Source organism: Ascaphus truei, chromosome 1 (assembly GCF_040206685.1).
Source record: "Ascaphus truei isolate aAscTru1 chromosome 1, aAscTru1.hap1, whole genome shotgun sequence".
NCBI lineage: Eukaryota > Metazoa > Chordata > Amphibia > Anura > Ascaphidae > Ascaphus > Ascaphus truei.
In genome coordinates this window covers 384,758,026-384,824,827 of record NC_134483.1, presented here as the reverse complement: position 1 = coordinate 384,824,827, position 66,802 = coordinate 384,758,026, and the positions used below count along the sequence as shown (strand labels likewise).

Below are 66,802 nucleotides of genomic sequence, written 5' to 3'. Positions count from 1 at the left end.
TGGACCAACCTGAGCCGATGCAACTGGGGGTACAACGTATCCGCACACCTGTATGGCAATTCTGCCACGCCGGGAGATTGTGTTACTACTGCGGATCCGCTGTCACCTGGTCGGGAATGTCCTGCGGCTAGGAAATGGGAACACCCAAGTGAGTACAGAGGGGCTCTCGCTGGGTGTCATGTCTCCTTGCCCCCTCCTTAAGGAAGAATTCCCTAAGAAGCTCACCATACCTGCCCCTCTTAAGGGCGATAACTTTCATACTTCTACCGCAGCATTCATTGACTCGGGAGCAGGAGGAAACTTTCAGGATCTTCAATTCGCCAGGCTGAAGCACATACCGCTCGTGAGGAAGGTGAGCCCCATCGCACTGGTCGGTATAGACGTACGTCCTCTTACCCTGGCATACATCATCTCCTTAGAGACAACTCCTCTCCTTCTGACCTCCCCTTCTCACAAGGAGACCCTAGTCCTCGATGCCATCCATGCTCCTGGAACTCCCATAACCCTTGGCCTTCCGTGGTTACAGCTAAACAATCCTCTGATTGATTGGATTTCCTCTTCACCCATCACTTGGAAACCGAGGTCAGGCGAAGCATCCCAACTTTTGGCTAATACCTCCGTTCCTAAGATTACTCTTCCCTCCGTTTACCATCAATTCCGGGACGTTTTCAACAAGGTCCAGTCGGATCTTTTGCCCCCTCACAGGACCTATGATTGTCCGATCGATCTTGTTCCAGGTTACAGTTTGCCTAAATCCAAGACCTACCCCTTGTCTATACCAGAGTCTCTGGCCATAGACGAATATATCTAAGAAAACCTCAAGAAGGGTTTCATTCGCCCCTCCAGCTCCCCAGCAGGGGATGGATTTTTCTTCGTGAAGAAGAAGGATGGCTCGTTAAAGCCTTCCATTGATTACAGGGTTTTCAATCGCATCACCATTGAAAATCGTTACCCCCCTTCCCCTCATTATCGAACTCTTTGATAAACTACAAGGGGCTAAGATTTTTCCAAGTTGGATCTACGTGGAGCCTATAATGTGGTGCGCATCAGACAGGGGGACGAATGGAAGACGGCATTCAACACACGTTGCGGCCACTACGAGTATCTTGTAATGCCCTTACGGTTATGTAATACCCCAGCAGTCTTCCAGGACTTTATCAACTATGTTTTTCGTAAAGGTACTCAACATTTTTATAATAGTTTACTTGGAGGACATCCTGTTTCCCAAGACCTCCAGGATCATATTCGCCACACCTCCTACGTTCTCTCTCGCCTCCGTGAACACCATCTGTATGTCACGGGAGACTCCTGTGGCGGGTAGGATCTCGGTGGCTGGAACAGCACGAGCGTAGTACGGGTCACAAGCAGAGATCAGAGGCAGGCGGCAGATAGCGAAGTCAGGTAACAAGCAGGGGTCCGAGGCAGGCGGCAGGTAGCGAAGTCAGGTAACAAGCAGAGGTCGGCAACGAGGAGACTGGAACAGGACAGGCGGGGCAGGACAGGTCCGGGAGCAGGGACTGAGACCAGGGAGCAGGAACTGAGACCGGGGAGCAGGAACTGAGACCGGGGAGCAAGGAACAAACAGGGACAAGCCAGATTACCAGCAAGGGCCTTTGCTGTGAACAGACTCAAATACAGATACAGGAACAGATCAGGATCAAAGACAGAGGCATGTGCATAGGAGTCTGACTTGAAGCAAAGGCAATTGAACCAACCAGGAAGCAGAAGTTATAAAGGACAGAGACAGGAGCAACAAGAAGACAGACAGGCAGACAGAGGAACCCAGAGGAAACAGAAGACAGCAGCACACCCAGTGGACAAAGAAGAACTATGGCTAGGCAGGAGGTCTAGGAGACCCTGACATTACTCCCCCCTCTCAAGAGCGTTCTCCGGACGATCCTCCAGGCTCTTCCCGGAGGCCTTGACGAAAAGTGGACTCAAGGTGATCCACCTCTGGTGGTTTGTCAGCGGGCAGAGAGTACTCCACAGGTACAGACTGAAAAAGTCCATCAGAAAGCCGACAGAGGAATTCAATTCTCTCTCGGAATAGTTGAATGTCAGGATGCATCAACCCAAACACCAGAGAATCTGTGAGCACTAAGCTTAACTTTGCAGAGTAGGTCACAGGCTCAGCAGAGGACACATCAGATATTCGTAGGTAAACGGAAGAACGTGCGCTTGTCTTCACAGCGGGAGCAGAGGAGCCAGTAGATCCTCCTGACAACCCTCCAGGTTTAGCAGGGTGTCCCTGATGGAAGGCAGACTCACGATGGCCTTCGGACAACACTCCATGTTTTGCAGGAACATAGGAATCAGCAACAACTCCGGACAACCCTCCAGGCTCTTCAGGGAAACCTTGATGGAAGGCCAACTTAATGTGTACGTCAAGTGCTGATGGGAAATCTGTGAGAGGTGCATTTATCCTCATCACAAGAGCGTTGACATAAGCATCAAGAACATTAGGCATAGCAAGGAACTTCACCAGGGATCCGTCTAACGTCATAGCAGGGGCATCGGGAACAGATACATCAGGCTCTTCACATGCGGCAGAGGAGACATATTCACTTTCCGTGGTCTCTTTTTGTGACCAATATATCTCTTTTAGTTTTGGAATCTGGAACTTCCCAATGGATACGTTCAACTCCATTGCAGAGGCATGGACATCAGGAATGTGGGCATCAAGGACGGGTACAGACTTTTCACATGGGTAAGTGGGAACATAGAATTCACGCTCCATGGTCTCCTTTTGTGACTGCTGTTTCGTGGTATCACCTAAATTCTCATTAAGACCAGCTATTTGAGTTTTCAGCTCTTGAAGCTGTCCTTCTGCATTTCTTCTCCCACTCAATGCAGTAGTCAGTTCGGCTTCTTTGGAGTTGAGTCGCGACTCCATATCTCCCAGCTGACTCAGAGTAAAGCTTAAATATGTTTCATCTTCTTCATTTCTGATCTACAGCTGCCGGTACTCCTCCCAGGCATTGTCCAGCTCCAGCTGAGCTGCAGCCGGACCTTATCACGGGCTGTGTGGTCCAATAATTTGTAGGCATCGGCCATTTTGACCTCATAGCGCTGTGTCACGCCAGCCACTTGACAGACGGACACCTTCTCTCTCTCCTCCTTTTTGGCAAGCTGTGTCTTGAGCTCAGCGATCTGCGCCTGCAGCGCTGTGAGTTGCTGAGATGTGTGTTCAGCTGCTAGCTTTAGCTCTTCCTCCAGCGAGGCTCTGGTTATGCTCAGTGTGGCCTTCAGCTCCTCATGATGTTCTTTGGGGACACACTGGGTACTCAAATAATCTTGCAGCATCTTTATTTTGTAGGCAGTCTGGAAACTTTCTTCCTGCAGAACTCGCTGCTTTTCTTCAGCATTCGCCCATTTCTCCTTGGTGTCCTGCAGATGTGTACGCAGTTCTCGCAGCTGTCTCTGCAGCATATTTTCTGCTTGTGTGCGCTGCTCCAGGGAGACACGTTCTTTTTGCAGCACTCTCTCTGCATCCTGCAGTGCTGTCTGCACGTCTAACTTTTCCTGGGCCAACTGTTTCTTCTCCTCTCCTAATTCATGGAGTTTCTTATCTCCTTCACTTACTTGGACATAGAGATTCTTGCACTCCTGGGTTACCATTTCAAAACTGCTATTTAACCCTTCAAAGATCTCTCTCAATGAACATAGTTCTGTGTTGAAGTGGCAATTCTTCTCCTCAGAGGCTTCCAGTTTTGCGCCAACTTGAGCCATGAAACTCTGGTACTGGGCATTATCAGCATAGGCCTTCCCCAGCTTACTTGACAGGATCACCCTGTCCCTCTCCAACTGCTCTTTTTCTTTCTCCTGGAGAACACACTTAGAAATTGCTGAGGATAAACAGCTTTGTAGTGCAGCCTTGGCTTCTTGCTCCTTATCTAAACGTCCATAAAGACAATCAATCGCTTTCTGTGCAGCTTGAAGCGTCTGAGTTAGGGCATCTTTCTTTTCTTCCACTATTCTTGGGATACGTCTGTGAGTTGCCTAAGGCCTGGGACCCGCTGCGCTCGTTGGCGCGGGCGGCAATGTCGCGAGTTCCCCACCAGCAGGGGAATCCTCGCGAGTTGGTCCCGGTCCCCACTGGCTGCACAGCTGACTACACGCTGTGGCGCGTCAGCCGCTAGGAGACACCACAGAATGGTGTTTCCTAGCTTCGACGCGTCACGTGGTGTGGCTGTGAGCCAATGGGGAGGGGAGGCTGCGGGAGGAGGAGAGGCTTCGGGGAGCGGGGAGGAGTGTGGAGTGAAAGCAGGTGAGTGCCTGTCTGTATATGTGTGTGCCTGAGTGCCTGTCTGTGTGTGTGTGTGTGTGTGTGTATGTGTGTGCCTGTCTGTGTGCGTGCCTGTCTCTGTCTGTGTGTGTGTGTGTGTATGAGTGCGTGAGTGCCTGCCTGTGTGTGTGTGTGTGTGTGTGTATGTATGTATGAGTGCCTGCGTGTGTGTGTTTTTTTTACTTACCTGCAGCCCGTGGCAGCCCGTGGAGGGAGGGGGGGGAAGAGTAGCGGGTCCCTCCGCTCAAGCCACGCCCCCCCTCCCTGTCAATCCTCCCAGTCAATCCTCCCACCTCCCGCTCCGGCCCCTCACGTCAAAGTGATGTGATTGAACTCCACTTCAGATGGCTTCTCGTATCATATCAATAGTTTAATATTAGTGGACACTGCATAATTTGCAGAATCCATATAGCTCTAATGGAGGTTATCAAGGGACAGGCCAACTTTTTTGCATTAACTTTATTTTGCCCCCTCTCGTGTCCTATAATGTATCACCAACAGTTCATTGGTGCATTGTTGCAATAGCCGTCATTTTGATGTCAGCAGAGAACGCTAATAATTATTGGTATCACCATTCCTTGTCAGGATATTAGAACAGGTGGCAAAAGAGTACATATACTCCGTATTACTTTGTGTTGCAGCAACTTTGTTTTCACTGTGTAGAAAAGATCCAAACTGCTAATTTAAAATAATGGAAAGGTGTGGTAGCACCAGGATCATAAGGATTTGCAGTACCAATTGGAGTTGAAGAAGACCTGCCCAGACACTGCCAGAGGAACCTGTAGTGCATCGTGCAGGTTTAAACACAGACCTACCATTTTGGATTTGGTGCGTCAAGCCACGCCCCCCCTCCCTGTCAATCCTCCCAGTCAATCCTCCCAGTCAATCCTCCCAGTCAATCCTCCCACCTCCCGCTCCGCCCCCTCACGTCATGGCCGCGCCCCCCCCGACCCGTTTGGCCACGCCCCCCCCGCTCCGAGAAAAGCATCCTGTAGACCGCAGATCGCGGTACAGCGAGTTGCACGCGCCGCCGGCAAGCAAGCCAGCCGTGCGGACGCGTGCAACGGGACCTTAGCCTTAAGCTGCAGCATATCTCTTTCATCAAATGCAGACTCTGAGGTTAATTTTCATTCTTAATTCCTTCTGCAACTTCCACAGTAATGCCTCCCATATTTTTCTTCTTCTTCCTTGCTTTGAGAAGCTCTGAAGAATCAATGGTACAGTGTTCACATTTACTGCTCAAGACTGTTTGAGTGGGAACCATAATTTCAGACATGGGGAAACCACACTTCCCAAGAAACCAGTAAAGAGGAAATGTGTTTTTAAAGCAGAAGCATTAGAATGAACAACAGAAATATTAGACACAGAGAGACACAAGATAGGAGAGCTGACCTTTTGAGACTTTAGCATCAGTCACGGAGATTTATAAATGCAAGGAAAAAACATAGACAGAGAAACCTGTAGTTATATCTGAAACTTTGGAAATCAGGCGTAGGGATATCATACAGACAGAGAGAACCTGCAGTTGAATCTGAATCTTTAGACATCAGGCGTAGGGATATCATATAGACAAAGAAAACCTGCAGTTAAATCTGAAACTTTAGATATCGGGCATAGAAATATCATAGACAGCACGAAACTACTACAGAGAAAACTTGCTGTTAGATCTGAAACTTTTGACATCAGACATAGGAATATCAGACAGAACCTTGCAGTTAAATCTGAAACTTTAGATATCAGGCGTAGGGATATCATGCAGAGAAACCTGCAGTTAAATCTGAAACTTTAGAAATCCGGCATAGAAATATCATATAGACAGAGAAAACCTGCAGTTAAATCTGAATCTTTAGACATCAGACGTAGGGATATCATATAGACAGAAAAAACCTGCAGTTAAATCTGAATCTTTAGAAATCAGGCATAGAAATATCATAGACAGCAGGAAACTACTACAGAAAAAACTTGCAGTTAGATTCAAAACTTTTGACATCAGACAGAGAAACCCTGCAGTTAAATCTGAAACTTTTGATATCAGGCATAGGGATATCATATGTTGCAGAGAAACAAATTTTAGGGGAACTTGCAGGTAAACCTGAAACCTTAGAACCAATCATAGGAAGAACTACAGATTGCAGGAAAAATCACAGCATGCAGTAACAAAATAATGGAAGCACTCTTGTCTTTTGAAATGGGAACCCTGTGAACAGCAGTGGTCCAACCAGGGATGAAGAGACAAGCCTTGTTCAGGGAATGAAAAGTCAGAGTCTAAAAAGTTGGCAACAGGTACTGCAAGGGTAAACCCAGGCACTGCACAAAAGGAAAAAAAAAAACTCAAAGAAAGGTGCACTTGTCTCTGCAGCAACAGTTCTAGTCTCAGCAGAAATGTTTTTTCGTTATGAACGCAATAATTCTTGCAGAACACTTAGCAGCAACAACAAAAAAAAACCCTTCAAGATCCCAACTTGGATTTCCAAAAAAGAAACGAAAGTACTTATCTTCAACCATGCGGATGTGGTCTGCTGCAGCAGGCAGGAAAGGGTGCAGGCAGAAGAAGAATCTTTCTAGCGAGGTCCAGAAGTGGCCTTTGCTTTCTGTCACGGGAGACTCCTGTGGCGGGTAGGATCTCGGTGGCCGGAACAGCACGAGCGTAGTAGAACCACAAGCAGAGATCAGAGGCAGGCGGCAGATAGCGAAGTCAGGTAACAAGCAGGGGTCCGAGGCAGGCGGCAGGTAGCAAAGTCAGGTAACAAGCAGAGGTCGGCAACGAGGAGACTGGAACAGGACAGGCGGGGCAGGACAGGTCCGGGAGCAGGGACTGAGACCGGGGAGCAGGGACTGAGACCGGGGAGCAGGGACTGAGACCGGGGAGCAAGGAACAAACAGGGACAAGCCAGATTACCAGCAAGGGCCTTTACTGTGAACAGACTCAAATACAGGTACAGGTACAGGAAAAGATCAGGATCAAAGACAGAGGCATGTGCATAGGAGTCTGACTTGAAGCAAAGGCAATTGAACCAACCAGGAAGCAGAAGCTATAAAGGACAGAGACAGGAGCAACAAGAAGACAGACAGGCAGACAGAGGAACCCAGAGGAAACAGAAGACAGCAGCACACCCAGTGGACAAAGAAGAACTATGGCTAGGCAGGAGGTCTAGGAGACCCTGACACTGTACGCCAAGCTGGAGAAGTGCACCTTCCTCCAGACCTCTACCCAATTTCTTGGTTACATCATTTCTGACGAGGGTTTTATGATGGATCCCGGTAAACTTCAGGCAGTGATTGAATGGCCTAGGCCCCAGACTCTCAAGGCCATACAACGCTTTTTGGGGTTCGTGATTACTATCACAAGTTCATACGTAATTTTTCTACCATTGTGGCGCCCCTTACAGCTCTTACGAAGAAAGGGGCTGATCCATCTGCTTGGTCACATGAGGCTCACTCCGCCTTCAAGGTAATCAAGGAAGCATTTGTATCGCACCTATCCTCCATCATCCTAACACCAATCTCCCCTTCGTGTTGGAAGTCAACGCCTCCGACTGCGGCGCAGGGGCAGTGGTGTCTCAGAGACCTACCCCCCAAGACAAGTTACATCCCTGTGCATACTTCTCCAAGAAATTCTCACCGGCTGAGAGGAATTACGACGTGGGCAACATGGAGCTCTTGGCCATGAAGATGGCTCTCCAAGAGTGGAGACATCTCCTAGAGGGGTCGAAAGAACCGTTTACTATCCTCACGGATCTTCTCTACATCGAGAACGCCCGACGCCTTGGTCCACGACAGGCTCGTTGGTCTCTTTTTTTTTTCCAGGTTTGATTTTCACCTTTCTTATATTCCCAGGACAAAGAACGTTAAGCCGGACGCACTTTCCAGACAACATTCCTCTGAGGAGAGACCAGAGGAGTCCTTGGAGACCATTCTCCCAGAGGAGAGGATTCTCGTATTCCTAAGGACTTGGTGGTTCCCGACAGCAAACTCTTCGTACCCCCCAAGTTTGTCCCTGAAGTCCTGACTTGGGGTCACTCTTCGAAATCCGCAGGTCATCCAGGTTTTAAGAAGACTTTCGACCTTATTCGTTGGAATTTTTGGTGGCCCAAAATGTCCCAAGATATTTTGGAATATACCCGCGCTTGTCCTATCTGTGCGCAGAACAAGACACTTCGTCAAAACCCCAAGGTTTCCTCCTACCTCTTCTAGTCCCCGACCGTCTCTGGTTCCATATTTCTATGGATTTCATCATGGAGTTACCCAAGTTCAGAGGAATTAACACAATCTTGGTGGTTGTGGATAGATTCTCTAAGATGGCTCATTTTATCCCACTTAAGAGACTGCCCACCTCTCCCGCCCTCGCTGATATCTTTATGGATCAAATTTTTCAGATTCATGGGATCCCTTCTTCTAGCGTTTCTGACAGAGGGTCCCAGTTTGTGAACAAGTTTTGGAGAACTTTCACTAAGAGATTAGGCATCTTTTCTTCCTTCTCCTCTGCATATCACCCACAGTCCAATGGACAGACGGAGAGGATTAACCAGTCCCTGGAAAAGTACCTAAGATGCTTTATATCTCATTCCCAGGATGATTGGACTCAACTCCTCCCTTGGGCGGAGTATGCTTGCCCATCTCCAACATTCATTCTGGGGTACCGGCCGTAGACGAACGCATTTCTTCTCCAAACAGCATGGTCCAGGATTCAAACGACCCTCCTCAACTCCTCCCACAGATCTAAACTTCAGGCCGATCGCCGCCGTTGTCCTGCGCCCAGGTACAGGCCATGGGATTTGGTATGGCTCTCCTCTAAAAATATCCACTTAAAGGTACCATCCCCAAAATTGGCACCTAAATTCCTGGGTCCTTTTCCTATTTTAGAACAGATTAATCCTGTGGCATTTTGCCTCCAGCTACCACACAGTATGAAGATCCCCAATGTTTACCATCCAAAATAACGAAGAGTATGAGGTTCAATCTCTATTGGATTCCCGCGTGTTCAGAGGTCAACTCCAGTTCCTGGTACAATGGAAAGGTTCTGGACCCGAGGAGAGGTTTTGGGTTCCTTTAAAAGACATTCACGCCCCGGCTCTTCTTAGAGCCTTCAGAAGGAGGTTTCCGAAGAAACCTTTTGAGGACCGTCCACAGGCCGTTCCTGAAGAGGGGGTACTGTTAGGAATCTGATTTCTCAGCGCCGTCTCCGCAAAACACAGACAACCCTCAGGGATACTCAGGGCGCGCAGCGCAACCTCTGCTTACCTGCCTCCACGGGCCGTCAGCTCCTCCGCCCCGCGCGCACACGTGTGTCCTCCTCCAATGCTGGTCGCGTGCACACGCAGCTTACAGAGCGCACGCCCAGCATCCACTATTCTACTTCCACTCCTGCTGTGAAGCTCTGCCCCCGTACACTGCACGGGTGTAATCAGAGTGCTACCAGTGCTCACCTGGGTTGTATCAGCCACACCTATCCAGAGAGGCTCCCTGCAGTCCTCCTGATCCGCCTCCATCCCTGATTGGTCATCCCAGCCTTATCTAGCATCTCTGAGCCCTCACTCATCGCTCGACATAGTCTCTGTATGGATGTGTTTGGTGTACTCTCGGTTACTACAGGTTTTGACATGGCTCGTACGACTACCCCCTTTGGCTCTCGACTTCGGCTCTCCTTGGACTACGTATTCTCTGGCATCCCACGATCACAGCTTGGACTTCAACCTTCCTCATCTCTCTGCTCCCTGACCTCGGCAAGGCAATCACTATTCTACTCCTATACCCGGTACTGGCAAGTATTGTCTACGTTACTTATATCTGGCCTGCAACGCTTAACACCACACTCCGGACTCGCTCGCTTTGCTGCGGGTGCGTGTATCCCTACTTCCCCCTTCGGCACAGGGGACGGGTCTGGTCTGCGGGCAGCACCGGCGTAACACATACGACCCTCTGCAGGGTCACTTACAGGCGTCGTAGAAATTCCAATAACGTCTACCTGTCTTGCTGGTACATTCCCCGCAATTAGAAAGAGATCTTCCCCACTCTAGGTAACCCTAAATGTGCTCTCTAGGGCAAGCAAATACTCTGCTCACCCTTCTCAAACTGCTCGCACAATAGCCAAAGCAGGCCTTTTTTAGACTCTCAGCAATCCGGACCTCCTCTGATCCCCCCATTCTTGTACTATTTTGGTTGCTTGCTCTATCCAACTCACAATATCATCCTCCCCCGCTGGAGTAGGCTTCACCCCCGGGAAAATCTTTATGTGCCAGTATTAATTACCTCCTTTGCAGGACTTCTCTACTAATGTTCCATGGCTAACATAAGGGCCTAGGGGGATGTTGGGGGGATTATCACTCGATGGTGAGGGGTGGGTGGACAACAGAGTGCATCTCGTTTTTAAATTCCAACATTGCCTTTCCCTCTCTGGCTAGGAACTCCTTGACCCTATCTACCATAGTGGCATTAGTGTGGTTATTAGGGCCAGTAGAGGGAGTTATGCTAGGTGATGACATACCACACTGCATTGCCTCCCACCTCACGTATATCTTTGGGTAACCAGGTAGAACCAATGCTTTTAGAAAACACACAGAATACAAATACATCTTTCGTGTTATAGCGAAACACCTTCCCCTTTATTTGTGCCCTTCGACAGGCTTACACTGTGGCAAAAACTCCATCAATGTTCGTTTCATTGACCATTTCAGGGATCCCAGTCCCTAAGAAAGCGTTATCTAGATCTAGACCCTCCCTGGTACACCAGTCACCCAAAATGATCACTCATTGTGGCCACGTTTCTATATAACAGGCAGGTGGCACAGTTATGAAGGTATATTAATATATACTTTCTTTTCCAAGGGTTGGGAAGGAACGTTCCAGAAAAATCTATCTTGTAGACAAGAACAGCATGGATGTAGTTAACTAACACTTTACAACTAACTATGGGGGTTAGAGTCTACAATCTCAGAAGTGCCTATATTGTAACCCCTCTTACTGCCATGCACAGATAATAATAATAATAATAATTGTTTGTTCTTGTATAGCGTTGCTAGTTTTACGTAGCGCTTTACAGAGACATTTTGAAGACACAGCCCCTGCCCCATAGAGCTTACAATCAATGTTTTTGTTTTTGGTGCCTGAGGCACATGTACTGGGACGAGGGGGGCTGAGTTCACGTTCCCTGTAGTGTTAGGACCTGCTAATGTTCATGTCTTGATGTGGCTTGCAGGCTTATAACGCTTTGACCAAAGTGTTTAACTTAATAACCTTTTTTCAAGAGAATATATAAGTATTTCACTGTGTATTTTTGTCATATTGGATGTAGCATTGGGCTTTTCTGTCTTTTGTTGCATACATTTGGCCACACTCAGTAGCACTCCTTTTGACACATATACTATATATATATATGTGGTATGTTTTGGGGTTTCTTGAGCTTGCTGGGATTCTGTGTATGTTTCTATATAACCAGCAGGTGGCACAGTTATGAAGATATATTAATATACACTGTACTTTCTTTTCCAAGGTTGGGTAGGAACATTCCAGAAAAATCTGGCACGTGACAAGGACAGGGTGGATGTAGTTAACTAACACTTTACTACTAACTAGGGGGGTTAGTATATTGTCTCAGAAGTGTCTATATTGTAACCCATCTTATTGCCATGCAGATAAAGCACATGTACTAGGCCGAGGGAGGCCTGAGTTCACCTTCCCTGTTGTGTGTGCGTAGTAACACGTGAAAAATATGTATATATATATAAAAAAGTATATCTATGCAGGATTCACTTTATCAGGAAAATAGTGCTCGGAACCAACAACACAGCTTCTTTTAACAATAATAATACTTTATTAGAGTGAGATCAAGTGCTGTGTTACCCGCTTGCAGGTTCCCATATACATTTAACAAACAATTCTCAGATACAGTACACAGCACTATCGTCAGTGCAAGTGTCCTGTATAGTCAATAGTCTAGTTTCGTGGCCAGCGAGCTAAACTAATGGGCCACTGTTGGTGCCAGCATAGCGTTGGAGCTCATATAGGACAGAATAACATAGAGGTTGCAGGCCTGATGTTTCTGTTTGTCTGCTATGACAAAGGATACCGCTTAGTTATGAGGTTTTGCAAAATCCGTCCTGGGTTTTCAGAGTCCGCTCCAGGATTTTGCTCTAGCTCGCCCTCTGTGGCAGGATTCTCCATTGCTTCTCCTGGCAACTTCCTTTAAAAGGACAGCCCTGTAAGCAGGAAGTTGCAGAGCAAAGTTTTCAGTTTATGCTGTGTACAAGCAACGCCCTTTTCGATTGTCTTTCCCATTACCAGACTGGCACCCATCTGCCAGACTTGAGGGCTGCAGATGCGGCACCGATACTGCTCCCGTTATCCCCAGCAATCAGGGAACCTTGGATCCCGACTCCTCTACGGTATGCAGGGAATTTCTTAATCAATGCTCTATTCAATTTGAATTACAACCGTCTATGTTCACCACGCACTAAGCCAGGATGGCCTACATTGTTTCTCTTCTCACTGACGAGGCACTGGCTTGAGCCTCTCCGCTCTGGGAGAAGGATTCGCCCCTGATGAATGATTCCCCTGCCTTCATCCGTGCCTTCAAGTTGGTGCTTGACGCTCCTGGACGAGTATCTTCAGCATCAGCTTCACTCCTGCAGATTCGCCAGGGAACTTGCACGGTAGGCCAATACGCCATTGAGTTTCGCACCCTCACGGCTGAAACCGGTTGGAATAATGAAGCTCAAGTAGCGGCCTTTTGGCAGGGAGTATCGGAGCACTTAAAGGATGGGGTGACCGGCCGGGACCTCCTTATGGACCTTGAGGAGTTAATTTCTCTTGGCGTACGGATCGATCTCAGAATACAGAAATGCCTGTCTGAGAAGTGCCATGCTGATAGGAACCCGACTACTCAGTTGGCCTGAAAATTAGTTTCTCTGCACCCTCCAGATGATGAGCCTATGCAGCTAGGTACCACCAGACTGTCAGAACTGTAGAGAAGTAGGAGGCGAACCTTGGGCTTGTGCCTGTATTACGGGGCCCAGGACCACCGGATCCGTGATTGCCCGATCGTTGCGGGGCCAGGAAAACGCCCGTGTCCAGTTAATTTAGAAGAGGATTCGCTGGGCATCACTACCATCCTTCCTCCCTTTGTGCCTTCTCAGATTCTTCTGTCGGTTTCCCTCTCATGGGGTTCGGCTTCAGTCTCTACTCAGGCCTTCGTGGATTCCGGAGCAGCGGGTAACTTCCTCGATCTTTTGCTCGTTAAACAGCACGCAATTCCCCTTTGCTCTTTGGCGATTCTGTTAGAGATTGCGGCGATCGACGGAAGACCCGTAGGACCCACCACCATCACCCAGGAGTTCCTTCCCCTGGGAGTGAACATCAAAGTTCTGCTACTCCCTTCATGGTAATCAACACACCTATAGTGTTAGGTCTCCCTTGGTTGCATGTCCACAACCCCACACTTGATTGTGTAACGGCGCAAGTTACCACCTGGGGCCAGCGATGACACTGGACTTGCTTGTCTACACCTCGCCCAGCCCTGACTCACTGCTGGGGCCTGTATCTCTCCCCAATGCTCTACCCCTCGAATACCAGGATTTTGGGGACGTTCTCAACAAGAAGCAAACCAAGGGGTTACCACTGCAACAGGCATTCGATGACCTAATCTACTTGTTTCCAGGAGCCATTCCATCGTCTCAGACTATTTAGGCAGTTTCTTCTACCCTTCCATCGTCCATCTCCATATCTGGAGATCCCATTGCGGAAAACAAGGACCAGGAGCTAAAGTCTCTCGGTAGGAGGATTCATGCCAACATAACTAAAGCCTCCCTTCAGCAGAAGGATCACGCGGATAAGCATCGGCGACCAGCCCCACAGTTCCAGATTGGAGACCACGTATCTCCAGGAACATCCGTCTGAAGATTCCTTTCCAGGAGCTCGGGCCCAGGTTTATAGGTCCATACAAGATTGCGAAACAAGTAGATCTGGTCATGTTTAATGGGAGCTACTAGATATCCTTAAGATTCCTCCGGTCTTTCATGTGTCTCTCCTAAAGGCGGTGGTCTGCAACAACTCCTCTTCTGATCCCACCCTCCCGGCCCGGTTCTAGTGGATGGCCAAGTGGAGTGTGTGACTCGTCAGATCCTGGATTCCCATAGATCACGAGGCAGTCTCCAGTACCTTGTATCTTGGAGGGGATACAGTCCGGAGAATTCTTGGGTGAAAGCTAGTAATGTCCACGCTTCCTCCTTGGGCCGAGGTTTCCATGTGAGGTTCCCCGACAAGCCTGGGTTAAATCGTCCAGAGATTGATTCTGAAGGGGGGCTACTATAAGATTTTGGAAAATCCAGCCCGGTTTTTCAGATTCCGCTCCAGGGTTTTGCTTTAGCTCGCCCTCTGTGGCAGTATTCTCCATTGCTGCTCCTGGCAACTTCCTTTAAAAGGACAGCCCTGTAAGCAGGAAGTTGCCAAGCAAAGTTTTCAGTTTATGCTGTGAACAAGCAATGCCCTTTTCGATTGTCTTTCCCATTACCAGACCAGGCTACGTACCACGACCATCCCTGTCTTCCGCCTGTCTCGACCTCTGCATCCACACGACTACGCAACTCTGCCGCCAGCCCTTACCTTTGGCTTACGTCTTACTACTCTTTCAAGACTCTGTCCCTCGGCTCAGGTCGGTTCTTTCACACTCCTACCTCAGCCCTGCGGGTCGCTTCCTGTTTGAGACGAGCATTGTTACATTAGTTGGAACTACGATCATTCACCCAGTAGCCCAAGCACACTGCTTAGGTGTCACACTCGACTCCTCTCTCACATTTGCCCCTCCCATTCAAAACATTTCTAAAACCTGTCGCTTTTTCCTCCACAATATAACAAAGATACGCCCTTTCCTCTGTTGCTCGACTGCTAAAACTCTGACTCAGGCCCTCATTATCTCCCGTCTTGATTACTGTAACCTCCTGCTGTCCGGCCTTCCTGTCTCTCACCTGTCTCCCCTACAATCTATCCTAAACGCTGCTGCCAGAATCACTCTACTCTTTCCTAGATCTGTCTCAGCATCTCCCCTCATGAAATCCCTCTCCTGGCTTCCGATCAAATCCCGCATCTCACACTCCATTCTTCTCCTCACTTTTAAAGCTTTACACTCTTCTGCCCCTCCTTACATCTCAGCCCTAATTTCTTGCTATGCACCATCCAGACTCTTGCGTTCTTCTCAAGGATGTCTTCTTTCTACCCCCTTTGTATCTAAAGCCCTCTCCCGCCTTAAACCTTTTTCACTGACTGCCTCACACCTCTGGAATGCCCTTCCTCTCAGTACCCGACTAGCACCCTCTCTATCCACCTTTAAAACCCACCTTAAGACACACTTGCTTAAAGAAGCATACGAATAGCACTGTGGATATTCTGAACACATGATACATAAAGCTTGGCCCCCTGCAGACGCACTTACCAGAACTCCCTCCTACTGTCTCTGTACGTTCTCCCTACCTACCAATTAGACTGTAAGCTCCTCAGAGCAGGGACTCCTCTTCCTTAATGTTAATTTTATGTCTGAAGCACTTATTCCCATGATGTGTTATTTATATTATCTGTTATTTATTTGATTACCACATGTATTACTACTGTGAAGCGCTATGTACATTAATGGCGCTATATAAATAAAGACATACAGCTGTGGGAGCGATCACCCATAAGCTTTTCTCTGGTTACTCACGACTCTGTGGTCCTGCTGGTAACGTTCCTCGCACTCAGATCTGGCGATAGCTCCTGCTCTCTTCCATCGGCGCTTTTAACTGTCATCCGCTTGCACCTTGGATAACATGCAACCCTGGCTGTCTTTCTTCTCAGGTCTCGGAAGCTGGAGTGCACTCTGCACTGTGCTGTTGGTAAGACAGTCAAACACTTCACACCCATTTTACACATTCCTATATATATATATGGATGTATGGGGGTGTTATGTGTATTAATAAGATTTGGGGGGATGGCCTAAGACAGCAGGAAAATGGAGGAATCTGGAAGTCCCTGTAGAGACAGCTAAGTTGTATAATCATGATAGTCAGAAAAACATACGTTGGGGAAAACAAAGTAGGTGGGAAAAAAACTCTTAATGCGTGGACAGCACAAGACACCTGATGAAAGGTCCGTAAGGGACCTGAAACATTGTATTCTCCACTGCTCTCTAATAAATGGAAGATACTGCACTAAGAAATCTGCGAGTAAGAGTCCTACTTGGTAATCTCTGTTGTATGTATGTATGTATCTTTAATTATATATCGCCATTCATGTACATAGCGCTTCACAGCAGTAATACACGTGATAATCATAAATAACACATAATGGGAAGAAGTGATTTCAGACATAAAAGTGACGTTTAGGAAAAGGAGTTCCTGCCCCGAAGATCTTACAATCTAATTGTTAAGCAAGAGGAACGTACAGAGACAGTAGGAGGGTGTTCTGGTAAGTGCATCTGCAAGGGACCAAGGTTTATGTACTGTATGAGGTGTATAGTATCAGCCACGAGCTACCCATATGCTTTGAGAAGGAGGTCTGTTTAAAGATGGGTCTCATAGGTGGATAGAGAGGGTGCTAGTTGTATATTGAAGGGAAGAGCATTTCAGAGGTGTGGGGCATTGTACTGAAAAAACAATCATGATAGGCAGGTTTAGTATGGACAAAAAAATCCTAGCAACATAGGCATGTTCACATTAAAAGTTCTCCTGAGATATGCATGCTCCCAAGCTAACACATATAGCATTTAGTGACTTAGGGCCAGCTCAGACAGAAGGTGATGCGCCGTGCGTGCGCACGTCTGTCGCAATTTCGGGTTGTTCGGTGGGAGTTTTCAAACTGAAAACTACACCGGTGGCAAAGTGCAGCAGTTGCAGTCGCTGCAACATTTTGCCGTCACAACCCGAATTGAAATTTGGTGCTACTGTCAGCCAATAGAGGCGAACCAGCTCCGTGACGTGTCCGTTACACGCCTCCGCCACGCCCCCAAACGCCGCGACCCAACACCTGCAGTTTAAGCAGGGATCGCTTGGCTGCAGGAGCGCGGGAACGTAAGCACGGTCCTGCAGCAGCCTGTCTGAGCAAGCCCTTAAGTGGAAGTGAATTTAAGTCAATATATCCATTATTGCTAGGAGTGGGTAGAATTGCTTTACAACAAGTAAGAAATTGATCAAATGAATGGTTGTTTCTAGATACACACAGCACCCCAAACACAAACAAACACACTGAATACTATCACCCCCAGCATTTTTATGTTGGAAACTGTGGACTTGGTCTGCACTTTACCACCAGGGAGCCAAGCAATTCCAAAGCGGTTTCACTAGAGCTGCTTGTTCTTCTTCTTGCCCCCGATGAAGCAAAACAAGTTTCAAATGATATACTAGTAAACACCTCCTTACTTGTTGTGTCTTCTCTCTCTCCTCTTTATTGTACATTGCACAACGCTTGCTTACTCATTGATAATAACGGGCTGTATTAATTTGACTAAAACCAAGCCTGGTTTTACTGTGGAGAATGAAAACTGTTTACTCTGGAGAAAAGAATTTGGAAATCCCCTCATGTTTCTTGTCTTTGTGCCAGTTCTCATCTACTCAAATAAGTGACTAGTTCAGTCTTATTTAACTGGCAACAGAATAAAAAAAAAGACAGGTTTAGTCTAATTCTTACCCTAAATCTAACATGCCAGCCTAACCCTTGCCCTAACCCTCTCTGAGTCCTAATAATTTTGTACAAAATCATTGCTGGCTAAATAAGGAAGAGAGGAGGTAATAAATAGAGCTGGTTGCCTGGTAAATAGACACTTCCTCCTGCTGACTCTCAGAACCAGAAAAGCAGTCAAAACAATCTGCTAGGCAAGTGCTGCACAGGAGGCAGGTGCAATAAAGGCTGTTAAAATCTCACTTACATTATTAATAATATATTATTAGGATTTGTAATCGAGATCAGATTCGCTGCAGGGTGTGACAACTTTTAACAGGCCAGCATTAGAGTTCTTCATAGATTAAATAATAGCGTACCTTCATATGCATCTTCCTGTAAGTATTCTTCAATTGTACACTTCCAGGGGTACTGTATACAGTTGAAGAAGAAACCTATGCGGTTCATTACACTATAATTTCATCTATGAAGAACTCTACATTTTATATCAAAACTCATTTTTCTCCAGGATCAATACACCAAGTAGAGCTAAGCAAAGCTCCTTACAAATGAGCAGATATGATAAAATTGAAGGGGGAATTAGATGAGCAAATCTGTTTTTGACCTCTGTTAAAACAGAACCCATCATAAAGTGTATTTTGCCCTTTAATGATGCCTCTTGTCAGTGAGATTTGGAGGAAATGACACATACTGTAGCTCTTTATCCTCCATTGAGCTAAATTGTGACAGCATCTCCCCCTCCCCCCCCAAGATGAAAGCAGCAAACATGCTACAGCCTATATCCTCTAGTGTCCAGAACAAGAGGAGAGAGCACAGAGTTAAGTCACAAAAACAGTGTGTGAAGTTTGTTGTTTTCTTTTCTTGCAGTTGGATAGCCAGAGATTGTATGGGGAGTGAAAGGAGGTGTGTGGAAGGAGCAGGGGGAGGAGCCAGTCTAACCTTGCAATGAATCCATTGCAGTGAAACACAAAACACTTTAAACACATGCCCACGCAGCTCAGCATACAGTATGCTACTGCAGACTTTGTTTATATTTATATTATCATTGCACATGTTTAGTAGAGTAGGGCTCTCCTCTCTTCTGCGGTAGAGCTGCATACACACATACACACACAACACAACACACAACACACAAACACTGCATTTGCACAAGATGATGAACGGGTTCCCCTCCGACGAGTTACACCGGGATACAGGGGAGCTCACGTCCCCTGCCGCAGCTGTTGCACCGGTAATGGGAGCAGGTCTGGGTCTCTTCACCGGGCAGCTGTGCTGCCTGCGGGAGGAGGGGGAGAGGTGCAGCCGGCCTGCGGGCAATGCCAGTTTTAGCAAGAGGATCCAGAAAAGCATCTCACAGAAGAAAGTCAAGATTGACTTGGACAAAAGCGTGAGTCTAATTTGCTACCAGTCCCCCCGCCCTTTGCAAGCATATATGTCAAAGTGTCTGGATGCAGGTGACGAGTGATGTAAATCAAACACACACACACACAAATGACTATTGTAGTTGAGTAACTCTGGTGTGAGATTGCATTAAAGTCTATAAAGCCACTGACAATAAAAGTGAATGAGAGGAGTGAGTGTCATTGCTAAAAGTGGCTGCTGAGCATGTACTGGTGCCACTTTGGCTGGTGTGTTGTGATCTGTGACTTTGGAAATGGGTAAACCCTTTTGTGTGAGTGCTGGCTTCTGCTTTCATGTGCTTGCTCTGCAGTGGAGACATGAGACCAGTAGGTAACATCAACAAAGTAGCCAACTCATCCGCATTGCCAGAATACTGTCCTGATCATAGGATCAGCAGCAAACACCGTGTCTTGTCTCCTCTCCCAGACTAGTTTTTCTAGCATGGGGAAGAGTTAATCCACATTAATCCAGAAAAAAAAAGACTCTCTCCCCTTTCTCCTGTTCAACATTACACGAAGTGTGCAAACCTAATCATGCAAAAAAGGTTTTTTTAAGACATTTCCGCGATTTCCTAACCCTACCAGCAAAGGCATTGCAGCCCTTTACACTTACACCAGAGGGGCTGAAACCCGCCGTGTTTCCCTAAAGACATAGAAGCCCTCCGGAAAGGGTTAAATGTGTATAGCTTGTGTTTTTCTGTGGAACAAGCAGGAAACGAGTAACTTTTTGCATGAAATCCATGCAACGTTCGTTATAACAAATAGTAATCACGAACAGCCGCCGCCTTGTTATTGCAACCTACAGACAAAGGGGAAATGCATTAACTGTGGAGTTGTAGATTTCTATGTGCAGCTTTTAGTCTACATTAACTGCAGAAAATATCTATTGTCCTTATAGATGTACCGAAACCTTCCCTTAGCTGCTGCCTTGGTGCATGGCCCATTAATGCATTTTGCTTGGTGTATGACCCAGTAATGCATTTTGCTTTGTGTCTGCAATCACTAATGTAAAAGGATTGTGTGCTGCTGCCTGATTTACAGAGACTGTATATACGAGATCGCAATGGTAGAAACAGAGAGCAAAAAAAAAAAGGCTTCACTTCTGCTAAATACACAGCAACAGTGTGGCGCTTCTCTAAACGGACTTTGCTTTGGTTCCTGGTCGTTGCAATAACTCAAGTGGCAGATCACCCTGCTGCCCCCAGTCTGTGTGCAGCAGACAGATACCATCTGTACAAAGGGGGTCACTTTCCCCCGGCATGTCGTGCTAAACAACAACTAGATGCGTGTTCCTGCATATATATATTTTTGTTGCTGTGGTGTATACACATTTCTCACTCTTCCCTTCGTTTTGAGGGAATGGCCTAAAAAAAAACCTGCTTGCTTCCCCCTGAGCATTGATTCACTGGCGCTGCATAGTAAGCAGTAATGTCAGTGCAAATGCGCTATTGCTTGTTGCAATCACTCTAGTGTCAAGTTGCTTTTTGGGGGGGGGGGGGGGGGGCTTACTCCTTTTCTGAACAAAGTGTATTGGGAGGTTGATATCTGGTAACTTTTTTTAAAATTATTATTACTGAATCTCACGGATAATTGACAGCAGCTTGTGCCTGCAAATGCACTTTGTGTCTGCTCATTGTAAGCTCCCCAGGGTCATGTTCCATTGCGTTTGCTGCAGATCAGACCCGGCCTCGTGTGCTGCACTGAGAGACAAGCAAGGGCAGCTTGTTTATCCAGCACACACAGCCAGCGCCGCCTCCAACATCCTGAGCTGCACACGGCTAAACTACTGAGCGGCGGGGCTGCAAGGGGGACATTATGTCGCCAAACATCCCCGGACTTTTGTACTAATAATAACAATACATCTTGCGAGTGGAGCCAACAGCAGACTTCACAGGGTTGCAAGTTTTCATTTCGTGCAACAATAGCCACTGTATACACTATGTATATATTTTTTGCTTTGTTGCTATCTGTTTGAAATGTGCATTTTTCTTGTGCATCGATTCCTTTGTTGTTACATGGTATAAATGCTCGGAGTGCAAAGTAGAGTAGTGTTGTCTGCAGATTATGGCGATTCGGTCTGTTTTTAGTGCTTCTTCCAAAGCATCATGGGATTTGTAGTCTTGCTGAATGTTGAGGAATTTAACTGCAGAAACCAGTCCTGCTGGAAGCTGCTGGTTTGACATGTCCCACTCCTATGAAGTGTCACTCACTGACCGACAGGATCACTTCATTTTTTTTTATTGTAACGGAGTCTCCTAAAATAAAGATTATAATTGTAATTAATATTAATCCCTTCACTGTCCAAAGGGGCTTAAAAGCAGTGCTAGAGTCCTAAAAAAAAGTACAGGAACTATTTTTCTCCCCATCTTTAGCACAGCAATTACCCCCCCCTGTTTTCAGTTTCATAGTACAATCAAGCACACACACTACAATAATTATTTCAGAATTCCACTTGCTCTCCCCTCCTTTCCTGCTTCTCCCCCCACATGCCCCCCACCCCACACGTTTCTCCCCCACCCCACACGTTTCTCCCCCACCCCACACGTTTCTCCCCCACCCCACACGTTTCTCCCCCACCCCACACGCCCTCCTCTTTTCCTCTCCCCCTCCCTCCTCTTTTCCTCTCCCCCTCCCTCCTCTTTTCCTCTCCCCCTCCCTCCTCTTTTCCTCTCCCCCTCCCTCCTCTTTTCCTCTCCCCCTCCCTCCTCTTTTCCTCTCCCCCTCCCTCCTCTTTTCCTCTCCCCCTCCCTCCTCTTTTCCTCTCCCCCTCCCTCCTCTTTTCCTCTCCCCCTCCCTCCTCTTTTCCTCTCCCCCTCCCTCCTCTTTTCCTCTCCCCCTCCCTCCTCTTTTCCTCTCCCCCTCCCTCCTCTTTTCCTCTCCCCCTCCCTCCTCTTTTCCTCTCCCCCTCCCTCCTCTTTTCCTCTCCCCCCTCCCTCCTCCTTTTCCTCTCCCCCCTCCCTCCTCCTTTTCCTCTCCCCCCTCCCTCCTCCTTTTCCTCTCCCCCTCCCTCCTCTTTTCCTCTCCCCCCTCCCTCCTCTTTTCCTCTCCCCCCTCCCTCCTCTTTTCCTCTCCCCCCTCCCTCCTCTTTTCCTCTCCCCCCTCCCTCCTCTTTTCCTCTCCCCCCTCCCTCCTCCTTTTCCTCTCCCCCCTCCCTCCTCCTTTTCCTCTCCCCCCTCCCTCCTCCTTTTCCTCTCCCCCTCCCTCCTCTTTTCCTCTCCCCCCTCCCTCCTCTTTTCCTCTCCCCCTCCCTCCTCTTTTCCTCTCCCCCTCCCTCCTCTTTTCCTCTCCCCCTCCCTCCTCTTTTCCTCTCCCCCTCCCTCCTCTTTTCCTCTCCCCCCTCCCTCCTCTTTTCCTCTCCCCTCCCTCCTCTTTTCCCCTCCCCCTCCCTCCTCTTTTCCTCTCCCCCTCCCTCCTCTTTTTCCCTCCCCCCTCCCCTCTCCCTCCTCTTTTTCCCCTGCCCCCCTCCCCCGCCGTGCTCTTTTCCCCTCGCCTCTCCCCCCCTCCCTTCTCTTTTCCTCTCCCCCCCTCCCTCCTCTTACTCCCCCCTTCTTTATGCAGTACCATTTTCTTTATATTACACCTACAGATCAAATAACAAACTCCCTGCAGCAGGGACTCACTGTGGCTGTAAAAATGTGCACTATTATTACAAAAAAAAATAAAAAATATTAGTGATATTACATTTTAGATAGACAGACATAAAATATAATTCACTTTTATGACATTCTCCTTTCAAGTGATCAAAAATCCACGTGTCCCCCTGGAAACGTGTTTGAAACTATACTATACTACTGAAGTTTTCCTTTTGTTAAGTATGTATAGTATTTATAACTCTGGGGGAGGGGATAAGGCCTCGGACATGGTCAAAAAGACCGTGCTGAGCCGCACTGAGGGGAAACATTATCCCTATCCGCACGGCTTTAGACGGCGCGTGCGGAGGCGTGTGGAATTTCAGCCGACAAGCCAATTTTAGTTTTCCCGCTGAGGGAAGCGCAGGGCCGGTCACGTGACTGCCAGAAGCCAATGGCAGTCCGTGACGTCGGCGCTGTGACGTGGCGCGCTAGCCCCGCCTCTCGCCCGCCTCCCACTTGGCACACAAGTGCGCTCGCTGACGCTCATGCAGGGACACGAAAAAGCTCCTGCTTGAGCAGGAGAGCATGAGCATCAGCGCTGCTCAGCGCTCTTCCCTGCACCATCTCCGCGTCCTTAGAGGATTAAGACATTTTAGCGTTGCAGGAGCCTGCAATGCTTTGACATCTCTTCCAAGATAGAGTTCACTGCCTCGTCATACTGAACAGTTGTCTGTGTCCCGGCACTTCTGCTACCTACCTGCACGGTGACACTGACCAGTGGGAACATTGACCTGTTTTACCACATTGATTATACCACATTGGTTAACTCCCTTGGCAGTGGCAGGAATGGCTGTTTATTAGCAATGTTCCCTTTTGTAATGTGATTTAAGTGGATGGTTTTCTTACAAAGTCGTTTAATGTATTTTAATCTATCAGAAACAAGTCCTGCTCATTGTCAGTGCTTGCCCTTACGGTTATGGTCACGGGAGACCAGAACTTAACACCAGACAGGACAAATCATCTAAGAATATTTTTGGCTGGAGCCAGCAAACACAACACAAATCACAATCGGAGCTTACACTCACCAAAACAGGGGAACCAGGGGGGGAATCCTAGGTGCCAGGCGTCACTTCCAAGGCTTACCCGGGGCTTGCTTCCACTCCTGTGGGGGTAGAGACTGTCCAGACCTCTCTGGTGCAACATGCAGCTGAGCACTTTCAAAATCCCCCCCCTGAAAAGTCCTGCTCTCTGCTTCTCCGGCAACTCACAGTCCCTCAGCACAGGAACACTTTTAAATCTCCCACTCGGATAGGATCCCAGCCACGTTTTCAGGTGTCTCCGGCACAGCCTTGGAGCTCACCGCTTAATCCACCCCCACGTGAAGATCAGAATTAGATCTGGAACTCTGACCGGGTTCCCCTTACAGGGATTCCCCACTGCCATAGGAAATCATGGTAGACGGGGCCGTGACCAATAACTGCGCGGATACTGCACAGGAACCAATATTAATTATTTATTGGTTTATAAAGTGTTTTACCATGAATTGGCCCATCAGGGCTCGATGCGGGGTGTAGGCAAGTAAAAGGGCAGGGAGGGAAATATGAATGGGCTAATGGGAGCAGCACCTACCAGCAGGAGCTCGGCAATGGCTTCCCCGGCCAGCAGGATATCCCCCGCTGGGCTTGGCTGTCTGGGAGGGTGATCTGATCTGGTGAGTGTCTGGGTGGTATGATGCATCTTCCACATCCTAATGAGGGGCTTCACTTTGCTGAGAGGGATAATCAGCGCCTCACAACACGTCAGAGGACTATTACCTATATGTTTGTGGTTTGGCTTTGTGTCTATTAAATAATTACATTTTACCCGCCTCCAGCCCAGCTTTTTGCAGTGCTCAAACCCTACCTTTCTTTCGCTATCTTTACCCATTGGGATTGAGGCACGCCATCAGGACGAACGAATATTGCGGTCGTGAGTATACTTCACTGACCTTTTCCAGCTGTATCTTATACCAGTAGCCAGTGTGGTTCATCACCAGCTGGGTCACGCAACATGGAGCAGGGGAATAAGACAGAGGAACTCCGCGGAGGAACGCTGTAGGCACGGGATCTGCTGAGGTGTTCTGCACCAGCTAAGATTTCCCTTCCATCAGTGGGCTCCGTACGGGTATCAGGTAACAGAGAATTTCAGTTGTACCACACAACACGGACTATTCTTAGGATGTATGCAGCGTGATTATCACATATGGTCTGTTCCGTTCAAAACCTGCTTATTTGGGGATATCTATCTGATACTCACGGACACTTTGCAGGACATTAGAAGCACCCTCTCAGGATTCACTTCCTACCCCATATGTAATCAGCACCGTTGACATTTTCTTGTGTCCTTCTCCTACTCTGTGCCTCTCAACCACTTTATCGCTGACTTGTTTCGAAAGCTCCATGGTCTTGATGGTTGCTTTGTTGGATCACTATGTGAGTGGCAGCTTGAAAGTCTTTATATATGAAGGATAGCCTTCGGCCGCTACCTTTTCCTTTGGTTCCTAACAGTATATGTCCTGCTAGGGACAGGCACTGGAGGGGTTAAGTCCTCATGAAGGCCTAGTGTGCTATTGCAGCCTTGGATACACTTACTGTATCCAAGGGCGGGCCTAGCAACAACCTGAAAGTGTCAGCCTGGGGGAGGATACTGGCTGTGTCACATGCAGGTTATGTGATGCCTGTCAGTATCAGACCTGCCCTGTTATGGGGAAGGGTTACAAGCCCAAACCCACAGGATATATACTGTCGCTCTCCCAGAAGTCTGTATGTGTCTCTTTCCTCCCCTGTGGAGTGGACAACAACTACCCTGTTACCTGAGTGAAATTATCTACAAGTTAAACCACTTTGAAATCACACAGACTAGAACCATTTCACTAATTTTGTGACCTTTCAAACTATTAATTTGCACCTGAGCTGATTAAGGCCTTGGACATGGTCAAAAAGACCATGCTGAACCGCGCCAAGGGGAAACATTATCCCTATCAGCACGGCTTTAGACGGCGCTTACGCAAGCGTGCGGAATTGCAGCCGACAGAGAAAATTACATTTTCCCGCTGAGGGAAGCGCAGGGCCGGTCACGTGACTGCCAAAAGCCAATGGCAGTCCGTGACGTGGCACGCTAGCCCCGCCTCCAGCCCCGCCGCCCGCCTCCCACCCGGCACACAAGCGCGCTCGCTGACGCTCATGCAGGGACATGAAAAAGCTCCTGCTTGAGCAGGAGAGCATGAGCGTCAGCGCTGCTCAGCGCTCCTCCCTGCACCATATCCGAGGCCTTAGGCTACGGTAGCCATGGGGTTGAATACTTATGGAACTGAGATGAATCTGTTTTTCTCTGTAAATCTTACTTCTTTATATCCATTATGAAAACAACTAAAGAAATGGCTCAACGCTCATTATATCCATTATGCATTTTCTAACTTTATAAACTTTGGAGTCATTTTTGTGGATTCTACATGTAAAGTCAAATTTGAAAGCGAAGTACACTCGGGTGCCAATAGCATGTGAGCAATGTGCAGGGGGTGTGAAAACGTCTTCACACCACTGTATGTGTAACTGGGTTACCCTCAGTATAACTGAAGTGGTCATGCAATTGGGGACACTTTCATTAATGCTACAATCAAGAGCACTGCAAATGGCTTTTTTGAGGAACATTCGGCTGTTTGATTATTCCAATAGATAAGAGGGAAGACGTGTTACAACTGTGATGTTACTTATTACAACTAATTTACTGCTTGTAATGCTTGTAATATTCTGCAAGTATATTTCAATAAAGTCTCTGTACTGTATCTATGTATATCTTTATTTATATAGCACCATTAATGTATATAGCGCTTCACAGCAGTAATACACGTGACATAATAATGTAAATAACAACAAATAATACACAATGGGAATAAGCGCTTCAGACATAAAAGTAACATTAGGAAATTGAGTCCCTGCCCCAGAGTTTATAGCAGTGATGTTACTTATTACAACCAATTTGCTCCTTGTAACGCAAACGTATTCTGCTAGTATATTTCAATAGTCGCCTCATAACAAGACTGAATGGTTTTTATGTGCCTCATACAGTATTAATATTGCTGCAACGGGGGGGGGGGGAGGCGGGGGTTTAACTAGTCAACTAGTTAACTGTTTAACTAGTGTTCTTAGTCAATAGGATACTCCAAGATAAAGAATACAAATATGCAAAAAAACAAAGTGTGTTGTATCCCATAACTTTTTTAACGATTTTAACAACCGATTTTTGTATGTCACCTTTGAAACTTTTTGTTTTGCTATATTTCTCCTTTTTTTTTTTATGAACAATAATTCTTAAAATGTTGTTTTTGTTTCATAGGGATCATAAGAATGGCTGTTGTTTTGCTGTTGATGAAAGTACTGTAGTAGTTTTTGCTGCGGAGTTCACATGCTACTGATTTTAGTACAATAGGTAGAATAGGCAACACTTCAGTGCGCATGAAAAATGATGTTTATTAGAACAATGTTTCAGCCTTGGTGCCACCCTATATAAAGGCGATAAACCTCACTCTGTTTAGCACATTGCTGAGCATTACTTTGTGATGATATATGTATATCACCTGTTCCCTATTTTGTCCAAACTGAGGCAGTACATACAACATTATCACATGAAATAATCACAAAAGCATGTGTTAAAAATAGTGCTGATCATTTGTATTCATTGTGCATCAGTACAGAATAAAATGGGACTACATTGAAGATACTTGAAAATAATCCAGTGTTTAACTAGCTTTTGTGTCTTCGGGAAAACATTTTAATTGTTGCTAATTTCCTGTGTGATCTTATTGCTCATCTCACAACAGATCATTTTCCCCCCCTTTATTTAGGCAAGACATCTTTACATTTGTGAATTCCACAAGAACTTAATTCAGAGTGTTAGAAACAGAAGAAAAAGGAAAGGCAGTGATGATGACGAAGCTGACTCCCCAGTTCATGATACTGAAACACCGGAGGTACTGCTGTCTGCTGTACATTTTTATAGGAAACAGGGCACTTTACGGTGTCAAATGCAATTATCACTTAAAATCCACTTCTAGCCTGTGCTTGGGTCTTCTTCTAAAAGATTTTGCATTTCCAGGAAAAGAGAAAAAAAAAAAGCTAGTTTCATTGCAGCTTACTTTTTCACATCTGCATAATAAACTGTTTAAAAATAATAGGTCTCTGCCAGGTAACCATTCTTAGCTCCTTCAGTGCTGTATTGTTCCCTGTGGCATGGAATAGAATAATTAGAACAAAATCATTTGTACATATTTTCAATTGACATCAAATGGCGCAAAAATAAATACTAGTGGATATACAATTATAATATTTAATACTATTTTCGTTTAGGTTTGGAAACGGGTAGTTTAAAAAGGAACCAGTGGGCTGCAATCATTCTAAAAATCCTCCCCTTCTGCACACATAAGAATAGTGTTTTTCAACAGGGGTGCCCTGGGCATCCCTAAAGGGTTCCCTGCAATTTTTAGGTCATTTGATAATGATACCAAATACTGAAGAGTTTTACAATGCATCTGATCTCAGAAGCGCTATTAAGAGAAGAATGGGGTTCCTTACAATGCATCTGATCTGATATGCGCTACTAGAGAGGGTTGGGATTCCTTACAATGCATCTGATCTCATATGCGCTATTAGAGAGGGTTGGGGTTCCTTACAATGCATCTGATCTCATATGCGCTATTAGAGAGAGTTGGGGTTCCTTACAATGCATCTGATCTCCTATGCGCTATTAGAGAGGGTTGGGGTTCCTTACAATGCATCTGATCTCATATGCGCTATTAGAGAGGGTTGGGGTTCCTTACAATGCATCTGATCTCATATGCGCTATTAGAGAGAGTTGGGGTTCCTTACAATGCATCTGATCTCCTATGCGCTATTAGAGAGGGTTGGGGTTCCTTACAATGCATCTGATCTCATATGCGCTATTAGAGAGGGTTGGGGTTCCTTACCATGCATCTGATCTCAGATGCGCTGTTAGAGAGGGTTCAGGTTCTTCAGAAATTCACAGTATAATTATAGGGTTCCTTACCCCAAAAAAGGTTAACCCTCCCTTCCCCCCAGTGTATTAGAATAAAACATGCTGAGTGGCTTCCAACAGTATTCAGACTAATAAAGTGTGAATTTGCTAGTCGTAGATCTGTCCCAAGGGCCCATTTTCAGGAGCCTGAAACGATGCAAAGACTGAAGTATATAGTAAATACAGCAACCCAAATACTTTTCATCTTATTTAAAAGAAACAAAAGTCCATTGCTGTGCAAAAAAACATAAAGTTGTTTTGCAGATAATTTCAGCACGAAAGAGCTTTTTGATGGTATCCCGAAGGCAATAAAAATATTCAGCACAGTTGTTTCGATTTTAGAAGCACTCGTTAAAAGAACTATTTTTCTCAAAAATAATTTCATGACATTTCCCAGGTGGACCTGTTCCAGTTGCAAGTAAACACACTAAGGAGATATAAGAGACATTTCAAACTACAAGCAAGGCCAGGGCTGAATAAAGCACAGCTTGTTGAAGTAAGTATAAAAGAATATGTCCACGAACACTTTAAAGTTAACTTTAAAGGAGCAGTTACCTCTCAGCACTTCCCCCCTCCCCCTGTTTCTTGGGATAGGGAGCAGGGGTCCCCAGCGCTGAACTGTGTTAGTCTCATCTTTGTGACCTCTGTTCCCGAGATACATACCGGGAAATTTGCCACCGGTATTTCCTTCTATTTGTGGAAGACGTTGTAACTTCCTATTAGCCCGTGGGAGATTTAAATCTCCATTTCGCTTCCCCTGGAGAGGACGGGACTGGTGCTACCTTCAGCAGGAAGTATTCGGGGACAATGGGGTCCCTTGTTTCAGCTCTAGGGCCCCCCTCTCTCTCGCTCTCTCATATCCCCTCCTCTCTCATTCCCCCCCTCTCTCTCTCATTCCCCCCTCTCTCTCATTCCCCCCCTCTCTCATCCCCCTCTCTCCCTCTCTCTCCCTCTCTCATCTCTATCTCAGTCCACCCTCTCCCTCTCTTGTTCTCTCTCTCGCTGTCCCTCACTGCTCTCACTCTCTCACCCCCCCCTTGCTCTCTCTCATTTCCCTCTTTCTCTCATTCTCCCCCACCCCCCCTCTTTCTCACTCCCCCTCTATCACTTGGGTTCAGCCCGCCGGGCCTCTTCCAGGTTCACACTGCAGGGCCCGGGAAACTTGTCCCAGTGTCCCCCGTGTCCCTGATTACCGGTAACGGAATATCTCCTCACCCAGTAGTTGCTTTATCACAATTTTACGTTTTTGCTGGTCCTTTTTGACACCATTTCTATGCACTGCCTCCTTATTAATGTAAAAGAAGTAGAAATATCACTAATATCTTGATATAGGCTGGAAATGATGCACAGTCCTGGTTTTATTTAGTGATTTAACACAGCTTAGTGAATCTGGGCCTTCTAGCCGAACACAAATTGAAAATGTAAAATATGTTGCCACTATGCAAATGTACACTTGTATAGTTGGAAATACTCTATATTAAAAACACTTGCCTCATGCTTGCAGCAAAGTTTGCTCTTTCCCTGTAGGTATAGCTTTCATGTCTCCGGCTGCAGAGGACAAGTTTTATTGCAGTAGTATTATTATTCACAGATTGGCTCCATGGATTTTACTAGGCTCATATAGTATATGTTAGGCTGTTGAATCAGTGTTTTAATTAGCCAAACTGCACAGGGAGTAGGGCTTAAACAAGAGCAAATGTGAATTTATCTTGTGGAAGATGAAGCCATTACGTAGGGCTAAGTGGAGAATACTGCCAAGCCTGCTGTTATAAATCCTGATCAGTATGGTTATATATCACCGCCCTGTCCTCCACAAAATATGAAGCACACCTCCCTCCTGGAACAAATGTCATGGTGTCTCACGGTGGAATGGAAGTAACTGAAAGTCTGCAGCAACCAAACTGGGCCTGTTACATCGTCTAAATATGATTTGTAGACATTAACGTGTCCTGAGACCAATCTCCTGCTCCAAAAGAAATGTCTCTTTAAGTTATGCACAAGATCATTTTTCATATACCATAAAAGCAGCATTGCGGGGTCCTATCACTGCCATAAAAGCAGCATTGCGGGGTCCTATCACTGCCATAAAAGCAGCATTGCGGGGTCCTATCACTGCCATAAAAGCAGCATTGCGGGGTCCTATCACTGCCATAAAAGCAGCATTGCGGGGTCTTATCACTGCCATAAAAGCAGCATTGCGGGGTCTTATCACTGCCATAAAAGCAGCATTGCGGGGACCTATCACTGCCATAAAAGCAGCATTGCGGGGACCTATCACTGCCATAAAAGCAGCATTGCGGGGTCCTATCACTACCATAAAAGCAGCATTGCGGGGACCTATCACTGCCATAAAAGCAGCATTGCGGGGTCCTATCACTGCCATAAAAGCAGCATTGCGGGGACCTATCACTGCCATAAAAGCAGCATTGCGGGGTCCTATCACTGCCATAAAAGCAGCATTGCGGGGACCTATCACTGCCATAAAAGCAGCATTGCGGGGACCTATCACTGCCATAAAAGCAGCATTGCGGGGTCCTATCACTGCCATAAAAGCAGCATTGCGGGGACCTATCACTGCCATAAAAGCAGCATTGCAGGGTCCTATCACTGCCATAAAAGCAGCATTGCGGGGACCTATCACTGCCATAAAAGCAGCATTGCGGGGTCCTATCACTGCCATAAAAGCAGCATTGCGGGGTCCTATCACTGCCATAAAAGCAGCATTGCGGGGACCTATCACTGCCATAAAAGCAGCATTGCGGGGTCTTATCACTGCCATAAAAGCAGCATTGCGGGGTCCTATCACTACCATAAAAGCAGCATTGCGGGGACCTATCACTGCCATAAAAGCAGCATTGCGGGGACCTATCACTACCATAAAAGCAGCATTGCGGGGACCTATCACTGCCATAAAAGCAGCATTGCGGGGTCCTATCACTGCCATAAAAGCAGCATTGCGGGGTCCTATCACTACCATAAAAGCAGCATTGCGGGGTCCTATCACTGCCATAAAAGCAGCATTGCGGGGTCTTATCACTACCATAAAGCAGCATTGCGGGGACCTATCACTGCCATAAAAGCAGCATTGCGGGGTCCTATCACTGCCATAAAAGCAGCATTGCGGGGTCTTATCACTGCCATAAAAGCAGCATTGCGGGGTCCTATCACTGCTATAAAAGCAGCATTGCGGGGACCTATCACTGCCATAAAAGCAGCATTGCGGGGACCTATCACTGCCATAAAAGCAGCATTGCGGGGTCCTATCACTGCCATAAAAGCAGCATTGCGGGGTCCTATCACTACCATAAAAGCAGCATTGCGGGGTCCTATCACTGCCATAAAAGCAGCATTGCGGGGTCCTATCACTACCATAAAAGCAGCATTGCGGGGACCTATCACTGCCATAAAAGCAGCATTGCGGGGACCTATCACTGCCATAAAAGCAGCATTGCGGGGTCCTATCACTGCCATAAAAGCAGCATTGCGGGGTCCTATCACTGCCATAAAAGCAGCATTGCGAGGACCTATCACTGCCATAAAAGCAGCATTGCGGGGTCCTATCACTGCCATAAAAGCAGCATTGCGGGGTCCTATCACTGCCATAAAAGCAGCATTGCGGGTCCTATCACTGCCATAAAAGCAGCATTGCGGGGACCTATCACTGCCATAAAAGCAGCATTGCGGGGACCTATCACTGCCATAAAAGCAGCATTGCGGGGACCTATCACTGCCATAAAAGCAGCATTGCAGGGTCCTATCACTACCATAAAAGCAGCATTGCGGGGTCCTATCACTGCCATAAAAGCAGCATTGCGGGGACCTATCACTGCCATAAAAGCAGCATTGCGGGGTCCTATCACTGCCATAAAAGCAGCATTGTGGGGACCTATCACTGCCATAAAAGCAGCATTGCGGGGTCCTATCACTACCATAAAAGCAGCATTGTGGGGACCTATCACTGCCATAAAAGCAGCATTGCAGGGTCCTATCACTGCCATAAAAGCAGCATTGCGGGGTCCTATCACTGCCATAAAAGCAGCATTGCGGGGACCTATCACTGCCATAAAAGCAGCATTGCGGGGTCCTATCACTGCCATAAAAGCAGCATTGCGGGTCCTATCACTGCCATAAAAGCAGCATTGCGGGGACCTATCACTGCCATAAAAGCAGCATTGCGGGGTCCTATCACTGCCATAAAAGCAGCATTGCGGGTCCTATCACTGCCATAAAAGCAGCATTGCGGGGACCTATCACTGCCATAAAAGCAGCATTGCGGGGTCCTATCACTGCCATAAAAGCAGCATTGCGGGGTCTTATCACTGCCATAAAAGCAGCATTGCGGGGTCCTATCACTGCCATAAAAGCAGCATTGCGGGGTCCTATCACTGCCATAAAAGCAGCATTGCGGGGTCCTATCACTGCCATAAAAGCAGCATTGCGGGGACCTATCACTGCCATAAAAGCAGCATTGCGAGGACCTATCACTGCCATAAAAGCAGCATTGCGGGGTCCTATCACTGCCATAAAAGCAGCATTGCGGGGACCTATCACTGCCATAAAAGCAGCATTGCGGGGTCCTATCACTGCCATAAAAGCAGCATTGCGGGTCCTATCACTGCCATAAAAGCAGCATTGCGGGGACCTATCACTGCCATAAAAGCAGCATTGCGGGGTCCTATCACTGCCATAAAAGCAGCATTGCGGGGTCTTATCACTGCCATAAAAGCAGCATTGCGGGGTCCTATCACTGCCATAAAAGCAGCATTGCGGGGTCCTATCACTGCCATAAAAGCAGCATTGCGGGGTCCTATCACTGCCATAAAAGCAGCATTGCGGGGACCTATCACTGCCATAAAAGCAGCATTGCGGGGTCCTATCACTGCCATAAAAGCAGCATTGCGGGGTCTTATCACTGCCATAAAAGCAGCATTGCGGGGTCCTATCACTGCCATAAAAGCAGCATTGCGGGGACCTATCACTGCCATAAAAGCAGCATTGCGGGGTCCTATCACTGCCATAAAAGCAGCATTGCGGGGACCTATCACTGCCATAAAAGCAGCATTGCGGGGTCCTATCACTGCCATAAAAGCAGCATTGCGGGGTCCTATCACTGCCATAAAAGCAGCATTGCGGGGACCTATCACTGCCATAAAAGCAGCATTGCGGGGTCCTATCACTGCCATAAAAGCAGCATTGCGGGGACCTATCACTGCCATAAAAGCAGCATTGCGGGGTCCTATCACTGCCATAAAAGCAGCATTGCGGGTCCTATCACTGCCATAAAAGCAGCATTGCGGGGACCTATCACTGCCATAAAAGCAGCATTGCGGGGTCCTATCACTGCCATAAAAGCAGCATTGCGGGGTCTTATCACTGCCATAAAAGCAGAATTGCGGGGTCCTATCACTGCCATAAAAGCAGCATTGCGGGGTCCTATCACTGCCATAAAAGCAGCATTGCGGGGTCCTATCACTGCCATAAAAGCAGCATTGCGGGGACCTATCACTGCCATAAAAGCAGCATTGCGGGGTCCTATCACTGCCATAAAAGCAGCATTGCGGGGTCTTATCACTGCCATAAAAGCAGCATTGCGGGGTCCTATCACTGCCATAAAAGCAGCATTGCGGGGACCTATCACTGCCATAAAAGCAGCATTGCGGGGTCCTATCACTGCCATAAAAGCAGCATTGCGGGGACCTATCACTGCCATAAAAGCAGCATTGCGGGGTCCTATCACTGCCATAAAAGCAGCATTGCGGGGTCCTATCACTGCCATAAAAGCAGCATTGCGGGGACCTATCACTGCCATAAAAGCAGCATTGCGGGGTCCTATCACTGCCATAAAAGCAGCATTGCGGGGACCTATCACTGCCATAAAAGCAGCATTGCGGGGACCTATCACTGCCATAAAAGCAGCATTGCGGGGACCTATCACTGCCATAAAAGCAGCATTGCAGGGACCTATCACTGCCATAAAAGCAGCATTGCAGGGACCTATCACTGCCATAAAAGCAGCATTGCGGGGACCTATCACTGCCATAAAAGCAGCATTGCGGGGACCTATCACTGCCATAAAAGCAGCATTGCGGGTCCTATCACTGCCATAAAAGCAGCATTGCGGGGTCCTATCACTGCCATAAAAGCAGCATTGCGGGGACCTATCACTGCTATAAAAGCAGCATTGCGGGGTCCTATCACTGCCATAAAAGCAGCATTGCGGGGTCCTATCACTGCCATAAAAGCAGCATTGCGGGGTCCTATCACTGCCATAAAAGCAGCATTGCGGGTCCTATCACTGCCATAAAAGCAGCATTGCGGGGACCTATCACTGCCATAAAAGCAGCATTGCGGGGTCCTATCACTGCCATACAAGCAGCATTGCGGGGTCCTATCACTGCCATAAAAGCAGCATTGCGGGGTCCTATCACTACCATAAAAGCAGCATTGCGGGGACCTATCACTGCCATAAAAGCAGCATTGCAGGGACCTATCACTGCCATAAAAGCAGCATTGCGGGGACCTATCACTGCCATAAAAGCAGCATTGCAGGGACCTATCACTGCCATAAAAGCAGCATTGCGGGGACCTATCACTGCCATAAAAGCAGCATTGCGGGGTCCTATCACTACCATAAAAGCAGCATTGCGGGGACCTATCACTGCCATAAAAGCAGCATTGCAGGGTCCTATCACTGCCATAAAAGCAGCATTGCGGGGTCCTATCACTGCCATAAAAGCAGCATTGCGGGGTCCTATCACTGCCATAAAAGCAGCATTGCGGGTCCTATCACTGCCATAAAAGCAGCATTGCGGGGACCTATCACTGCCATAAAAGCAGCATTGCGGGGACCTATCACTGCCATAAAAGCAGCATTGCGGGGACCTATCACTGCCATAAAAGCAGCATTGCGGGGACCTATCACTGCCATAAAAGCAGCATTGCGGGGTCCTATCACTGCCATAAAAGCAGCATTGCAGGGACCTATCACTGCCATAAAAGCAGCATTGCGGGGTCCTATCACTGCCATAAAAGCAGCATTGCGGGGTCTTATCACTGCCATAAAAGCAGCATTGCGGGGTCCTATCACTGCCATAAAAGCAGCATTGCGGGGTCCTATCACTGCCATAAAAGCAGCATTGCGGGGTCCTATCACTGCCATAAAAGCAGCATTGCGGGGTCCTATCACTGCCATAAAAGCAGCATTGCAGGGTCCTATCACTGCCATAAAAGCAGCATTGCAGGGACCTATCACTACCATAAAAGCAGCATTGCGGGGACCTATCACTGCCATAAAAGCAGCATTGCGGGGACCTATCACTACCATAAAAGCAGCATTGCGGGGACCTATCACTGCCATAAAAGCAGCATTGCGGGGTCTTATCACTGCCATAAAAGCAGCATTGCGGGGTCCTATCACTGCCATAAAAGCAGCATTGCGGGGTCTTATCACTGCCATAAAAGCAGCATTGCGGGGTCCTATCACTGCCATAAAAGCAGCATTGCGGGGTCCTATCACTACCATAAAAGCAGCATTGCGGGGACCTATCACTGCCATAAAAGCAGCATTGCGGGGTCCTATCACTGCCATAAAAGCAGCATTGCGGGGACCTATCACTGCCATAAAAGCAGCATTGCGGGTCCTATCACTGCCATAAAAGCAGCATTGCGGGGTCCTATCACTGCCATAAAAGCAGCATTGCGGGGTCCTATCACTACCATAAAAGCAGCATTGCGGGGTCCTATCACTGCCATAAAAGCAGCATTGCGGGGACCTATCACTGCCATAAAAGCAGCATTGCGGGGTCCTATCACTGCCATAAAAGCAGCATTGCGGGGTCCTATCACTGCCATAAAAGCAGCATTGCGGGGACCTATCACTGCCATAAAAGCAGCATTGCGGTGACCTATCACTGCCATAAAAGCAGCATTGCGGGGTCCTATCACTGCCATAAAAGCAGCATTGCGGGGTCCTATCACTGCCATAAAAGCAGCATTGCGGGGACCTATCACTGCCATAAAAGCAGCATTGCGGGGTCCTATCACTACCATAAAAGCAGCATTGCGGGGTCCTATCACTGCCATAAAAGCAGCATTGCGGGGACCTATCACTGCCATAAAAGCAGCATTGCGGGGTCCTATCACTGCCATAAAAGCAGCATTGCGGGGTCCTATCACTGCCATAAAAGCAGCATTGCGGGGTCCTATCACTGCCATAAAAGCAGCATTGCGGGGACCTATCACTGCCATAAAAGCAGCATTGCGGTGACCTATCACTGCCATAAAAGCAGCATTGCGGGGTCCTATCACTGCCATAAAAGCAGCATTGCGGGTCCTATCACTGCCATAAAAGCAGCATTGCGGGGACCTATCACTGCCATAAAAGCAGCATTGCAGGGACCTATCACTACCATAAAAGCAGCATTGCGGGGACCTATCACTGCCATAAAAGCAGCATTGCGGGGACCTATCACTACCATAAAAGCAGCATTGCGGGGACCTATCACTGCCATAAAAGCAGCATTGCGGGGTCTTATCACTGCCATAAAAGCAGCATTGCGGGGTCCTATCACTGCCATAAAAGCAGCATTGCGGGGTCTTATCACTGCCATAAAAGCAGCATTGCGGGGTCCTATCACTGCCATAAAAGCAGCATTGCGGGGTCCTATCACTGCCATAAAAGCAGCATTGCAGGGTCCTATCACTACCATAAAAGCAGCATTGCGGGGTCTTATCACTGCCATAAAAGCAGCATTGCGTGGACCTATCACTGCCATAAAAGCAGCATTGCAGGGTCCTATCACTGCCATAAAGCAGCATTGCGGGGTCCTATCACTGCCATAAAAGCAGCATTGCAGGGACCTATCACTACCATAAAAGCAGCATTGCGGGGACCTATCACTGCCATAAAAGCAGCATTGCGGGGACCTATCACTGCCATAAAAGCAGCATTGCGGGGACCTATCACTGCCATAAAAGCAGCATTGCAGGGTCCTATCACTGCCATAAAAGCAGCATTGCGGGGACCTATCACTGCCATAAAAGCAGCATTGCGGGGACCTATCACTGCCATAAAAGCAGCATTGCGGGGACCTATCACTGCCATAAAAGCAGCATTGCGGGGTCTTATCACTGCCATAAAAGCAGCATTGCGGGGTCCTATCACTACCATAAAAGCAGCATTGCGGGGACCTATCACTACCATAAAAGCAGCATTGCGGGGACCTATCACTGCCATAAAAGCAGCATTGCGGGGACCTATCACTACCATAAAAGCAGGATTGCGGGGTCCTATCACTGCCATAAAAGCAGCATTGCGGGGTCCTATCACTGCCATAAAAGCAGCATTGCGGGGTCCTATCACTGCCATAAAAGCAGCATTGCAGGGACCTATCACTGCCATAAAAGCAGCATTGCGGGGACCTATCACTACCATAAAAGCAGGATTGCGGGGTCCTATCACTGCCATAAAAGCAGCATTGCGGGGTCCTATCACTGCCATAAAAGCAGCATTGCGGGGTCCTATCACTGCCATAAAAGCAGCATTGCGGGGACCTATCACTGCCATAAAAGCAGCATTGCAGGGACCTATCACTGCCATAAAAGCAGCATTGCAGGGACCTATCACTGCCATAAAAGCAGCATTGCGGGGACCTATCACTACCATAAAAGCAGGATTGCGGGGTCCTATCACTGCCATAAAAGCAGCATTGCGGGGTCCTATCACTGCCATAAAAGCAGCATTGCGGGGTCCTATCACTGCCATAAAAGCAGCATTGCGGGGTCCTATCACTGCCATAAAAGCAGCATTGCGGGGTCCTATCACTGCCATAAAAGCAGCATTGCGGGGTCCTATCACTGCCATAAAAGCAGCATTGCGGGGTCCTATCACTGCCATAAAAGCAGCATTGCGGGGTCCTATCACTGCCATAAAAGCAGCATTGCGGGGTCCTATCACTGCCATAAAAGCAGCATTGCGGGGTCCTATCACTGCCATAAAAGCAGCATTGCGGGGACCTATCACTGCCATAAAAGCAGCATTGCGGGGACCTATCACTGCCATAAAAGCAGCATTGCGGGGACCTATCACTGCCATAAAAGCAGCATTGCGGGGACCTATCACTGCCATAAAAGCAGCATTGCGGGGTCCTATCACTGCCATAAAAGCAGCATTGCGGGGACCTATCACTGCCATAAAAGCAGCATTGCGGGTCCTATCACTGCCATAAAAGCAGCATTGCGGGGTCCTATCACTGCCATAAAAGCAGCATTGCGGGGTCCTATCACTACCATAAAAGCAGCATTGCGGGGTCCTATCACTGCCATAAAAGCAGCATTGCGGGGACCTATCACTGCCATAAAAGCAGCATTGCGGGGTCCTATCACTGCCATAAAAGCAGCATTGCGGGGTCCTATCACTGCCATAAAAGCAGCATTGCGGGGTCCTATCACTGCCATAAAAGCAGCATTGCGGGGACCTATCACTGCCATAAAAGCAGCATTGCGGTGACCTATCACTGCCATAAAAGCAGCATTGCGGGGTCCTATCACTGCCATAAAAGCAGCATTGCGGGGACCTATCACTGCCATAAAAGCAGCATTGCGGGGTCCTATCACTACCATAAAAGCAGCATTGCGGGGTCCTATCACTGCCATAAAAGCAGCATTGCGGGGACCTATCACTGCCATAAAAGCAGCATTGCGGGGTCCTATCACTGCCATAAAAGCAGCATTGCGGGGTCCTATCACTGCCATAAAAGCAGCATTGCGGGGTCCTATCACTGCCATAAAAGCAGCATTGCGGGGACCTATCACTGCCATAAAAGCAGCATTGCGGTGACCTATCACTGCCATAAAAGCAGCATTGCGGGGTCCTATCACTGCCATAAAAGCAGCATTGCGGGTCCTATCACTGCCATAAAAGCAGCATTGCGGGGACCTATCACTGCCATAAAAGCAGCATTGCGGGGTCCTATCACTGCCATAAAAGCAGCATTGCGGGGTCTTATCACTGCCATAAAAGCAGCATTGCGGGGTCCTATCACTGCCATAAAAGCAGCATTGCGGGGTCCTATCACTGCCATAAAAGCAGCATTGCAGGGTCCTATCACTACCATAAAAGCAGCATTGCGGGGTCTTATCACTGCCATAAAAGCAGCATTGCGGGGACCTATCACTGCCATAAAAGCAGCATTGCAGGGTCCTATCACTGCCATAAAGCAGCATTGCGGGGTCCTATCACTGCCATAAAAGCAGCATTGCAGGGACCTATCACTACCATAAAAGCAGCATTGCGGGGACCTATCACTGCCATAAAAGCAGCATTGCGGGGACCTATCACTGCCATAAAAGCAGCATTGCGGGGACCTATCACTGCCATAAAAGCAGCATTGCAGGGTCCTATCACTGCCATAAAAGCAGCATTGCGGGGACCTATCACTGCCATAAAAGCAGCATTGCGGGGACCTATCACTGCCATAAAAGCAGCATTGCGGGGTCTTATCACTGCCATAAAAGCAGCATTGCGGGGTCCTATCACTACCATAAAAGCAGCATTGCGGGGTCCTATCACTGCCATAAAAGCAGCATTGCGGGGACCTATCACTGCCATAAAAGCAGCATTGCGGGGACCTATCACTGCCATAAAAGCAGCATTGCGGGGACCTATCACTGCCATAAAAGCAGCATTGCGGGGTCCTATCACTGCCATAAAAGCAGCATTGCGGGGACCTATCACTACCATAAAAGCAGGATTGCGGGGTCCTATCACTGCCATAAAAGCAGCATTGCGGGGTCCTATCACAGCCATAAAAGCAGCATTGCGGGGTCCTATCACTGCCATAAAAGCAGCATTGCGGGGTCCTATCACTGCCATAAAAGCAGCATTGCGGGTCCTATCACTGCCATAAAAGCAGCATTGCGGGGACCTATCACTGCCATAAAAGCAGCATTGCGGGGACCTATCACTGCCATAAAAGCAGCATTGCGGGGACCTATCACTACCATAAAAGCAGGATTGCGGGGACCTATCACTGCCATAAAAGCAGCATTGCGGGGTCCTATCACTGCCATAAAAGCAGCACTGCGGGGTCCTATCACTGCCATAAAAGCAGCATTGCGGGGTCCTATCACTGCCATAAAAGCAGCATTGCGGGGACCTATCACTGCCATAAAAGCAGCATTGCGGTGACCTATCACTGCCATACAAGCAGCATTGCGGGGACCTATCACTACCATAAAAGCAGCATTGCGGGGTCTTATCACTGCCATAAAAGCAGCATTGCGGGGTCCTATCACTGCCATAAAAGCAGCATTGCGGGGTCCTATCACTACCATAAAAGCAGCATTGCGGGGACCTATCACTACCATAAAAGCAGCATTGCGGGGACCTATCACTGCCATAAAAGCAGCATTGCGGGGTCCTATCACTGCCATAAAAGCAGCATTGCGGGGACCTATCACTGCCATAAAAGCAGCATTGCGGGGACCTATCACTACCATAAAAGCAGCATTGCGGGGTCCTATCACTACCATAAAAGCAGCATTGCGGGGACCTATCACTGCCATAAAAGCAGCATTGCGGGGTCCTATCACTGCCATAAAAGCAGCATTGCGGGGACCTATCACTGCCATAAAAGCAGCATTGCGGGGTCTTATCACTGCCATAAAAGCAGCATTGCGGGGTCCTATCACTGCCATAAAAGCAGCATTGCGGGGACCTATCACTGCCATAAAAGCAGCATTGCGGGGTCTTATCACTGCCATAAAAGCAGCATTGCAGGGTCCTATCACTGCCATAAAAGCAGCATTGCGGGGACCTATCACTGCCATAAAAGCAGCATTGCGGGGTCTTATCACTGCCATAAAAGCAGCATTGCGGGGTCCTATCACTGCCATAAAAGCAGCATTGCGGGGTCCTATCACTGCCATAAAAGCAGCATTGCGGGGACCTATCACTGCCATAAAAGCAGCATTGCAGGGTCCTATCACTGCCATAAAAGCAGCATTGCGGGGTCCTATCACTGCCATAAAAGCAGCATTGCGGGGTCCTATCACTGCCATAAAAGCAGCATTGCGGGGTCTTATCACTGCCATAAAAGCAGCATTGCGGGGTCCTATCACTGCCATAAAAGCAGCATTGCGGGGTCCTATCACTGCCATAAAAGCAGCATTGCGGGGTCCTATCACTGCCATAAAAGCAGCATTGCAGGGTCCTATCACTGCCATAAAAGCAGCATTGCGGGGACCTATCACTGCCATAAAAGCAGCATTGCGGGGTCCTATCACTGCCATAAAAGCAGCATTGCAGGGTCTTATCACTGCCATAAAAGCAGCATTGCGGGGTCCTATCACTACCATAAAAGCAGCATTGCGGGGTCCTATCACTACCATAAAAGCAGCATTGCGGGGACCTATCACTGCCATAAAAGCAGCATTGCGGGGTCCTATCACTGCCATAAAAGCAGCATTGCGGGGTCCTATCACTGCCATAAAAGCAGCATTGCAGGGTCCTATCACTGCCATAAAAGCAGCATTGCGGGGACCTATCACTGCCATAAAAGCAGCATTGCGGGGTCCTATCACTGCCATAAAAGCAGCATTGCGGGGACCTATCACTGCCATAAAAGCAGCATTGCAGGGTCCTATCACTGCCATAAAAGCAGCATTGCGGGGACCTATCACTGCCATAAAAGCAGCATTGCGGGGTCCTATCACTGCCATAAAAGCAGCATTGCGGGGTCTTATCACTGCCATAAAAGCAGCATTGCGGGGACCTATCACTACCATAAAAGCAGCATTGCGGGGTCTTATCACTGCCATAAAAGCAGCATTGCGGGGTCTTATCACTGCCATAAAAGCAGCATTGCGGGGTCTTATCACTGCCATAAAAGCAGCATTGCGGGGACCTATCACTACCATAAAAGCAGCATTGCGGGGACCTATCACTACCATAAAAGCAGCATTGCGGGGTCCTATCACTGCCATAAAAGCAGCATTGCAGGGTCCTATCACTGCCATAAAAGCAGCATTGCGGGGACCTATCACTGCCATAAAAGCAGCATTGCGGGGACCTATCACTGCCATAAAAGCAGCATTGCGGGGACCTATCACTGCCATAAAAGCAGCATTGCGGGGACCTATCACTACCATAAAAGCAGCATTGCGGGGTCCTATCACTGCCATAAAGCAGCATTGCGGGGTCCTATCACTACCATAAAAGCAGCATTGCGGGGTCCTATCACTGCCATAAAAGCAGCATTGCGGGGACCTATCACTACCATAAAAGCAGCATTGCGGGGACCTATCACTGCCATAAAAGCAGCATTGCGGGGTCCTATCACTGCCATAAAAGCAGCATTGCGGGGTCCTATCACTGCCATAAAAGCAGCATTGCAGGGTCCTATCACTACCATAAAAGCAGCATTGCGGGGACCTATCACTACCATAAAAGCAGCATTGCGGGGTCCTATCACTGCCATAAAAGCAGCATTGCGGGGTCTTATCACTGCCATAAAAGCAGCATTGCGGGGACCTATCACTACCATAAAAGCAGCATTGCGGGGACCTATCACTGCCATAAAAGCAGCATTGCGGGGTCCTATCACTGCCATAAAAGCAGCATTGCGGGGTCCTATCACTGCCATAAAAGCAGCATTGCAGGGTCCTATCACTGCCATAAAAGCAGCATTGCGGGGACCTATCACTGCCATAAAAGCAGCATTGCGGGGTCTTATCACTGCCATAAAAGCAGCATTGCGGGGTCCTATCACTGCCATAAAAGCAGCATTGCGGGGTCCTATCACTACCATAAAAGCAGCATTGCGGGGACCTATCACTGCCATAAAAGCAGCATTGCGGGGACCTATCACTGCCATAAAAGCAGCATTGCGGGGTCCTATCACTGCCATAAAAGCAGCATTGCAGGGTCCTATCACTGCCATAAAAGCAGCATTGCGGGGACCTATCACTGCCATAAAAGCAGCATTGCGGGGACCTATCACTACCATAAAAGCAGCATTGCGGGGTCCTATCACTGCCATAAAAGCAGCATTGCGGGGACCTATCACTGCCATAAAAGCAGCATTGCGGGGTCTTATCACTGCCATAAAAGCAGCATTGCGGGGTCCTATCACTGCCATAAAAGCAGCATTGCGGGGTCCTATCACTGCCATAAAAGCAGCATTGCAGGGTCCTATCACTACCATAAAAGCAGCATTGCGGGGACCTATCACTACCATAAAAGCAGCATTGCGGGGTCCTATCACTGCCATAAAAGCAGCATTGCGGGGTCTTATCACTGCCATAAAAGCAGCATTGCGGGGTCCTATCACTGCCATAAAAGCAGCATTGCGGGGTCCTATCACTGCCATAAAAGCAGCATTGCGGGGACCTATCACTGCCATAAAAGCAGCATTGCGGGTCCTATCACTGCCATAAAAGCAGCATTGCGGGGTCCTATCACTACCATAAAAGCAGCATTGCGGGGTCCTATCACTGCCATAAAAGCAGCATTGCGGGGTCCTATCACTACCATAAAAGCAGCATTGCGGGGTCCTATCACTGCCTTAAAAGCAGCATTGCGGGGTCCTATCACTGCCATAAAAGCAGCATTGCGGGGTCCTATCACTGCCATAAAAGCAGCATTGTGGGGTCCTATCACTGCTATAAAAGCAGCATTGCGGGGACCTATCACTGCCATAAAAGCAGCATTGCGGGGACCTATCACTGCCATAAAAGCAGCATTGCGGGGTCCTATCACTGCCATAAAATCAGCATTGCGGGGTCCTATCACTGCCATAAAAGCAGCATTGCGGGGACCTATCACTGCCATAAAAGCAGCATTGCGGGGACCTATCACTGCCATAAAAGCAGCATTGCGGGGTCCTATCACTGCCATAAAAGCAGCATTGCGGGGTCCTATCACTGCCATAAAGGCAGCATTGCGGGGACCTATCACTGCCATAAAAGCAGCATTGCGGGGTCCTATCACTGCCATAAAAGCAGCATTGCGGGGTCCTATCACTGCCATAAAAGCAGCATTGCGGGGTCCTATCACTACCATAAAAGCAGCATTGCGGGGTCCTATCACTGCCATAAAAGCAGCATTGCAGGGTCCTATCACTGCCATAAAAGCAGCATTGCGGGGTCCTATCACTGCCATAAAGCAGCATTGCAGGGTCCTATCACTGCCATAAAAGCAGCATTGCGGGGACCTATCACTGCCATAAAGCAGCATTGCAGGGTCCTATCACTGCCATAAAAGCAGCATTGCAGGGACATATCACTGCCATAAAAGCAGCATTGCGGGGACCTATCACTGCCATAAAAGCAGCATTGCGGGGTCCTATCACTGCCATAAAAGCAGCATTGCGGGGTCCTATCACTGCCATAAAAGCAGCATTGCGGGGACCTATCACTGCCATAAAAGCAGCATTGTGGGGACCTATCACTGCCATAAAAGCAGCATTGCGGGGACCTATCACTGCCATAAAAGCAGCATTGCGGGGTCCTATCACTGCCATAAAAGCAGCATTGCAGGGTCCTATCACTGCCATAAAAGCAGCATTGCAGGGACCTATCACTACCATAAAAGCAGCATTGCGGGGACCTATCACTGCCATAAAAGCAGCATTGCGGGGACCTATCACTGCCATAAAAGCAGCATTGCGGGGTCTTATCACTGCCATAAAAGCAGCATTGCGGGGTCCTATGACTGCCATAAAAGCAGCATTGCGGGGACCTATCACTGCCATAAAAGCAGCATTGCGGGGACCTATCACTGCCATAAAAGCAGCATTGCGGGGTCCTATAACTGCCATAAAAGCAGCATTGCGGGGTCCTATCACTGCCATAAAGCAGCATTGCGGGGTCCTATCACTACCATAAAAGCAGCATTGCGGGGACCTATCACTGCCATAAAAGCAGGATTGTGGGGACCTATCACTGCCATAAAAGCAGGATTGCGGGGACCTATCACTGCCATAAAAGCAGCATTGCAGGGTCCTATCACTGCCATAAAAGCAGCATTGCGGGGACCTATCACTGCCATAAAAGCAGCATTGCGGGGTCCTATCACTGCCATAAAAGCAGCATTGCAGGGTCCTATCACTGCCATAAAAGCAGCATTGCGGGGTCCTATCACTGCCATAAAAGCAGCATTGCAGGGACCTATCACTGCCATAAAAGCAGCATTGCGGGGTCCTATCACTGCCATAAAAGCAGCATTGCAGGGACCTATCACTGCCATAAAAGCAGCATTGCGGGGTCCTATCACTACCATAAAAGCAGCATTGCGGGGACCTATCACTGCCATAAAGCAGCATTGCGGGGACCTATCACTGCCATAAAAGCAGCATTGCGGGGACCTATCACTGCCATAAAAGCAGCATTGCGGGGACCTATCACTGCCATAAAAGCAGCATTGCAGGGACCTATCACTGCCATAAAAGCAGCATTGCGGGTCCTATCACTGCCATAAAAGCAGCATTGCAGGGACCTATCACTGCCATAAAAGCAGCATTGCGGGGTCCTATCACTGCCATAAAAGCAGCATTGCGGGGTCCTATCACTGCCATAAAAGCAGCATTGCGGGGACCTATCACTGCCATAAAAGCAGCATTGCGGGGACCTATCACTGCCATAAAAGCAGCATTGCGGGGACCTATCACTGCCATAAAAGCAGCATTGCGGGGACCTATCACTGCCATAAAAGCAGCATTGCGGGGACCTATCACTGCCATAAAAGCAGCATTGCGGGGACCTATCACTGCCATAAAAGCAGCATTGCGGGGACCTATCACTGCCATAAAAGCAGCATTGTGGGGTCCTATCACTGCTATAAAAGCAGCATTGCGGGGTCCTATCACTGCCATAAAAGCAGCATTGCGGGGACCTATCACTGCCATAAAAGCAGCATTGCGGGGACCTATCACTGCCATAAAAGCAGCATTGCGGGGTCCTATCACTACCATAAAAGCAGCATTGCGGTGTCCTATCACTGCCATAAAAGCAGCATTGCGGGGACCTATCACTGCCATAAAAGCAGCATTGCGGGGTCCTATCACTGCCATAAAAGCAGCATTGCGGGGTCCTATCACTGCCATAAAAGCAGCATTGCGGGGACCTATCACTGCCATAAAAGCAGCATTGCGGGGACCTATCACTGCCATAAAAGCAGCATTGCGGGGTCCTATCACTGCCATAAAAGCAGCATTGCGGGGTCCTATCACTGCCATAAAAGCAGCATTGCGGGGACCTATCACTGCCATAAAAGCAGCATTGCGGGGTCCTATCACTGCCATAAAAGCAGCATTGCGGGGACCTATCACTGCCATAAAAGCAGCATTGCAGGGACCTATCACTGCCATAAAAGCAGCATTGCGGGGTCCTATCACTGCCATAAAAGCAGCATTGCGGGGTCTTATCACTGCCATAAAGGCAGCATTGCGGGGACCTATCACTGCCATAAAAGCAGCATTGCGGGGTCCTATCACTACCATAAAAGCAGCATTGCGGGGTCCTATCACTACCATAAAAGCAGCATTGCGGGGTCTTATCACTGCCATAAAAGCAGCATTGCGGGGTCTTATCACTGCCATAAAAGCAGCATTGCAGGTCACTGCCATAAAAGCAGCATTGCGGGGACCTATCACTACCATAAAAGCAGCATTGCGGGGTCTTATCACTGCCATAAAAGCAGCATTGCGGGGTCCTATCACTGCCATAAAAGCAGCATTGCGGGGTCCTATCACTACCATAAAAGCAGCATTGCGGGGACCTATCACTACCATAAAAGCAGCATTGCGGGGTCCTATCACTGCCATACAAGCAGCATTGCGGGGTCCTATCACTGCCATAAAAGCAGCATTGCGGGGTCCTATCACTGCCATAAAAGCAGCATTGCGGGGACCTATCACTGCCATAAAAGCAGCATTGCGGGGTCCTATCACTGCCATAAAAGCAGCATTGCGGGGTCCTATCACTGCTATAAAAGCAGCATTGCGGGGTCCTATCACTGCCATAAAGGCAGCATTGCGGGGTCCTATCACTACCATAAAAGCAGCATTGCGGGGACCTATCACTGCCATAAAAGCAGCATTGCGGGGTCCTATCACTGCCATAAAAGCAGCATTGCGGGGTCCTATCACTGCCATAAAAGCAGCATTGCGGGTCCTATCACTGCCATAAAAGCAGCATTGCGGGGTCCTATCACTGCCATAAAAGCAGCATTGCGGGGTCCTATCACTGCCATAAAAGCAGCATTGCGGGGTCTTATCACTGCCATAAAAGCAGCATTGCGGGGACCTATCACTGCCATAAAAGCAGCATTGCGGGGACCTATCACTGCCATAAAAGCAGCATTGCGGGGACCTATCACTGCCATAAAAGCAGCATTGCGGGGTCCTATCACTACCATAAAAGCAGCATTGCGGGGTCCTATCACTGCCATAAAAGCAGCATTGCGGGTCCTATCACTGCCATAAAAGCAGCATTGCGGGGTCCTATCACTGCCATAAAAGCAGCATTGCGGGGTCCTATCACTACCATAAAAGCAGCATTGCGGGGTCCTATCACTGCCATAAAAGCAGCATTGCGGGTCCTATCACTGCCATAAAAGCAGCATTGCGGGGTCCTATCACTGCCATAAAAGCAGCATTGCGGGGTCCTATCACTGCTATAAAAGCAGCATTGCGGGGTCCTATCACTACCATAAAAGCAGCATTGCGGGGTCCTATCACTGCCATAAAAGCAGCATTGCGGGGTCCTATCACTGCCATAAAAGCAGCATTGCGGGGTCCTATCACTGCCATAAAAGCAGCATTGCGGGGTCCTATCACTGCCATAAAAGCAGCATTGCGGGGTCCTATCACTGCTATAAAAGCAGCATTGCGGGGTCCTATCACTGCTATAAAAGCAGCATTGCGGGGACCTATCACTGCCATAAAGGCAGCATTGCGGGGACCTATCACTGCCATAAAAGCAGCATTGCGGGGACCTATCACTGCCATAAAAGCAGCATTGCAGGGTCCTATCACTGCCATAAAAGCAGCATTGCGGGGTCCTATCACTGCTATAAAAGCAGGATTGCGGGGACCTATCACTACCATAAAAGCAGCATTGCGGGGTCCTATCACTGCCATAAAAGCAGCATTGCGGGGACCTATCACTACCATAAAAGCAGCATTGCGGGGTCCTATCACTACCATAAAAGCAGCATTGCGGGGACCTATCACTGCCATAAAAGCAGCATTGCGGGGTCCTATAATTGCCATAAAAGCAGCATTGCGGGGTCCTATCACTGCCATAAAGCAGCATTGCGGGGTCCTATCACTACCATAAAAGCAGCATTGCGGGGACCTATCACTGCCATAAAAGCAGGATTGTGGGGACCTATCACTGCCATAAAAGCAGCATTGCGGGGACCTATCACTGCCATAAAAGCAGCATTGCGGGGACCTATCACTGCCATAAAAGCAGCATTGCGGGGACCTATCACTGCCATAAAAGCAGCATTGCGGGGACCTATCACTGCCATAAAAGCAGCATTGCAGGGTCCTATCACTGCCATAAAAGCAGCATTGCGGTGACCTATCACTGCCATAAAAGCAGCATTGCGGGGACCTATCACTGCCATAAAAGCAGGATTGTGGGGACCTATCACTGCCATAAAAGCAGGATTGCGGGGACCTATCACTGCCATAAAAGCAGCATTGCGGGGTCCTATCACTGCCATAAAAGCAGCATTGCGGGGACCTATCACTACCATAAAAGCAGCATTGCGGGGTCCTATCACTGCCATAAAAGCAGCATTGTGGGGACCTATCACTGCCATAAAAGCAGCATTGCGGGGACCTATCACTACCATAAAAGCAGCATTGCGGGGTCCTATCACTACCATAAAAGCAGCATTGCGGGGTCTTATCACTACCATAAAAGCAGCATTGTGGGGACCTATCACTGCCATAAAAGCAGCATTGCAGGGTCCTATCACTGCCATAAAAGCAGCATTGTGGGGACCTATCACTGCCATAAAAGCAGGATTGCGGGGACCTATCACTACCATAAAAGCAGCATTGCAGGGTCCTATCACTGCCATAAAAGCAGCATTGCGGGGACCTATCACTACCATAAAAGCAGGATTGCGGGGACCTATCACTACCATAAAAGCAGCATTGCGGGGACCTATCACTGCCATAAAAGCAGCATTGCAGGGTCCTATCACTGCCATAAAGCAGCATTGCGGGGTCCTATCACTGCCATAAAAGCAGCATTGCAGGGTCCTATCACTGCCATAAAAGCAGCATTGCAGGGACCTATCACTACCATAAAAGCAGCATTGCGGGGTCCTATCACTGCCATAAAAGCAGCATTGCGGGGTCCTATCACTGCCATAAAAGCAGCATTGCAGGGTCCTATCACTGCCATAAAAGCAGCATTGCGGGGACCTATCACTGCCATAAAAGCAGCATTGCAGGGTCCTATCACTGCCATAAAAGCAGCATTGCGGGGACCTATCACTACCATAAAAGCAGCATTGCGGGGACCTATCACTGCCATAAAAGCAGCATTGCAGGGTCCTATCACTGCCATAAAGCAGCATTGCGGGGTCCTATCACTGCCATAAAAGCAGCATTGCAGGGTCCTATCACTGCCATAAAAGCAGCATTGCAGGGACCTATCACTACCATAAAAGCAGCATTGCGGGGTCCTATCACTGCCATAAAAGCAGCATTGCGGGGACCTATCACTGCCATAAAAGCAGCATTGCAGGGTCCTATCACTGCCATAAAAGCAGCATTGCGGGGTCCTATCACTGCCATAAAAGCAGCATTGCGGGGTCCTATCACTGCCATAAAAGCAGCATTGCAGGGTCCTATCACTGCCATAAAAGCAGCATTGCGGGGACCTATCACTGCCATAAAAGCAGCATTGCAGGGTCCTATCACTGCCATAAAAGCAGCATTGCGGGGACCTATCACTGCCATAAAAGCAGGATTGCGGGGACCTATCACTACCATAAAAGCAGCATTGCGGGGTCCTATCACTACCATAAAAGCAGCATTGCGGGGACCTATCACTGCCATAAAAGCAGCATTGCGGGGACCTATCACTGCCATAAAAGCAGCATTGCGGGGTCCTATCACTGCCATAAAAGCAGCATTGCAGGGTCCTATCACTGCCATAAAAGCAGCATTGCGGGGACCTATCACTGCCATAAAAGCAGCATTGCGGGGTCCTATCACTGCTATAAAAGCAGGATTGCGGGGACCTATCACTGCCATAAAAGCAGCATTGCAGGGTCCTATCACTGCCATAAAAGCAGCATTGCGGGGACCTATCACTGCCATAAAAGCAGCATTGCAGGGACCTATCACTGCCATAAAAGCAGCATTGCGGGGACCTATCACTGCCATAAAAGCAGCATTGCGGGGACCTATCACTGCCATAAAAGCAGCATTGCGGGGACCTATCACTGCCATAAAAGCAGCATTGCGGGGTCCTATCACTACCATAAAAGCAGCATTGCAGGGTCCTATCACTGCCATAAAAGCAGCATTGCGGGGTCCTATCACTACCATAAAAGCAGCATTGCGGGGTCCTATCACTGCCATAAAAGCAGCATTGCGGGGACCTATCACTACCATAAAAGCAGCATTGCGGGGACCTATCACTGCCATAAAAGCAGGATTGCGGGGACCTATCACTACCATAAAAGCAGCATTGCGGGGTCCTATCACTGCCATAAAAGCAGCATTGCGGGGACCTATCACTGCCATAAAGCAGCATTGCGGGGTCCTATCACTGCCATAAAAGCAGCATTGCGGGGACCTATCACTGCCATAAAGCAGCATTGCGGGGACCTATCACTGCCATAAAAGCAGCATTGTGGGGACCTATCACTGCCATAAAAGCAGCATTGCGGGGACCTATCACTGCCATAAAAGCAGCATTGCGGGGACCTATCACTACCATAAAAGCAGCATTGCGGGGACCTATCACTGCCATAAAAGCAGCATTGCAGGGACCTATCACTGCCATAAAAGCAGCATTGCGGGGTCCTATCACTACCATAAAAGCAGCATTGCGGGGACCTATCACTGCCATAAAAGCAGCATTGCGGGGTCCTATCACTACCATAAAAGCAGCATTGCAGGGTCCTATCACTGCCATAAAAGCAGCATTGCGGGGTCCTATCACTACCATAAAAGCAGCATTGCGGGGTCCTATCACTGCCATAAAAGCAGCATTGCGGGGACCTATCACTGCCATAAAAGCAGCATTGCGGGGACCTATCACTGCCATAAAGCAGCATTGCGGGGTCCTATCACTGCCATAAAAGCAGCATTGCGGGGACCTATCACTACCATAAAAGCAGGATTGCGGGGACCTATCACTACCATAAAAGCAGCATTGCGGGGTCCTATCAATGCCATAAAAGCAGCATTGCGGGGACCTATCACTGCCATAAAGCAGCATTGCAGGGTCCTATCACTGCCATAAAGGCAGCATTGCGGGGACCTATCACTGCCATAAAAGCAGCATTGCGGGGACCTATCACTGCCATAAAAGCAGCATTGCGGGGTCCTATCACTGCCATAAAAGCAGCATTGCGGGGTCCTATCACTGCCATAAAAGCAGCATTGCGGGGTCCTATCACTGCCATAAAAGCAGCATTGCGGGGACCTATCACTGCCATAAAAGCAGCATTGCGGGGACCTATCACTGCCATAAAAGCAGCATTGCGGGGACCTATCACTACCATAAAAGCAGCATTGCGGGGTCCTATCACTACCATAAAAGCAGCATTGCGGGGTCCTATCACTGCCATAAAAGCAGCATTGCGGGGACCTATCACTGCCATAAAAGCAGCATTGCGGGGACCTATCACTGCCATAAAAGCAGCATTGCGGGGACCTATCACTACCATAAAAGCAGCATTGCAGGGACCTATCACTGCCATACAAGCAGCATTGCGGGGTCCTAACACTGCCATAAAAGCAGCATTGCGAGGACCTATCACTGCCATAAAAGCAGCATTGCGGGGTCCTATCACTGCCATAAAAGCAGCATTGCAGGGACCTATCACTACCATAAAAGCAGCATTGCAGGGTCCTATCACTGCCATAAAAGCAGCATTGCAGGGACCTATCACTGCCATAAAAGCAGCATTGCGGGGACCTATCACTGCCATAAAGCAGCATTGCAGGGTCCTATCACTGCCATAAAAGCAGCATTGCGGGGTCCTATCACTGCCATAAAAGCAGCATTGCGAGGACCTATCACTGCCATAAAAGCAGCATTGCGGGGTCCTATCACTGCCATAAAAGCAGCATTGCAGGGACCTATCACTACCATAAAAGCAGCATTGCAGGGTCCTATCACTGCCATAAAAGCAGCATTGCAGGGTCCTATCACTGCCATAAAAGCAGCATTGCGGGGTCCTATCACTGCCATAAAAGCAGCATTGCGGGGTCCTATCACTGCCATAAAAGCAGCATTGCGAGGACCTATCACTGCCATAAAAGCAGCATTGCGGGGTCCTATCACTGCCATAAAAGCAGCATTGCAGGGACCTATCACTGCCATAAAAGCAGCATTGCGGGTCCTATCACTGCCATAAAAGCAGCATTGCAGGGACCTATCACTGCCATAAAAGCAGCATTGCGGGTCATATCACTGCCATAAAAGCAGCATTGCGGGGTCCTATCACTACCATAAAAGCAGCATTGCAGGGTCCTATCACTACCATAAAAGCAGCATTGCGGGGTCCTATCACTACCATAAAAGCAGCATTGCGGGGACCTATCACTGCCATAAAAGCAGCATTGCGGGGTCCTATCACTACCATAAAAGCAGCATTGCGGGGTCCTATCACTGCCATAAAAGCAGCATTGCAGGGACCTATCACTGCCATAAAAGCAGCATTGCGGGGTCCTATCACTGCCATAAAAGCAGCATTGCAGGGACCTATCACTACCATAAAAGCAGCATTGCAGGGTCCTATCACTACCATAAAAGCAGCATTGCGGGGTCCTATCACTGCCATAAAAGCAGCATTGCGGGGTCCTATCACTGCCATAAAAGCAGCATTGCGGGGACCTATCACTGCCATAAAAGCAGCATTGCAGGGTCCTATCACTGCCATAAAAGCAGCATTGCGGGGACCTATCACTGCCATAAAAGCAGCATTGCGGGGTCCTATCACTGCCATAAAAGCAGCATTGCAGGGACCTATCACTGCCATAAAAGCAGCATTGCAGGGTCCTATCACTACCATAAAAGCAGCATTGCGGGGACCTATCACTGCCATAAAAGCAGCATTGCAGGGTCCTATCACTGCCATAAAAGCAGCATTGCAGGGTCCTATCACTGCCATAAAAGCAGCATTGCGGGGACCTATCACTACCATAAAAGCAGCATTGCGGGGACCTATCACTGCCATAAAAGCAGCATTGCGGGGTCCTATCACTGCCATAAAAGCAGCATTGCAGGGACCTATCACTGCCATAAAAGCAGCATTGCGGGGTCCTATCACTGCCATAAAAGCAGCATTGCGGGGTCCTATCACTGCCATAAAAGCAGCATTGCGGGGACCTATCACTGACATAAAAGCAGCATTGCGGGGACCTATCACTGCCATAAAAGCAGCATTGCGGGGTCCTATCACTGCCATAAAGCAGCATTGCGGGGACCTATCACTGCCATAAAAGCAGCATTGCGGGGACCTATCACTGCCATAAAAGCAGCATTGCAGGGACCTATCACAGCCATAAAGCAGCATTGCAGGGACCTATCACTGCCATAAAAGCAGCATTGCAGGGACCTATCACTGCCATAAAAGCAGCATTGCAGGGACCTATCACTGCCATAAAAGCAGCATTGCGGGGACCTATCACTACCATAAAAGCAGCATTGCGGGGTCCTATCACTGCCATAAAAGCAGCATTGCGGGGACCTATCACTACCATAAAAGCAGCATTGCGGGGACCTATCACTGCCATAAAAGCAGCATTGCGGGGTCCTATCACTGCCATAAAAGCAGCATTGCGGGGTCCTATCACTACCATAAAAGCAGCATTGCGGGGTCCTATCACTACCATAAAAGCAGCATTGCGGGGACCTATCACTACCATAAAAGCAGCATTGCGGGGTCCTATCACTGCCATAAAAGCAGCATTGCGGGGTCCTATCACTACCATAAAAGCAGCATTGCGGGGTCCTATCACTGCCATAAAGCAGCATTGCAGGGTCCTATCACTGCCATAAAAGCAGCATTGCGGGGACCTATCACTGCCATAAAAGCAGCATTGCGGGGACCTATCACTGCCATAAAAGCAGCATTGCAGGTCACTGCCATAAAAGCAGCATTGCGGGGACCTATCACTGCCATAAAGCAGCATTGCGGGGTTTTTATTATTGTTTATTTGTAAAGCACCACCATATATTCCGCAGCGCAGTACATAGTGACGCCAGTTACATAAACAGAATGACATACAAATAAGGGCAGATGGGTACAAACCAATATAGAAGGTAATGAGGGCCACTGATTGAGCCACTTCTGCTGAAACAGGGATATCCTGAAAACCTGTCCTGTTAGTGGCACTTGAGGAAGGGCCAACCCTGGTTTACAGTGTTAAAAGCAGACCCCTCCACCCCTTTTTTTACATTGGTGCCAGTATATTTCCTTTGTGATTTTTGATGACATAACTTGATGCTGAGGTGTGCTCCACTCATTCCATGTTTGATGCCTCTAATGTGTGCCAGTTGTGTTGAACGCTTCCCCTTGGCGGAAACGCACACCCGCAGAGGCCTTTTGCTTTTATTGATGGAAAAGCTGCCGGCGGAATGCTATGTGCATAATCCAACTCTGATTAATAGGCAACAGCGTTTACTGGAGACTTTACGTCCGTCACACAGTATGGTCCTCAGCAGAAAGAAATATATAGTGGCGATGTTTATATACGTATCCACTATGTAGGAAATATATTTGTAGTGTACATTGCTTTTCTATTTGTGTGTGATCTAAGTGTGGGTTCATATACACATTTCTATATACAGCGATATAAGTCAATTTAGAGATTTCTTTGTGCAATTTATTAGTCAAATGTGTATATAGTATTGGTGAGAATTTAGCACAGATATCATGATATATATATTCTACCACAAAATAGAGCTTGTGTTTCATTATATAGTGGGGTGATGAAAGGGCTTCATAACTGAATGGAGTACTCCAGCCATGTGCTGCTCAGGCTTTCTTTGAGTGTCGTGTTTGCTTGTGTTGGATTACCACGGGTGGTGTTTTGGTTGTGATGTAGATACATGGCTTTACTTTGCTACTAAGGATTGCAGCCCAGACTAGTTTTTATTTATTTTCATAAAATATGCTTTTCTAAAGTAAAGTAACAAAAGAATCCATTTTACTAAGTATGTGCACACCACAGTTTATTTTTATAAAAAGCCTAGTCTTGCCTTTTGAAATATTAGGTTTTTCCTGTAAATGCCATTCACGTGAAACTCGTCTGCCAATAACTTTGCTACGTTTTTTTCCCCCCTGTAGATAATTGGTTGTCATTTTCGGACAATCCCAGTGAATGAAAAGGACACCTTAACATATTTCATCTACTCGGTCAAGAATGACAAGAACAAACCAGATCACAAATCTGACGGTGGTCTTCATTAGAACACCCAAATGATGTGATTTTATGGACATTCAGACCCTTTCGTTATCTCCACAAACTTTGTCAGCATTGAGGTGGCAGGTTCTTTAGCTCTTTAACTTCAATACCGGCTCTCCTTGTGACAGAGAAATGTCTCTTCAGTCAGCTGGGATATTGAGAAGAACGCTTGTAGAATACAATTAAATCTTCGGGTTTTTTTTGTGCTTTCTGTGGAACTTGTATTTGTTGTAACCTCAGATTTAATTTTGTTTTCTGAATCGAAATTAGAGGGATACTGTACTTCTGTTGTGCATGTCTGTTATGTCAATATTAAGTATATGTATGGCCTACAACAGCCCATTCGTAGGTCTTTTGATATTGACCCAGTTGACATATATGAAGCAGTAATTAAATATGAATGTAGTTGCAGTTTAAAGGTAAATATTGAACACAATGTATATTAAGGAATATATTTGTAGAGAAACCTAAAAACAGCAGAGTGGTCATTTTAAGTATTTAGGAACTGATCAGCTTTCTGTAGCAAAGGGTCACTGAAAAGGTGTTGTGGTCTCAAACATTTTGCAGGTATGGGCTGTGTGGTGTCCAAAGTACAAACCAGCAGTGCCACATACTTGCTAACCTTATGCTAAGTTGCTGAGTACATGTGTCTGGTCTAAATATCCTGCATAGTAATATTCACATGCAAGGATTCGCATACTACAATACCGCATGTCAATTGTCAGCCTGGGTGGGGGAAAACATTGGAATGTGTGCAAATCACAACCCCTGCTTTTATGTACTTGTTACTAAGAAAGTTATAGTATCGGGATACAGGCGTAGCACATGTATAACGTTATCACCACATGATAAGGTAATGGCAATAGGTGGTTGCATTTCTGCTTTAATTGGATCCCATGGCGCATTCCAACATAAGTTAAGTATTAATGTTCTGTTAAGAGTATTCTTTCCTTCACTTTTTGCATAGCAAAATGTGATGCTATAAATTGCACAGACCATCATGCTGTATGATCCTCTTTTAGAGGTTGCACTTTTCTGTTCCTTGGATTTTCCTCCTCTTAAATATTGTTGGCATGTAAATGTTCGTAGCTCACATATCTGGACTCACCTGAATGTACAATATTGTGATTTTGTTTTTAATTAAAAAAAATTGAAAGCTGGCCTTGTTTGTGGGTGCAGTCGAAAAAAAGTAGTGGTGCAGTGAAGTCTAATAAATAGATTTAAAGGGTAGAGAGAACATGGGGCATGTTGCTAATGAAATTATTTAATGAGAAGGGGTTTTAGTGATCAACCTTCTGGCTTTAAAGGGAGAGAACACATTGCATGGAGTAAGGCCACTTACATACATATTTTTTGCACGAGGCCCCTAATCAGGCAATTCATCATTTAAATAACTTGAAATGGATAAATAGTATTATTTACAGACTCAGAAAATGTAAGTTAAGTGATATTAATACATGAATATGTTACATGCGTCAGATGATATTTTATTATTGCATTCATTAAACAGTCGCATAGCAAACAGATGTTTCCTTTGAAGCAGTTCCCAGTACCTACGTCATTGGTTCTTTTATGAGCAGGTGCACCTCTGCTCTTCAGTCTACTCATCCTCTCTTTGCTTACACGCATGCACACTCACCCTCCTTTTTACAAGCACATACCTACCAGACTCACCCACTCCCTTCTTACACACCACATTCACCCTCAACACACACATTTATCCCCTCTTCTCACAGAGCGCACTCACCCTCTTACTCATAAACAGCACATCCCCCCCTTTCCTTGCTTACATCACACACCTTACCCCACCTCACAAAAAGCACTAGCTTCCCTCACCTTCCCCACACAGTCATTGCACCCTCCCCCCCCCCCCCCCTGCACAGAACCCTCAGTGATTCCCGCTTTCCTTCCACTGTCCGCTGCTTCAAGGGCGCGTCCTGTGGTGTCCGGTGATGAAGAGGCTCCTCTGTCTCTTCTGTGCCGGTCTAAAAGAGGAGAGGCGGATTGCAGCCCCTACATCACCAGGCAGCGCAGGACATGCCCACTGAGCAGCCAGCAGCGTTTGTTTTTTTTAATTACAGGATTGAAGCCGGGGGTCTCCGGAGCAGGACTGTGTTCACTTCAGCTCCCGAGACCCCCTGCCTTCCGAGATACTTACTTGCGTAGGGGGTGTTGTTATCTTCTGCAGGTTTAAATATCCCACAGGGGACTGGCGCAACGGGGGACATATAAATGCCGCACACAGCCCTGTCAGAACTGCTGCAAATGAGGAGATACCAGCACCCCCTATGGAGGTAAACATCTGACAAAGCAGGGGGTCCTTAGAGCTGAATCTGTACGTGGTTCAGCTCCAGAGACCCCCTCCCCTCCCTGCTTCAAACCTATTTAAAGTCACCATGTTCTGCTGTTTTAACCACTTATTTTGTAACTAGTTTCACAGTGAAGAAACTTGTTTGTACTCTCAATAGCTGAGAGTTTGGTTATTCGTGGCAATGGATTGTTTAATCCGTCTCCTGTGTATCTTCAAGATTTGCTGAGTTAACCACTTGAATTGCACCTCTAGTGATGATGATTTTATAACAAACAAAAAGCGTGCACTATCCAATTCAGAATGAGAATGAAAATCGTACTTGTGGACTGACAAGGGGATGTCTGTGCATAGGGTAATGGAACACCCTGGTAGTCTGCTGTTTCTGTCATTGGGACCGTGGACTTTGGTAGTGGTCCCAAAAAAACTTTCAAGTTCACTTCATGCAGCTCTTATCTGCAGTTTGTGGGCTTCTCCATCACTGATGTATGTATGTATGTATATCTTTATTTATATAGCACCATTAATGTACATAGTGCTTCACAGCAGTAATATACATGACAATCATATAAGTAATATAAATAACACATAAAGGGGAGAAGTGCTTCAGACATAAAAGTGCCATTTAGGAAAAGGAGTCCCTGTCCCAAAGAGCTCACAATGTAATTGGTAAGTAGGAAGAATGCACAGAGAAAGTAGGAATGTGTTCTGGTAAGTGCGTCTGCAAGGGGCTACGGTCGATGTATGAGGTGTATAATATCAGTCACGCAGCTACTCATATGCTTCGTTAAGGAGGTTGGTTTTAAGATGGGTCTTAAGGTGGATAGAGAGGGTGCTAGTCAGATATTGAGGGGAATGGCATTCCAGGGGTGAGGGGCATTGAGTGAGAAAGGTTTAAGGTCGGAAAGGGCTTTAGACACAAATGGGGTAAAGAGAAGACATCCTTGAGCAGAACGCAAGAGTCTGGATGGTGTATAGCGAGAAATTAAGGCTGAGATGTAAGGAGGAGCAGAAGAGTGTAGAGCTTTAAAAGTGAGGAGGATAATTGAGTGTATGATACGGGATTTGACTGGAAGCCAGGAGAGGGATTTCAGCAGGGAGATACTGAGACAAATTTAGGAAAGAGTAAAGTGATTTTGACAGCAGCGTTTAGGATAGATTGTAGGGGAGACAGGTGAGTAAGGCCAGATAGCAGGAGGTTACAGTAGTCGAGATGGGAGAGAATGAGGGCCTGTGTCGGAGTTTTAGCAGTCAAGTAACAGGGAAGGACGTATCTGTAATAACGACAGGTTTTAGTTACCTTTTGAATGTGTGAGAGGACTCGAGTGTGACCAATAGGCAGTGTGCTTGTGCTACTGGGTGCATGATAGTGCTTCCAACAGTAATGTGGAAGGAGGTAGTAGGGCTAGGTTTGGGAGGAAATATGAAGAGTTCCGTTTTTGACATGTTAAGTTTGTCGCTGGAGGGCCATCCTGGATGATATAGCAGAGAGACATTCAGAAACGTTAGTCTGTACAGCAGGTGTAAGGTCAGGGGTTGAAAAGTAAATTTGTGTGTCATCAGCATAGAGGTGATATTTGAACCCAAGATATGTGATTAGGTCACCTAGAGAGAGTGTGTAAAGAGAAGAGATCCTAGTACAGAGCCCTGGGGTAGAGTGTGTAAAGAGAAGAGATCCTAGTACAGAGCCCTGGGGTACCCCCACAGAGAGATTGATAGAGGAGGAGGTGTTGGCAAAAGAGACACTAAAAGTATGATGGGAGAGGTAAGAGGAAATCCTCGATAGAGCTTTGTTAGGGATACCAAGAGTATGGAGAATGTGAAGAAGAGGGTGGTCCACAGTGTCAAATGCTGCAGAGAGGTTGAGTAATATGAGCAGAGTGTATTGGCCAATGTCTTTGGCAGCATGGAGGTCATTCGTTATTTTTGTGAGGGCTGGTTCAGTGGAGTGAGCAGTGCGGAAGCCAGATTGTAGAGGGTGTTTAGAAGAGAATAGGTGGTGAGAAAATGGACCAAGCGAGAGAATACAAATGATAACAAATTAGTGCTGCTTGGAAGTTAATTAGGCTGCTTTTTAAGTAAAGGTGCAGTACATTTAATATGTTGATGCTCCCAGTTAAGTAATTAATGGAGTCCTTCAAATAATAAACCTTTGATGAAGAAATCCCCAGATTTAAACCCTATTTGATCACTTAGTCTGACAGTTTCCATGGCGTCTATCTAAGCATTATTAAATGGGCAGTCCCTCTTCAGTGATTCAAAATGATCCAATTTGCAGTGGCATGTTTGAGGGGTTACATATAGGTGATTGACAACATGCAAAAAAGCACCAGTTATATACTGTATAGTCAGATAAATAAATAGAAATATATAGATAAGAGTTACATGGGTAGATGGTTAGCTAAATAAATACACAGTGGAATAGAGATGGTTATTTAGATAAATAAGTATAAGGAAATGTTTGAATAGATAGTTACATATGGGGTAGTAGGGAGCTGGTGAGATCGAAAGAAACCGCTACAGAGCGACAAAGTGAGCGAGTGAGTGGAGAGCCTGGTAGAGAGCGAGACAGGTAGACTGAATAAAGACGAGTAGAGAAATATAGGTAGAGTAGCTCACTAATGCTTTTCACTGTCACCCAAACACACAGCACACCTGTAAATGTCTAATGGTGACTAGAGGTCTTCGCATCTGCTGAATAGGGTTGCCTGGTTCTGGCTGAGGACGTCACCTGAAGATGGGGTACACTGATGGGTGTACACGGTACCTCACCCTAGCAGGTCTGAGCTGGGGGTGGGGGGGGTGGCGAAGATATGTGAGGGAGTGAAGGGTTAACTTCCTCACTATGTGGCAGCAGACCCGTTAGAGGATTTAAAAATGTGCCACACATAGGCACTTACCTTGGGTACGCCTGCTTCAGCATCAAATAACGTTGTGATGCTGCGTTTCCGCACCACCTTGTGACAACACGTTGCCATGGCAATGTGTCGCCATGTGACGTCGCAGCAGCATTTCACACCGCAATGCAGAAGGAGGAGGAGGACGGCATGAAGGAGGTAAGAACTTTGCAGAGGTCCCATGCTCTCCCCCGGCAACCAGTGGAGAAGAGAGCGGAGCCCCTGTATATGCCGCCGGGATATTTTGCCGCAATATCCGCACTCGACCGCCCACTCCTGTGCCCGACCGCTGTTCCCACAAGCCGGGTCTGATAAGTGCAGGATTAAATGTCCCGCATGGGACTGCTTCACTGCCTAGACCTGTCGCTCCATCTTAAAATGTCCCACACGGGACATTTAAACATGCACTTATCAGACCTTGCTTGTCGGAGTTGTCCGGTGTGGCAGACCTGGCTAGACCAGCGGTGAGCTGCCCTGCGGCAGTGTGTCCTGGCGGCGGAACGCCGGCAGCGTCTTGGCCATGGACAAGCATTCTTTGTATATAGATAAAAAAGGGGACATTATGCTGCCCCAAAATGTTGCCACCCTGGGCCAACCGGTCTTAATGGGGAATCTGCCACTGAGCAGACCATACCCTAGTTGGTAGGCTGCAGGTAATTTAGCTTCTGAGCTAAAGAGTGCTTCAGTGCTTCCAGATCCTGCAAAAGGCAGGGTCACACTTCTAAAGGGGACAGCCTGGGAACTTAATTAATAAACCAGCTGAAGAATTACTCCATTGTTTGTGTTTCAATTTATTCCTAAACATATTCTTTATCAATGCCATAGAGGCTACCTGCAGAAACAGGTCAAGAGGCTGTGGGGACTGCCCAGAAGGGTGTTCTTGGGAGCGGCAGGATTCCGCAGCCACGAATGAGGTGAGCCGTGCGGAAACAAGCTGCCCAGAAGGATGTGCCTGAGACAAGACTTGGACTCTCCTCACTTACCCCAGCCAGGAGAAAGCTGTGATCCAGAAGGTAAAATTACCTGCCAGAGACTTTTGTGTACTATAGTTAGTAAGAGATTTAGGGCTCCAGCCGGTAGTTGGGGACTAATAATGGTGTTAGTTAGCGCTCTCAGAGAGGAGCTAGGCATTTTGTTTGATTGTTTTGTTTTATGCCTTTAAGAATAACCCAGATTATTATGCTTCTTGCCTTTAATGTGAGATGCAAAACAACAAAGAATGAGACAGTCACTATTATGTAAAAATTATAGTGTGTAGACAGCACAAAAAATGGGGATATAGGTACAGCTATGAAGGAAATCCTAATGATATTGGTGCAACTGGAACAAATGGGACCCCAGATCCCTAAGAGATAATAATACAGACATAAAAAGGGGGGTTCCCAGCACACAGAAAATGAGAAATACTACAAGGATTAAGTTAAAAAGCACAATCTTTTACTGAAAATGTATATCAATAGCATCAGACAATGTGTGAAAACATACAGTGCAAAAAAAATAATAATACATAGGCATCAATGTCAAAACTACCTGAAGGGGGGAATATACAACAACATCAGGTAAGAGAGGCAAAACATGGAAGGAACTACTGATAATTAAAAAAAAAAAAAAAAAACATGTCTTTTGTCCTCCCCCCTTTGCTGTGTTCTCCATCATTTCCCATTATCAGTAGGTCATGCCATGTTTTGCCTCTCTTACCTGATGTTGTATATTTCCCCCTTCAGGTAGTTCTGATATTGATGCCTATGCATTTCTTTGCACTGCATCTGCACATTGTCTAATGCTATTGATATACCTTTTCAGTAAAAGATTGTGTTTAACTTAATCCTTGCAGTATTTTTCATGCTCTGTGTGCTGCACACCCTCCCCCTTTTTTGACACTATTACCAAGTCCTACAGAACTGATCTATTTAAAAACAAAAAACAAAAACAACAACATCAAAAAATCCCCATAACAATTCACACTTTTTGCTGCTTTAAGTAAAAATGTAACTGGTCAAAATGTACTTTCTTTTCTTTGTAAAGTACATACAGTATTGTAATTCAAATGTACTGCAAGTCTTTTAAAGGAGGTCAACATTTATTTAACTGTCCCTCTAAGGTTTAATTACATTAAAGTTTATTTGTAACCATACTTGTTTTGTTTCCTTTCTTTGGTAATTGCAGTTATGTTACACAGTATTTAGTCTGCTATCGATTTCCTGTTTTGTGCCAAAGTATCTTGTCTCTCGGTTTTTATGTCTGATTTTAGCAATTCTTTACTCACCGCTGAATAAGTCTACTTTGCTCTATCTTCTTTTTTTGCCAATATTCACTAAATTCAGATATTTAAAATATATTATTTATATATATATATATATATATATATATATATATATATATATATATAAATACACACACACACATGCTATACAATATATATATATATATTTTTTACTATTCATGGAATAATCATCATATTATTACATAAAACGACGCATCTTAGAGCTGCTTTATTTTAGTGTTAAAATCAATGAGCTGGCCGTAATTTAGTATAGAAAAGTGTATATACACATGTAATTCATTAAAAGGCAATAAGCTGCATCAAGACATTCATCCGTTTAAATATCACAAATAATTAGAGAGAGCGAACAAAGGAACCAATCAAAATTCAGATTTACTTTTTCTTTTAGTTTTTCTTTCCTGGGTTTGGTCATATGCTAATTTGTACTTTGATTTGACAGATCGACGCTGTTTTTTGTTTGATCTAAAAGGAGTATTCATGATATACTTTACATTTTAAACTATTGCACTGCTAAACTTGATATGGGAAAACTTAATTAAAAAGATAATACAGAAAAAGAGAACATTTAACTGTTCCTTCCAGGTTTAATCACAGATACGTTTCTTTGTAACCATACTTGTTTTGTTTCCTTGTTTTGTTAATTGCTGTTCTAATGTTACACAGTATTTAGTCTGCTGTTGATTTCCTGTTTTGTGTCACAGTATTTTGTCTCTCTGTTTTCAAGTCTGATTTAGCAATTATTTACCCACAGCTGTATCATTTGCTCTTTTCCCCTCATGTTTCTCTCTATATATTTTAAGTCAAACACTTGCTTCTTGTGGTATGGCTCTCCAAGCTATGCTGACCGCTCCCTTAGGTTACGGCCCCAGTCAATGCGTGCACGTGTGCGCCGGAGCACCTGATTGTGCTTGCACCAGTTTAAGCAGCGATCTGCTCTCCTAGGGTCGCGATGGCATGTGCGTCCAGGAAGTGCAAGGGGAGCAAAGACAAGATTTTAGGCGGTGGTGCGGCCATGACGTCACGCAGTTGGTTCGCTCTCATTGGCTGAACCACCGCCGTGATGTGGCCACCGTTCAGCCGCCATGCCAAAAGACAAAACTCTTGTTTTTTTGGCAAAGACGGCAGCGCATCGCGCTTTGTGCGCGTGTGCGCAAACACTCAGCCTGAGGCCCACCCTGTAGAGGGCTGTACTTTGTGTGTGGTGCATGGTCAGCGGGGACAAAGCCTTAAACACTTAACTTTACTGCAGATTTTGCAGAACTGTTTATGTTGGGACTCCACTGAACAAGCACTTAATCTTCATAGTCTCCATCAGGCTGTGTCAATGCTCCCTTATCAGTCTCTGCTCAGACTCTGTGCTGGTCCTACTCTCTCCGTATATATCTCCTTTCCTCTGCCTCCGGATGCTGCCTTTGCCTCTCACTATTTTGCTTGCCACTTTCCTCTCTCTCTGGCCAAGATACATTCAACTCTGTTAAAACTGAGTTAATATAACACCCAGTAAAACATTTTTAATCACGTCTATCAACCCATGATATTTATGACCCATACCAGTCAGGATTCCGAAGATGGCATAGTACTGAAACAGCTCTGGTTCGTGTGCTAAATGATCTCCTGGTGGCAAGAGATAGAAGTGACTTTGATATTAGTACTCCTTGTGCTCACTGCAGTATGTGATACCGTGGACCCTTGAATTTTAATGGAGCACCTGAAGGATTTCTGTGGACGGGGTGGCACAGTTCTCCACTGGTTAAGGTATTTTCTCACTGACAGGTCACAGAGAGTATCTTCAAGACTAAACTCCTCTTCACCAATCCCCCTTTCATGTGGAATGCCACAGGGTTCTATCCTATCTTCAATGTTGTTCGCAGTGTACATGCTGCCACTAGGTGACATAGTCAGACAACATGACCAGGGTTATCACTGCTATGCAGATGACACTCCACTGTACCTGTCCTTTGCACCAGCTACTAAGGACTCATTATCAGTCATAAGTGGATTTTTATCTGCGCTCCTAGGGTGGATGAGTGCTAGTTGTTTGAGATTGAATCCAGATAAAACAGAAGTCCTCGTGGTGGATGCTCACCGTCGGAAGACAACAAGACCGGAGCTTGGTCAAAACACTGACCTTAAGCCTGGGATTTCCTAGTTGCTAAACTCTGTCCATGTGCGGAATCGTGATATTGTCCTTGACTGTGACTTGACCCTTAAGCATGAGGTGTCAGCTGTGATCCAATTTTCATTTTTCCACCTAAAGAACATAGCCAGGATTTAAGCACTTGATCTCCCCAGAGGATCTTACTATGCTTGTCCATGCCTTTGTGTCCTCACGCCTGAACTACTGCAATGGGTTTTCTGGAAAAAGAGCTGCACTGCCTTCAACTTGTGCAGGATGCTGTGGCCAGGTTCTTAACATGCCAAACCCGTTCTTGCCACATGTCACTGGTTCTCCATTCTCTGCACTGCCTGCCTGTAAAATGGTGAAGATTGGCTTGTTGACATACAAAGCCCTACATGACAAGGGTTCCAGTTATCTCAAAGAGCTTCTAGTTCCCTACACTCCCATTCCCTCCCTTTGATCTGCAGTTTAATAAGGACTCCTAACAGTTCCCAGACTTCCCTTGGGGCCCAAGCTTTTAGCCACACTGCTCCCACTCTTTGGAACAGTCTGCCTC

General features: G+C 47.3%; 1 protein-coding gene across 1 annotated transcript; it reads left to right on the top strand.

Annotated features, from left to right (window-relative positions):
• The first annotated feature begins 18,873 nt into the window (after window positions 1-18,873).
• On the top strand, window positions 18,874-57,798 carry SAP30 (Sin3A associated protein 30). The gene is made up of 4 exons (XM_075611366.1): window positions 18,874-19,310; window positions 27,778-27,903; window positions 29,362-29,460; window positions 56,521-57,798. The coding sequence occupies exons 1-4, from the start codon at window positions 19,077-19,079 to the stop codon at window positions 56,641-56,643; spliced, it is 582 nt and encodes a 193-aa protein (XP_075467481.1). The 5' UTR covers window positions 18,874-19,076; the 3' UTR covers window positions 56,644-57,798.
• The last annotated feature ends 9,004 nt before the right edge of the window (window positions 57,799-66,802 follow it).

What these genes read in the sequence shown, in the direction of transcription:
- SAP30 (XM_075611366.1), top strand. Translation starts at nt 19,077, where the DNA reads ATGATGAACGGGTTCCCCTCCGACGAGTTACACCGGGATACAGGGGAG. An exon ending in ATGATACTGAAACACCGGAG is followed by an intron (nt 27,904 to 29,361) that starts GTACTGCTGTCT and finishes GACATTTCCCAG; the next exon opens with GTGGACCTGTTCCAGTTGCA. An exon ending in ATAAAGCACAGCTTGTTGAA is followed by an intron (nt 29,461 to 56,520) that starts GTAAGTATAAAA and finishes TCCCCCCTGTAG; the next exon opens with ATAATTGGTTGTCATTTTCG.